The sequence below is a fragment of the Gossypium hirsutum genome, chromosome D04 (assembly GCF_007990345.1).
Source record: "Gossypium hirsutum isolate 1008001.06 chromosome D04, Gossypium_hirsutum_v2.1, whole genome shotgun sequence".
In the NCBI taxonomy this organism is placed as follows: domain Eukaryota; kingdom Viridiplantae; phylum Streptophyta; class Magnoliopsida; order Malvales; family Malvaceae; genus Gossypium; species Gossypium hirsutum.
The window spans coordinates 34,592,086-34,664,174 of record NC_053440.1 but is presented as its reverse complement, the minus strand read 5'-3'; the positions used below and the strand labels follow the sequence as shown (position 1 = coordinate 34,664,174).

At 34.3% G+C, this 72,089-nt stretch overlaps 1 protein-coding gene across 4 annotated transcripts; it reads right to left on the bottom strand.

The window, feature by feature from the left end:
* Nucleotides 1–33,413: 33,413 nt before the first annotated feature.
* On the bottom strand, nt 33,414–51,753 carry LOC107898305 (kinesin-like protein KIN-7K, chloroplastic). 4 transcript variants are annotated; one of them, XM_041091322.1, is made up of 24 exons: nt 51,645–51,753; nt 50,688–50,969; nt 50,504–50,601; nt 49,787–49,876; nt 48,961–49,013; nt 47,833–47,898; nt 47,700–47,753; nt 47,495–47,554; nt 47,066–47,144; nt 46,681–46,748; nt 46,314–46,376; nt 46,022–46,126; nt 45,022–45,126; nt 44,760–44,867; nt 44,414–44,560; nt 42,272–42,454; nt 41,983–42,135; nt 40,905–41,135; nt 40,468–40,611; nt 40,264–40,389; nt 40,111–40,161; nt 35,219–35,266; nt 34,919–35,110; nt 33,414–34,240 (listed from the first exon to the last, which is right to left on the bottom strand). In XM_041091322.1, the coding sequence occupies exons 2-24, from the start codon at nt 50,933–50,935 to the stop codon at nt 33,719–33,721; spliced, it is 2,994 nt and encodes a 997-aa protein (XP_040947256.1). In that variant the 5' UTR covers nt 50,936–50,969; nt 51,645–51,753; the 3' UTR covers nt 33,414–33,718. The 4 variants fall into 4 exon arrangements, with proteins under 4 accessions (XP_040947256.1, XP_040947255.1, XP_040947253.1 ...); XM_041091321.1 differs by having other exon boundaries at nt 51,498–51,696; XM_041091319.1 differs by having other exon boundaries at nt 51,399–51,694.
* Between the last annotated feature and the right edge of the window lie 20,336 nt (nt 51,754–72,089).

The window sequence follows — 72,089 nt, the reverse complement described above, 5'->3', positions numbered from 1 at the left end:
ATGCCAATGCTTTGTCTTCTCCTTGTACAGTTTAGCATTTTCATATGCATGTACCCTGAATTCTTCCATTTCATTTAGCTCTAACAACCTTTTATGGCCAACAGTGACAAAATCCATGGTAAGCTTTTTAATAGCCCAAAATGATTTATTCTTGAGCTCAATAGGTAGGTGACATGGCTTTCCATAAGCAAGCTTTAAAATTTGACATCCCCAATAATGTTTCAAATGCAGTACAATAAGCCCACAAAGCTTCATCTAGTCTGGAGGACCAACCCTTACAAGTTGAGTTCACCACTTTTTCTAGAATCTTCTTGATTTCTCTGTTAAAAACCCCATCTTGTCCATTTGTTTAGGGATGATATGTTGTGCCAATCTTCTATTTCACCCCATATTGATGCAAGACATTAGCCACTAGTTTACAATCAAAATGAGATCCTTCATCACTAATAATGGCTTTAAGTGTACCGAATCTTATGAAAATGTTCTTGTGCAAGAACTTCTTTACTGACTTTGCATCATTAGTAGGAAGTGCAACAGTTTCGACCCACTTAAAGACATAACCCACTGCTAACAATTGTATAGGTTGCCCATTTACGGTGGAAATGGACCCATAAAGTCTATTCCCCATACATCAAACAACTCAACCTCCAGAATATTTTGCAGTGACATTTCATGTCTTCTAGATAGATTTCCTATCCTCTAAAAGCGGTCACATGGCTGATAAAATTCATGAGCATCTTTGAACAGACTCGGCCAATAAAATCTTGACTAAATTACTTTGGCAGTAGTTCTCATCCCTCCAAAGTGTCCTCCATAAGGAGTTGAATGACAATGCTACAGAATGCTATGTATTTCGTCATCAAGGAACACTTCCTAATTATCTGATCAGCACAATGCTTACATTGTAACATCTTGATTTTGGGCCTAGTCGGAACAGTGGTTTCGGGACCACAAATTTGATAAGAAAAACAATTTATTTTATTATATTTTTATGGTCTACGATTTCAAAAAATGATTTTGTGAAAATTTCGTTTGAAAATTTCGATGTTTGGGCACTCAATTTAGTCAAAAGGACTAAATTGTAAAAAGTGCAAAAGTTGAGTTCTACATGTTAGAGGTGTCCAATTGTTATGAAATTTTAAATTAGAGGTCCTTATATCGTAATTAGATCATTGGTTAAGTTGGTAGACAAAAATGGACATGGTTAGGCATGTTTCCAAAGTTTTTCATTAAGGGCATTTTGGTTATTTAGTTATTAAAATGAATTAAAAATAAAATTAAAAGCCAATTTTTGTCCATCTTCAACCCCATGGCTGAATTTCACAAGGGGAAACCATGGCTAGGGTTTTGAAGCTTCCAAGCTCGATTGTAAGTCTGTTCTAGCCCTATTTTTAATGTTCTTTACATTTTTAGAGTCTCGATAACTTGATTTAGCTTATTCTAGCAATAATTTAACCTAGGGTTCATATTTGGGAAAATACTCATAGGTGAAATGTGTTTATTTTGATGTTTTATGGTCGAATATGAAGCTTGAAATTATGTTAAACAAATTTTTCTAAGTGTTTTTAAGTGAAAACGAGTAAAACGACATAATCGGTAAAAATACCTAATGTTCATAAGTGTTAGAGTGGGAATTTGATGTTGCCATAGAAGGGAAAAATGTTCAGCATGCCATAAAACATAAGAATCAAGGATGAAGTTTAATTTCCGAGCTTTGGGACAAAAGTGTAAATATGCAAAAGTTTAGGGGCAAAAATGTAATTTTGTGCTAGATTTGATCATATTTTGTACCAAGGTAAGTTTATGGTAAATAAATGCAATATTTTGATAATTATTATTAATGCTGCTATTTTTCAGCAATTATGGATTTATTTCATGAAAATATCTAATGTTAGCTCAAGTATGAGATGACAGAGAATCAGTGTTAAAAGGCCTCGTTGAAACATGAGGAATGTATTGGATACAAATGTCATGACATTTGGGTAAAGACATCTCATGTAAAACCATGCCTGGGACATGGCATTAGCATCATTGAGATTATGAAAGGTCCCATGTAAGACCATGTTTGGGACATGGCGTTGGCACCGAGATGAGAGGTCCCATGTAAGATCATGTCTAGGACATGGCGTTGGCACCGAGATGAGAGGTCCCATGTAAGACCATGTCTGGGACATGGCATTGGCACCGAGATGAGAGGTCCCATGTAAGACTATGTTTGGGACATGGCGTTGGCACCAAGATGAGAGGTCCCCCGTAAGACCATGTCTCAGACATGGCATGGGCACCTATATTAGAACTCTCATGTAAGACCATATCTGGGATATGGCATTGGCGGTACAAGAAACATCCCATGTAAGACTATGCCTGGGACATAGCTTTGGCATGTTATTTTCAGACAGGAGACCGAGTATCCTTAGTATTCCAAGTGATTCAACGGGCTAATAAATAGATGATGTTACATGAAAGTTCAGGTGAGTTAATAAGATTAAGAGTATCTCAGTTATCAGTTGAGAAAAGAAATTTCAGGAACAAAGGAGTAAGTTAACCAAGCAAGTAAGTAAATGAGTAAGAGAGTAAGTAAAGAAGAAAGTAAAGATCTTAATGCTTAATAAAAATTTATGAATATAATTGTTTATGATAAATGTTGTTATTTATTTACTTGTAAAATTACTAAGCTTTATGCTTATTTCTTTTATTTCTTTTTCTTTCATATAGTATTATCAAGAATAGTCGGGATCTTGAAGACGTCGGAAAGCGTTCACACTATCAACCACCACATCTCGGTATTTTAAGACAATAAATGTTTTGAGCTATGGCATGTATAAGGACTTGGTCATTTCGATTGTATATTCTTAAGATATGACCAAAAGATTATATGTAAATATTTGATGGTGAATAGTTATTAAAATGGCTAAGTATGAAGGTGTTTGTTGTTATAAATGTCTAGGTGATAAATTATGCACAGAAATCATGAAAAAGTAAAAATTGGTAGTGAATCAGTTTTGAGACAGCAGTAGTGACGTGATTTTGAAAAATCACCAACGATAGTAGAAAATGAATTAGAGGGTGGATGAGATATAGAATTAAATTTTATTGATTCTATTTTCATATAAAAATAACGGTGTATACAAAGGAATTATGTATTCTACGATATTTGCATTTTAGTTAGACAAGGTCAAAGTGGTTTTTGGAATCCCCTATTCTGACTTTGGAAAATCATTAAAAATTGTAAAACATTATTTAGGAGTTTTAATTTATATGTATAGATTCCTTATTGAGTTTATTTTCTGTAGAAACAAGTGAAAACACCATATGAAGTTTGTACAATGAGATAATTGCATTTTAGTGACAAGAGGTCAGGACAGTCAATAGTTAAATAGGGGAGATTTTAACTAATAAACTGTACTAATTGGCTGAACCAAAAATTCTAAAAAAATTATGGTAAGAAGATATATGAGTGTAGTTTCAGGGAAAATTTACAGATTTAAATTTTGAGTTTCGTAGCTCAAGTTATAATTGATTTAGTGACTACTACACAGGTGGAGAGCCTTATTATGAACAGTGAAATAACTTTTAAAAGTAAATTTTTATGCCCCGAACTTTTAAGTTAAGTCAAGTAATGCCTCATGCTCGACTCCGACAATGGTCTCGAGTAAGGGGTGTTACATTTTATTGGTATCAGAGCAAGTTTAGTATGTTCTCGAAATATTCAGTACGAATAAAAGTCTAGCTATACATGCCATACTTATATATTTTGATAGTGTGACGACTCCTGGCGATTTTGAAATGTTTTCTTTTATAGTTATAGATCCCGAACGAGCTGGTACAGATGAAGTAGAGAGTAATGTGCCCGCTCCCGCAGAAGGGACGGTGCCACCAGATGTTAATGTTAGTGAAAGGCCCATTACAGTTAGTCAGGGAGGAGGGGCTCGAGAAGCCTTCTTCCATGCTATGAATGAATCGTTTGTCGAGTTCGTTCGTACAAATTCGGCTGTTAGATCTATACCCCCTCATGATTTTTAGATTCCCCATGTAGCTCTCCCAGTTACAGGTACAGGTACAGTTATAAGAGAAAGGCCACCAGTTGATAAGATCAAAAAATAAGGGACTGAAGAATTTCGGGCTACTAAAGACGATGATGCAGAGAAAGCAGAATTTTGGCTCGAGAATACTATCAGAGTTTTTGATGAATTATCTTGTACACCTAAAGAATGAAGTGTGTTGTCTCACTTCTCAGAGATTCAGCCTATCATTGGTGGAAGACTCTTATATCAGTTGTACCGAGTGAGAGAGTTACTTAGGATTTCTTTCAGGAGGAGTTCCGTAAAAAGTATATAAGTCAGAGGTTTATTGACCAGAAAAGAAAAGAGTTCCTTAAGTTAAAACAAGGTAAGATGACTGTGACTGAGTATGAACGTGAATTTGTTAGACTCAGCAAGTATGCTCGAGAGTGTGTATCTACAGAAGCTATTATGTGCAAAAGATTTAAGGATGGACTTAATGATGATATCCGATTGTCATTTGGTGTTCGAGAGATAAAAGAGTTAGTTGTTCTAGTTGAAAGAGCCTGTAAAGTAGAGGAGTAGTTAAAAAAAGGGCAAAGTTGAGATTGAGGTTCCAGACACGAAGAAAAGGTAGATGAGCAGATCATTTCAGTCTACATCCAAGAGGCCTAGAGAGTTTTCTACTAGAATGAATTTTTCAGTCGGGTATCCTAGCCGAAATAGAGGTAGAAGATTTGTGGGTTCAAGAGCTCAGACTACTACAGTTGCAAGTGTAGGTAGTACTCGACCATCTAGACCAGAGTGTGCTCAGTGGGGTAGACCTCATCTCGGTGTGTGCCAAGCAAACGAAAATGCTTGTTTCAGATGTGGTGTACTAGATCATTTTATTTGGGATTGTCCTAAAATATTTAAAAGAGAAGCAATATTGAGTGCAAGATTCGGAAATGCTCCTACTAGAGGCAGATCACAAAGGAACCCGAGAGTTGGAGCAAGTAACAGGGGTACATCTAGAGACTCAGCAGCTAGATAAAATGTTAGAGCACCCGCAAGAACATATGCTATTCGTGCTCGGGAAGAGGTATCCTCCCCTGATGTGATTACAAGTACATTTTCTCTCTATGATACTAATGTTATTGCTTTAATTGATCCGGGTTCGACTCATTCCTATGTTTGTATGAGATCGATGCCTAGTATGAACATGCCTATAGAATCCACTGAATTTGTAATTAAAGTATCAAATCCATTAGGCCAGTATGTGTTAGTAGATAAAGTTTGTAAGAGTTGCCCTTTGATGATTAGAGGTCACTGTTTTTCGGACGATCTTATGCTATTGTCGTTTGATGAGTTTGATGTGATTCTTGGTATGGATTGGTTGACTGCCCATGATGTGGTAGTGATTGCAAAAGAATACACTGAGTTGAATGTGAAATGTGATATTATCTAGATGATTCAGATGAGTCAGATTTTCTCTATGTCTCTGAGTTAGATGTGAAGTTATCTTGCTATTTGTATTGAACACTAAAGATCCAGAGTTGAAAATTGAAACAGTGCTATGATTTCTGTTATGTCTGCTTAGAAGTGTTTGAGAAAAGGGGGTGTGAAGCTTATCTTGCTTTGTATTGAACACTAAAGATCCAGAGTTGAAATTGAAACAGTGCTAGTGTAGTGAGTATTAGATGTGTTCCGGAAGAATTGTCAGGTTTGCCTCCCGTTAGAGATGTTGAATTTGGTATTGAGTTGGTTCCACGTAAAACTCCCATTTCTATTGCTCCTTATAGAGGGCCCCATTGGAATTGAAAGAATTGAAAGCTCAGTTGCAGGAATTAACTGATAAAGGTTTTGTAAGGCCTAGTTGTTCTCCGAGGGGTGCACCAGTGCTTTTTGTGACAAAGAAAGACGGTTTGATGAGGTTGTGTATAGATTATCGGAAGCTTAACAAAGTAACAATAAAGAATATATATTCACTGCCTAGAATTGATGATTTGATTGACCAATTGAAAGGAGCCACTGTGTTCTCCAAGATAGATTTGAGATCCGGTTACTATCAGTTGTGGGTTAAAGAGTTAGATGTTCCGAAGACTGCTTTCCAGACTAGGTATGGTCACTATGAGTTTCTTGTGATGCCATTTGGTTTGACTAATGCTCCTGCCATATTCATGGATTTAATCAACTGAATCTTTTGACTGTACTTGGATAAGTTTGTAGTTGTGTTTATTGATGATATTCTGATTTATTCTCCTAATGAGACTGAACATGCTGAACATTTTAGAATAGTTTTACAGATTCTAAGAGATAATCAGTTGTATGCCAAGTTTAGCAAATGTGAGTTCTGGCTTCGAGAAGTCAGATTCCTTGGACACATTGTATCAGGTGATGGTATTAAAGCTGATCCGAGTAAAATTTCAGCAATTGTTGAGTGGAAACCACCCAGAAATGTGTCAGAGGTTAGAAGTTTTCTTGGATTAGCTGGTTATTATAGACAGTTTGTAAGGAGCTTTTCCATGATAGCGACCTCGTTGACAAGATTGTTGCAAAAGTTGTCAAGTTTGAATGGACTGAGAAGTGTCAACAGAGTTTTGACTAGTTAAAGGCATTGTTGACAGAAGCTCCTGTTTTGGTACAGCCAGAACCGGGTACAGAATTTGTGATTTACAGTGATGCATCCTTGAATAAATTGGGTTGTGTACTTATGTAGGAAGCTAAAGTAATAACATATGTTTCCAGACAGTTAAAGTCAAATGAGAAAAACTACCCGACGCATGATTTAGAACTATCTGTCATTGTATTTGCATTGAAAATCTGGAGATATTACTTGTACGGTGCGAAGTGCCGAATATTCATTTGACAAGTTGATTGAGTTGTATATTTTAGAGACAGTCAGACTGCATAGAGTACCGTTATTGATTATCTCAGATAGAGATTCGAGATTTACTTCACGATTTTGGAAGAAATTGTAGGAAGCTTTGGGCACAAAGTTGAGTTTTAGTACAGCTTTCCATCCTCAGACCAATGGTCAGTCAGAGAGAGTTATTCAGGTACTTGAGGATATGCTCAGATGTTGTGTTTTAGAATTTCAAGGTAGTTGGGAGAAATATTTGTCGTTGGTAGATTTTTCCTATAATAATAGTTATTAGTCGAGTTTGAAGATGGCACCTTATTAAGCTTTGTATGGACGTAAGAGTCGTATGCCTTTGTATTGGACAGAGCTTAAGGAAAATCAGATTTACGGGGTTGATCTAGTCAAAGAAACAGAAGAGAAAGTAAAATTCATTGGAGATTGCTTGAAAGCAGCTTTAGATAGACAGAAATCCTATGCAGATTTGAAAAGAAAAGAGATTGAGTTCCAAGTTGGTGATAGGGTATTTTTGAAAGAGTTGGGCATTTAACATATCGATTAGCTTTACCGACTGAGTTAGAGAAGATTCATGATGTGTTCCATGTGTCTATGTTACGTCGTTATCGTTCAGATCCGTCACATGTGACTTCTCAGACAGAGGTTGAGATTCAGTAAAACATGACTTACGATGAAGAACCGGTAAAGATATTAGCTCGAGACACCCAGCAACTAAGGAACAAAAGTATTGCACTTGTGAAAGTATTATGGAATAGGCATGGGATAGACGAGGCTACATGGGAGCCCGAAGAGGCTATGTGAAAACAGTACTCAGATCTCTTCACAGGTAAGATTTTCGGGGACGAAAATCCCTAAAGGGGGAGAAATGTAACATCCTGATTTTGGGCCTAGTCAGAACAGTGGTTTCGGGACCACGAATTTGATTAGAAAAAAAATTTATTTTATTATATTTTTATGGTCTACGATTTCACAAAATGATTTTGTGAAAATTTCGTTCGAAAATTTCGACGTTTGGGCACTCAATTTAGTCAAAAGGACTAAATTGTAAAAAGTGCAGAAGTTGAGTTCTACATGTTAGAGGTGTCCAATTGTTATGGGTTTTGCAAGGTTGTGATCAAAAGTGACAACGCATTGAAGACTGATATAATTGGGAACGGTTATGCAATTGCTAATAACATTTTTGAGCTTCGTTTAATACATGATTTATGCAACCAAGTCTGGCTACTTAACTTTCGACATGTCCTGCGAGAGCTTAATAGACTGGCAGATTGCATGGCCAAAGTTGTTCCTTGTGCTCGTAAAAAGTTATTGGCTTTTGAAGCCCACATGATCATGCTTGATATTTTTTTGAAGAAGATGTTCATCAAGCAATGGTTAATATAGGCTCCCATCAGCCTTATTGTAGTTAATTCCTTGAACTTGTTTCTTTTCTATAAAAAAAAATCAAATAGAAATTTGTAATAACAATATAAAATAATAACTGCCACAATTGAAACTAAATTTCATATTTGTTGGAACATTTTCAAAATATATAAATAGTGTTCCAATAGTTGCAAATTAAAAGTTATAAGGAACCAAAAGTTATATCACTTGGTTATTAACCAAAAGTTGTCACTATTTATAGTTATGAGTTATGTCTCTTAAATTCAAAAGTTATATCACTTGACTATTAACAAATATTCATAATTATTCAAGTGGATATATATTGAATACTTATGTTTATTGCTAAAAATATGACTACCCATTTGGACTGTTATGTCCCTATGAAGAGACATGAGAACTATAAATAGCAGTGAAATTTCATTTTTATTACACACCAAAAAAACACATCAAAAGTTTCTGTCTATTCTCCCACCATCTTTTATATTCTTAGATTGTTCTATAATTTTTTTTGTAGAAATTCTTTATAGATATCAATATCGTTTCTATGCTTCGCTCAATGCTCAGTGCACTATTTCCATCAGTGCAATATTTCCATCAGTACAAAACATAGATAGTCATTGGGCATTGTATCCTAGAGGTTTAGTTGCCAGGAACTCTTTTGCACATCATAATATACGTGAGGGTGAAAAAATGTGGCTTTGATACACGTCTTAAAGCCTTCATTAATTTCTCATAATTTTATTTTTATCTTCACACACCAACAATAACAACTTATTAAAAATGACTAATAACAAAGCTTCTTCACTTTTGAAAAAGTTGTCGAGATCTACAAAAATAAAACCTACTTGAAAATATAAATTAGTAGATAGCAGCAAGTAGGGTTGTATCCACAAAGACCGGTGATAACTTTATTTTGTTTAATAAACAAGTAAAATAAAAATAAAATAAAGGGGTTTAAATTTAAAAAGTAAAAAGAAGTCATAAAATAAAAAGAAAAGAAAATCAATGAGAAGAAACTCTAGTCAAACGTAAAATCTTCATTTTATTCATAGATTCGATCACTGACAAAAGGATAACTTCAATTCCTTTAATAAATTAGTTCTAGTTTTGACTCAACATTGAGCAACCAATCTCTCTTTACTTGTTTTAGTAATCAATAGGCAACTCGTTTGAAATTACTTCCTTAATTGATAAATAACCTTGTAACTCAACACTCAAGATTTAACTTGTCGACAACATTAAGAACTAGTGAAATCTAATTCTTACTAACAAACTCACTTCAACAAGGTTCATTTAAGATATATTACACATCCACACCACATAAACATAAACTACAACATAAACGAGTTATGCAGTTCATTACTAGTATTAGAATAAATTAATGAATTACAGATTTAATCATCCTAATTGACTCTATAATCATTCTAAGCTATCGAATATTGGTCAGACATTCAATAAACATAAGCAATTGTAATTAAAATAGAATATGTATGAATATCAAAAAATAAAGAAGAATTAAAGAGATAATTAAGTCTCACAAATTTATTAAATCAAACTTTGATAATAATAAAAACCTTCGACTAAAAAATAGGGTTTAGAAACCCATAAAATAAAGAAAAGAAAAGAAAACTAAGAATGGCAAGGTCTTTATCCCCCAAGTCTTAACCAAATAATTTCTATTTAAAGGGAAAAATAATATATCGAAGAAAATAAAAAATTTCTCTTAATTAAATAAAGTAGAATTTTTCAAGATATCTTGGTAATTTTTGCGTCAAACTTCCAAACCAATTTTGGACATCTTCGTGACGTTTTGGGCTTCATCCATGAAATAAATTTAGCTAGATATTTCAATCCCTTAAAATCGATATACTATGGGCCCAAAACAGATATCGTTAACTCAACTTATGGCAAAAATATTGAAGTTCTATTGTGTTGAAAGTCTAAACCGCAAAATTTTTCAAAAAATAAACTTTACGCTCACTTTTCTTCGATTATTCCCTAAATAAATAATAAATAAAATATAACTATAAATAATATATTTAAAAATATAAATAAAAAATTCAAGAGGAGAAATGAGAAAACCAAATTGAAGAGGCAAAAGACGGTTTAGAGGACCGCAAAAGCTTAAGTTATTTGAGTTGTAATTAAACTCTCAAACTAGAAGCAATCAAAAATGAGAATTCAGTCTTCAATTTTTCCTTTCAAATTTTGATCACCAATCAAGAATTTTGATTGTCCCTTTACCCACAATGGTTATCGGTGCACAAGAGAAAACTTAAGCAAATTATATTTTTTTTAAAGAGGGGCGATTGCCAATCTAGTACAAAAGGATTGCGATTTTAGGTTATAAAAGCTTTGGGTAAATAACATATAAGTCTTTGGTCCAAAAACCACATAAAGTCACAATATTCCACTCCCTTCAAAATTTAGTCCTAATACTTAAAACTTTTCAATTTTCACAATTCCTTCAAATCAATCCTTAGCCCAATAAAATCCAACACTTCTAAATTTTCCAAAAATAATTTCTTAACCTGAAAATTAAATTTCTAGTATTAAATTCATTTTAGGATAACCAATTCTCGATAAATATCACAATACTTTTCTAGAATTTCACAAAATCTAAAACCACAAATTTTGGTCATCATACCATATCAAAGAAACTAACAAAAAAAACTGTGCTTGCAAAAAGTAGATTTTCTTCTCATCAAAACGATGCTTTTCCTACTAGCCTTCGAGTTCTCATCTTTGATGACGATCCCACCTGGCCGAAAATCCTTAAAAATATGTTCAAGAAGTGTTCTTATGAAGGTTTATTTATCCTTCTTCTATCTTTCTACTTTCAAACCATCTTTATTTTGTTACTGTTACTCATGCACAAGGTGGTATTTTCTTTTGTTTTCTTTGTAGTGCATTGTTTGTTAGGAGTTCTTAGCTTTATCGTATCAATTTTAACTTTAAGTTTTTTTTTATTAAGGTTGATAGTGTTTTTGTTTTTTCTACATTATGGAAAAAGGTGATCATATGGTTATTATCAAGCATTGAATGTGGTCCAATATTCAAGTGTTTTTCAAGTTGCAAAAGGTTGAGTGGGTAAGGTTGGCCATAAATCTTGTGTCACACGGCTAAATCATAAGTCTGGAAAACTGTGCAACCTTAGGTGATTTCTTTTCTTAAAATCTACCTAAATCAGCCTAACACTCGACAAGTGAAAATTCTCCCGAAAATTCTCTAAGACACTGAAAAAATAAAATGAAAGCAACTTAAAATGAAAGAGCAATGAAAGAATTGAAAAGTCACAAAAAAGAAATGCACACAAGGTATTTGAATAAATGCTCTCAATAAATTTTTTAACTCAAAGAAGAATGATACAAATGAAGGGAGAGGACTCTATTTATAGTTGAGTTTCCCCAAATCCAATGGTACAGATCGAATTACATTAATGGTTGAAATTAGCTACGGTTCGATGTTGTTATTAGCTATGAGTAATCATGAAACACATCCCATTATCATATTTCAATTGAAACAGAATCAAATATCAACTTTTAAATATTCTGTAAATTATTTAATTTAGTCCCTAAAATTAGGACAATCGTAACTTTCAATTTAAAGCCTCGAATTAAAATTTGATTTCACCAAAGCACATTAAGGACCCTTTATTTTCTATCCCTACCACTAATTCACAATATTTTTACATTTTATTCAACTTGGTCCCTAGTGTACAAAACTAACAATTAAGCTTTACAATTTAGTCTTTTTCACATACCAAGCTTAATTTCTAACAATTTAACACCAAAATCATTCAATTCTCTATCATGAAAACTCTCTAAAACTTTAACAATTTTACAAATTATTACATGGCTTAGCTAGATCAAGCTCCCATGATTCAATTTCCATAAAAATCTAAGAATGGCTTAGGACTTACATGAAATTAAATCAAAAAAGCTCAAAACCCTTGGATATGGCTTCAAGCTCTTCTTTCTTTCTCAAATTTAGTTGAAGGAGACGACACTCTCTTTCTTTCCACTGAAAATTAACTTATATACTAGGATTGGATTATAATTTAGCTTAATTAACCTTAATTTTATTAATTAAACCTTATTTTACTTAAGTTAATGGTCCCCTAATCATATCATCCACTTATATGACATTTAACATGGTATAATTATTGTTCTGAACATTTGTGATGTGAGCACGCCCAGGGCACCCGCGAATTCAAGTTTCGATCCTCTCGTGCTCCCTAAAGGCCCCATAACTCGAGCCCGAGCCAAACATCTCCAAGAAGCTATTTTAGCTTTATTGATTCAATTTTGGATCGAGACTCATGATACGACATTAGCCTGGGATGTTTCTACTGAATCCATTAAGCTGCCTCAATGGCCTATAACTAGGTCATGAGCTAAGAACTTTAAAGATGCATTGGCAAGCTATGTGGATCGAGTTTGGGATGAACAAGAAGCCGAATCTATTTGTCATGAACGGATTAATCCAATAGGCGTCACTTGCAATTAATTACAAGTTGAACTAAAATTTTGATAAACTCATCTTTAGTTTAATAAATGAGTGGTTGGATATTTATTCAACTCATCTTAGTTTAATTAATAAGTGTTTTCTTTGAAATTTATTTATTAAGGGTTGCTCTTAATTAATCTAGTTTCTAGAATTATTTATTGAGGCAAGAGTTAAGTTTATTTATTCTTGCTTCTTTAATTAACTAGTTGCTGGAATAATTAATGCATATGTTTAGTTCATTTACTTAAGTTAAGTATTTATTCTTGATATGTTTAATTAGTGTTTAATATGCTTAATGAGTTCATTTTAATGTGTTTATTGTAGGAGTTTCCTTAGCTCACGACCATTATATTTAAAGGCTGTTATAACTTAATTGAAGTAACTTTTCAAGTACTATTTGAATACAAAAGAAGGAGCTGTTACAAAAGGGGTTTAATACATCATTTAAGCAAGTTTTAAAGAGCATTATATACTCTTTAAAATTCGGCAGCAACCCTTTCTTCTACTAGCTATTTTTGCTCTTTCAAAAGAATAAATCAAGCATTCAAAACACGATTAAGGAGTTGGTGTTTATTTGGCTAGACAAGGGACAATTCAAGAGACATCTTTCAAGCATTCAAGGACATTCATTCAGCTAAATTGAAGTGAATTCAATGATGGAGTTAATTGGTTCAAGAATGCCAAGAGACTTGCACTTTAATTTAGCTTTTAATTAGCATATTAAGATGAATGCTTGTGACTATTCGACTACTCTATTCTAGCACTATAAATAGGTGAAATCAGACTTTGTAATGGAAATGATACTATCCAACCTTGTGTTTGATTTCAAGTCGTATTTGTGTGCCTGATCGTCGACGAGAAAGTATCGTTCCGAAAGAATGGTTTATTTGTAATCGGCTAAATGTGAAGTAAACTGAAGGAAATAGGTTCACAATAGGTTAAGTATGATATGGATAGGTTCGGCTACAAGAAAATAAGATTGATAATTTGATGGGCTCAGTTTAACAAATAAAGAAAGATAGATAAGATAGAAGGTGGAATGGTTAAACGAACTCAAGCTTCAAGATCAATTCGATACTATAGCGAGTATCACCTCGGAACTTATATGGCTTAAGGTGAAATATGGGAATAGGTTGATAGACTCAACACGTTACATAGCAAAGCAGGAACCGAAGGTATATGTAGATGGATGAACGCCACACCAGGGTTGGTGATAAGTTTAGAAACAAGTTCAGGATTACGCCACTAGTACACTAGATAAGTCACTCAAGACTTGTACGAAATTAGAGAGGCAGTTAACCTCAAAGAAACAAAGTTTCATTCAAATAAAATGGCCAAAAAGTTCCGAGGCGATACTCGCTATAATATCGAACCGATCTTGAAGCTTGAGTTTTCAAGTGCTATTTGAATACAAAAGAAGGATCTGTTACAAAGGGGGTTTAATACATCATTTAAGCAAGTTTTAAAGAGCATTAAATACTCTTTAAAATTCGGCAGCAACCCTTTCTTCTACCAGTTGTTTTTGCTCTTTCAAAAGAATAAATCAATCATTCAAAACACCATTAAGGAGCTAGTGTATATTTGGCTAGCCAAGGGACAATTCAAGAGTCATCTTTCAAGCATTCAAGGACATTCATTCAGCTGAATTGAAGTGAATTCAATGATAGAGTTAATTGGTTCAAGAATGCCAAGAGACTTGAACTTTATTTTAGCGTTTAATTAGCACACTAAGATCAATGCTTGTGACTATTCGGCTACTCTATTCTAGCACTATAAATAGGTGAAATTAAACTTTGTAATAGAAATGATAAGATCCAACCTCGTGTTTGATTTCAAGTCATATTTGCGTGCGCGATCGTCGACGAGAAAGTATCATTCCAAAAGAATGGTTTATTTGTAATTGGCTAAATATGAAGTAAATTGAAGGAAATAGGTTCACAATAGGTTGAGTATGATATGGATAGGTTCAGCTACAAGAAAATAAGATAGATAATTTGATGGGCTCGCTGTAACAAATAAAGAGAGATAGATAATATAGAAGGTGGAATGGTTAAACGAACTCAAGCTTCAAGATCGATTCAATACTATAGCAGTATCGCCCTAGAACTTATATGGCTTAAGGTGAAATATGGGAATAGGTTGATGGACTCAACCCGTTACTTAGCAAAGCAGGAACCGAAGGTATATGTAGATGGATGAACGCCACACCAGGGTTGGTGATAAGTTCAGAAACAAGTTTGGGATGACGCCACTAGCACACTAGATAAGTCACTCCAGACTTGTACGAAATTAGAGAGGAAGTTAACCTCAAAGAAACAAAGTTTCATTCAAATAAAATGGCCAAAAAGTTCCGGGGCGATACTCGCTATAATATCGAATCGATCTTGAAGCTTGAGTTTTCAAGTGCTATTTGAAAACAAAAGAAGGAGCTGTTACAAAGGGGGTTTAATACATCATTTAAGCAAGTTTTAAAGAGCATTATATACTCTTTAAAATTCGGCAGTAACCCTTTCTTCTACCAGTTGTTTTTGCTCTTTCAAAAGAATAAATCAAGCATTCAAACCACCATTAAGGAGCTGGTGTTTACTTGGCAAGCCAAGGGACAATTCAAGAGTCATCTTTCAAGCATTCAAGGACATTCATTCAGCTGAATTGAAGTGAATTCAATGATAGAGTTAATTGGTTCAAGAATGCCAAGATACTTGAACTTTATTTTAGCTTTTAATTAGCACATTAAGATGAATGCTTGTGACTATTCGGCTACTCTATTCTAGCACTATAAATAGGTGAAATTAAACTTTGTAATAGAAATGATACGATCCAACCTCGTGTTTGATTTCAAGTCGTATTTGCGTGCGCGATCGTCGACGAGAAAGTATCGTTCCAAAAGAATGGTTTATTTGTAATCGGCTAAATATGAAGTAAATTGAAAGAAATAGGTTCACAATAGGTTGAGTATGATATGGATAGGTTCAGCTACAAGAAAATAAGATAGATAATTTGATGGGCTCGGTGTAACAAATAAAGAGAGATAGATAATATAGAAGGTGGAATGGTTAAACGAACTCAAGCTTCAAGATCGATTCGATACTATAGCAGTATCGCCCCGGAACTTATATGGCTTAAGGTGAAATATGGGAATAGGTTGATGGACTTAACCCGTTACTTAGCAAAGCAGGAACCGAAGGTATATGTAGATGGACGAACGCCACACCAGGGTTGGTGATAAGTTCAGAAACAAGTTCGGGATGACGCCACTAGCACACTAGATAAGTCACTCGAGACTTGTACGAAATTAGAGAGGAACTTAACCTCAAAGAAACAAAGTTTCATTCAAATAAAATGGCCAAAAAGTTCCGGGGCGATACTCGCTATAATATCGAATCGATCTTGAAGCTTGAGTTTTCAAGTGCTATTTGAATACAAAAGATGGAGCTGTTATAAAGGGGGTTTAATATATCATTTAAGCAGGTTTTAAAGAACATTATATACTCTTAAAAATTCGGCAGCAACCCTTTCTTCTACCAGTTGTTTTTGCTCTTTCAAAAGAATAAATCAAGCATTCCAAACACCATTAAGGAGCTGGTGTCTATTTGGCTAGCCAATGGACAATTCAAGAGTCATCTTTCAAGCATTCAAGGACATTCATTCAGCTGAATTGAAGTGAATTCAATGATAGAGTTAATTGGTTCAAGAATGCCAAGACACTTGAACTTTATTTTAGCTTTTAATTAGCACATTAAGATCAACGCTTGTGACTATTCGGCTACTCTATTCTAGCACTATAAATAGGTGAAATTAAACTTTGTAATAGAAATGATACGATCCAACCTCGTGTTTGATTTCAAGTCGTATTTGCGTGCGCGATCGTCGACGAGAAAGTATCATTCCAAAAGAATGGTTTATTTGTAATCGGCTAAATATGAAGTAAATTGAAGGAAATAGGTTCACAATAGGTTGAGTATGATATGGATAGGTTCAGCTACAAGAAAATAAGATAGATAATTTGATGGGCTCGGTGTAACAAATAAAGAGAGATAGATAATATAGAAGGTGGAATAGTTAAACGAACTCAAGCTTCAAGATCAATTCGATACTATAGCAGTATCGCCCCGGAACTTATAAGGCTTAAGGTGAAATATGGGAATAGGTTGATGGACTCAACACGTTACATAGCAAAGCAGGAACCGAAGGTATATGTAGATGGATGAACGCCACACCAGGGTTGGTGATAAGTTTAGAAACAAGTTCAGGATTACGCCACTAGTACACTAGATAAGTCACTCGAGACTTGTACGAAATTAGAGAGGAAGTTAACCTCAAAGAAACAAAGTTTCATTCAAATAAAATGGCCAAAAAGTTCCGGGGCGATACTCACTATAATATTGAATCGATCTTGAAGCTTTAGTTTTCAAGTGCTATTTGAATACAAAAGATGGAGCTGTTATAAAGGGTGTTTAATATATCATTTAAGCATGTTTTAAAGAGCATTATATACTCTTTAAAATTCGGCAGCAACCCTTTCTTCTACCAGTTGTTTTGGCTCTTCCAAAAGAATAAATCAAGCATTCAAAACACCATTAAGGAGCTGGTGTCTATTTGGCTAGCCAAGGGACAATTCAAGAGTCATCTTTCAAGCATTCAAGGACATTCATTCAGCTGAATTGAAGTGAATTCAATGATAGAGTTAATTGGTTCAAGAATGCCAAGAGACTTGAACTTTATTTTAGCTTTTAATTAGCACATTAGATCAATGCTTGTGACTATTCGGCTACTCTATTCTAGCACTATAAATAGGTGAAATTAAACTTTGTAATAGAAATGATACGATCCAACCTCGTGTTTGATTTCAAGTCGTATTTGCGTGCGCGATCGTCGACGAGAAAGTATCGTTCCAAAAGAATGGTTTATTTGTAATCGGCTAAATATGAAGTAAATTGAAGGAAATAGGTTCACAATAGGTTGAGTATGATATGGATAGGTTCAGCTACAAGAAAATAAGATAGATAATTTGATGGGCTCGCTGTAACAAATAAAGAGAGATAGATAATATAGAAGGTGGAATGGTTAAACGAACTCAAGCTTCAAGATCGATTCGATACTATAGCAGTATCGCCCCGGAACTTATATGGCTTAAGGTGAAATATGGAATAGGTTGATGGACTCAACCCGTTACTTAGCAAAGCAGGAACCGAAGGTATATGTAGATCGACGAACGCCACACCAGGGTTGGTGATAAGATCAGAAACAAGTTCGGGATGACGCCACTAGCACACTAGATAAGTCACTCGAGAGTTGTACGAAATTAGAGAGGAAGTTAACCTCAAAGAAACAAAGTTTCATTCAAATAAAATGGCCAAAAAGTTCCGGGGCGATACTCGCTATAATATCGAATCGATCTTGAAGCTTTAGTTTTCAAGTGCTATTTGAATACAAAAGATGGAGCTGTTATAAAGGGGGTTTAATATATCATTTAAGCAGGTTTTAAAGAACATTATATACTCTTTAAAATTCGGCAGCAACCCTTTCTTCTACCAGTTGTTTTCGCTCTTTCAAAAGAATAAATCAAGCATTCCAAACACCATTAAGGAGCTGGTGTCTATTTGGCTAGCCAATGGACAATTCAAGAGTCATCTTTCAAGCATTCAAGGACATTCATTCAGCTGAATTGAAGTGAATTCAATGATAGAGTTAATTGGTTCAAGAATGCCAAGACACTTGAACTTTATTTTAGCTTTTAATTAGCACATTAAGATCAACGCTTGTGACTATTCGGCTACTCTATTCTAGCACTATAAATAGGTGAAATTAAACTTTGTAATAGAAATGATACGATCCAACCTCGTGTTTGATTTCAAGTCGTATTTGCGTGCGCGATCGTCGACGAGAAAGTATCGTTCCAAAAGAATGGTTTATTGTAATCGGCTAAATATGAAGTAAATTGAAGGAAATAGGTTCACAATAGGTTGAGTATGATATGGATAGGTTCAGCTACAAGAAAATAAGATAGATAATTTGATGGGCTCGGTGTAACAAATAAAGAGAGATAGATAATATAGAAGGTAGAATGGTTAAACGAACTCTAGCTTCAAGATCAATTCGATACTATAGCAGTATCGCCCCGGAACTTATAAGGCTTAAGGTGAAATATGGGAATAGGTTGATGGACTCAACACGTTACATAGCAAAGCAGGAACCGAAGGTATATGTAGATGGACGAACGCCACACCAGGGTTGGTGATAAGCTCAGAAACAAGTTCTCGATGACGCCACTAGCACACTAGATAAGTCACTCGAGACTTGTACGAAATTAGAGAGGAAGTTAACCTCAAAGAAACAAAGTTTCATTCAAATAAAATGGCCAAAAAGTTCCGGGGTGATACTCACTATAATATTGAATCGATCTTGAAGCTTTAGTTTTCAAGTGCTATTTGAATACAAAAGATGGAGCTGTTATAAAGGGTGTTTAATATATCATTTAAGCAGGTTTTAAAGAGCATTATATACTCTTTAAAATTCGGCAGCAACCCTTTCTTCTACCAGTTGTTTTTGCTCTTTCAAAAGAATAAATCAAGCATTCAAAACACCATTAAGGAGCTGGTGTCATTTGGCTAGCCAAGGGACAATTCAAGAGTCATCTTTCAAGCATTCAAGGACATTCATTCAGCTGAATTGAAATGAATTCAATGATAGAGTTAATTGGTTCAAGAATGCCAAGAGACTTCACTTTATTTTAGCTTTTAATTAGCACATTAAGATCAATGCTTGTGACTATTCGGCTACTCTATTCTAGCACTATAAATAGGTGAAATTAAACTTTGTAATAGAAATGATACGATCCAACCTCGTGTTTGATTTCAAGTCGTATTTGCGTGCGCGATCGTCGACGAGAAAGTATCGTTCCAAAAGAATGGTTTATTTGTAATCGGCTAAATATGAAGTAAATTGAAGGAAATAGGTTCACAATGGGTTGAGTATGATATGGATAGGTTCAGCTACAAGAAAATAAGATAGATAATTTGATGGGCTCGGTGTAACAAATAAAGAGAGATAGATAATATAGAAGGTGGAATGGTTAAACGAACTCAAGCTTCAAGATCAATTCGATACTATAGCAGTATCGCCCCGGAACTTATAAGGCTTAAGGTGAAATATGGGAATAGGTTGATGGACTCAACACGTTACATAGCAAAGCAGGAACCGAAGGTATATGTAGATGGACGAACGCCACACCAGGGTTGGTGATAAGTTCAGAAACAAGTTCGGGATGACGCCACTAGCACACTAGATAAGTCATTCCAGACTTTTACGAAATTAGAGAGGAAGTTAACCTCAAAGAAACAAAGTTTCATTCAAATAAAATGGCCAAAAAGTTCCGGGGTGATACTCGCTATAATATCGAATCGATCTTGAAGCTTGAGTTTTCAAGTGCTATTTGAATACAAAAGATGGAGCTGTTATAAAGGGGGTTTAATATATCATTTAAGCAGGTTTTAAAGAACATTATATACTCTTTAAAATTCGGCAGCAACCCTTTCTTCTACCAGTTGTTTTTGCTCTTTCAAAAGAATAAATCAAGCATTCCAAACACCATTAAGGAGCTGGTGTCTATTTGGCTAGCCAATGGACAATTCAAGAGTCATCTTTCAAGCATTCATGGACATTCATTCAGCTGAATTGAAGTGAATTCAATGATAGAGTTAATTGGTTCAAGAATGCCAAGAGACTTGAACTTTATTTTAGCTTTTAATTAGCACATTAAGATGAATGCTTGTGACTATTCGGCTACTCTATTCTAGCACTATAAATAGGTGAAATTAAACTTTGTAATAGAAATGATACGATCCAACCTCGTGTTTTATTTCAAGTCGTATTTGCGTGCGCGATCGTCGACGAGAAAGTATCGTTCCAAAAGAATGGTTTATTTGTAATCGGCTAAATATGAACTAAATTGAAGGAAATAGGTTCACAATAGGTTGAGTATGATATGGATAGGTTCAGCTACAAGAAAATAAGATAGATAATTTGATGGGCTCGGTGTAACAAATAAAGAGAGATAGATAATATAGAAGGTGGAATGGTTAAACGAACTCAAGCTTCAAGATCAATTCGATACTATAGCAGTATCGCCCCGGAACTTATAAGGCTTAAGGTGAAATATGGGAATAGGTTGATGGACTCAACACGTTACATAGCAAAGCAGGAACCGAAGGTATATGTAGATGGACGAACGCCACACCAGGGTTGGTGATAAGCTCAGAAACAAGTTCTGGATGACGCCACTAGCACACTAGATAAGTCACTCGAGACTTGTACGAAATTAGAGAGGAAGTTAACCTCAAAGAAACAAAGTTTCATTCAAATAAAATGGCCAAAAAGTTCCTGTAACACCCCGAACCCGAAACCGACACCGGAGTCGAACACGAGGTGTTAACTGACTTTAACCCCTTATAAAATTTATTTTCCAGACACTGCCCAATCTGTGTACTAGTCGTTTTAAAAATCATATCTTGAGTTTCGTAACTCAAAAATCAGTTCCGTAATTTTTCCCAGAAACTAGACTCATGTTCCCATCTATGTAATTTTTTCCAGAATTTTTGGTCGGGCCAATTAGTACAGTTTATTAGTCAAAATCTCCCAAGTTGCAGGGGTCGACTACACTGACCTTTTCCCATTACGATTGGATATCTCCCTGCACGGGGCTTCAATACTGATGCCGTTTGTTTCTATGAAAACTAGACTCAGAGAGGAATCTGTACATATATAGTACGACCCCTAATTATCTCTGGTTAATTTATAATGAATTTCCAAAGTCGGAGCAGGGAATCCAGAAACCGTTCTGGCCCTGTCCCACTATAATCTGATTATCTCTTAATATACTGCCCATATGATCTTTTCGTTACTTCCTCATGAAAGCAGACTCATCGAGCTTCGATTACATAATTTATTCATCAATTAATTCCACTTCTACTATTTTTAGTGATTTTTCAATCTCATGACACTGCTGCTGCCAGCATCTGTTACGAAAGTGACTAGGTCCATCTCATGCCTACCCTTGATCCAACTCAATCGAACATTCGTGCCATTTCCGCATGGCTTAAAGTTTACATGCCAAAATTCAAACACAACGTAATAGCTTATACATGCCAAAATGTTCTTCTAAGCCAACTAAGAAGAAAGTACCAAAACTTGCTATCCGGTGTGATGACTTCGATGACGGCCTGACCCCGCAAAAATAGATGAGTCCAAGCAACCTATAATGGGTGACAAGGAAACACCGAGTGAGTTTATAACTCAGTAAGTCATAAGCAATGCACTACCATCCATCAATAACATTATCACAAGAGGAAACAGAATGGAACGAGACAATTTACTCCATCCATACCGAACCATACCATAGTTCCTCCAACCTATCGATTCAATTTCATATCAATTCATGCATTCACAATCCATATACTCATCAATAGGACATTGAAGCATTTCCATAAATCAATTTATTTTCGTTACAATCAAACAACAAAACGGCCTTTCACCCATCCTACGATAAATTTTATGTACGTGACTTCAAGTATAGTTGTCACATAGGTTCAACTTACCGAGCTCAACACCAAGTATAAGCATAGCACATATTAGCCATGTACTCAAGACACTTACCCGATCCGCTGTCCGCGATCGACTCAATAGTGTCGCACACATAGTGTCCATAATGATTCACGAATGTATATTGAGCCCGAACACTCAGTGCTATATAATCAACTCGCACACTTAGTGCTACGTAATCAAATCGCACACTTAGTGCTACATAGTCAAACTCGCACACTTAGTGCCGCATGGTCAATTCGCACACTTAGTGCATCATATTCATTTCGCACACTTAGTGCAACATAGTCAAACCGCACACTTAGTGCTGTACAATTTAATCCCGCGCACTTAGCGCCAATCTCATGGTCATAAATGGTTATCCCGCACGTTTAGTGCCGAGATCAACAACTCAGTACATCTTACCTCTTTTCTTTCATTCAACAATTTCATCATCACATACGTACATGCATATATATATGTATATTTATTCATCCCATTCAGCATCAATCCATAACATTATGACCATTGAAATAATACCAACTACATGCTTAATGACTTACCTCGTGTTGGGTAAGACGGTTCCAACTCGGCTACTCGATAACCTTTTCTTTGCCTTTGCTCGATTCACCTCCTTTAACTCCTTGAGCTAAATCAATAATTTAACTAGTTTAACCACCTTGCTAAATATTTACAATCCAATTTCACATGTATATGTATGTTAGTATATTCGGCTAATAACCTCATGCAACTACCAAAGCCGAATCAACTAAATATACTTATGAATATATATATATCATCATCGAAATCACCTAAGCTTAGACATCAATTTTTAATTCCAAGCAAGTTGCCGAATGCAACCTTACTAAATTTTCATGGATTCAAGTCATGGATTCAATATACCATTACCATGAAATCAACAACCAAAAATTCATAGACAATTTAGGAAAATCACATTACAAATCTCAAATTCAAACAAAGACCATGGCCGAAATGCACATATAACCACATAACAAAAATATTGAACCTTTGGTTGCCTAACTAGCTTAACATCCATCAAATTTTAAATCAAGAAACTCACCTCATCTATAATCAACCCTCAATACCCTAAAGCATCAAAAACGACATCAAAGAAATACAACCATCCATGGCCGAATGTCATCTTCTTAACTTTACAAAAAAAAACATTTGCCATGAGCTAGCTTCTATACTTGATGGCCACTCCAAATATACAAAGATTTTCAATGATAGAGCATTAACATACCTTAATCCACTTAAAGGACCACCTTGGCCGAATCTTGCTTCCTCTTCTTCCTCTAGTTAGAACAATTGCAAAAGAAAGAAAACATGAACACTCCTTCTTCCCTCCTTATTAAGCATTCAAACTCCCTCATTTTTCATGCCACAACATCAAACACTCCTCCTAGGCACAAGCAATGGCCGAATTCTTTCCAAGTTTTTTTTCTCCCCTTCTTTTTCTTGGTTTTTCGGCTAGGAGATGGCAAGTATGACACCCATTTTTTTTGTTCCCTTTTCTATTATTATCCCCATCATTTGTTCACCAAAAGAAAACATATTAAATTAGAATGAGTGGAGCATCATCACTCCTTGGCCGGCCACCATGAATTTTATGGGCAATTTGACATGCAAAGCCATGCTTCCTCACCCTATTATTAATTACTCCTTATAATTCATCTATCATCTTTTCTAACTTCGTCAACTAGGTCCTTTTTGAATTAATTCACAATCCTAATGCTAATATTAAGCATTTAATTTCTCATATATTCACTGTCACACAACAATTTATGCAATTAAAACACGAAAATAAATTTTTGGCTCGGTAATGTGGTCTCGAAAGCACATTCCGACCAGGGTCTAATTTGGGTTGTCACAACTATTCGGCTACTCTATTCTAGCACTATAAATAGGTGAAATTAGACTTTGTAATAGAAATGATACGATCCAACCTCGTGTTTGATTTCAAGTCGTATCTGCGCGCGCGATCGTCGACGAGAAAGTATCGTTCCAAAAGAATGGTTTATTTGTAATCGGCTAAATATGAAGTAAATTGAAGGAAATAGGTTCACAATAGGTTGAGTATGATATGGATAGGTTCAGCTACGAGAAAATAAGATAGATAATTTGATGGGCTCGGTGTAACAAATAAAGAGAGATAGATAATATAGAAGGTGGAATGGTTAAACGAACTCAAGCTTTAAGATCGATTCGATACTATAGCAGTATCGCCCCGGAACTTATATGACTTAAGGTGAAATATGGGAATAGGTTGATGGACTCAACCCGTTACTTAGCAAAGCAGGAATCGAAGGTATATGTAGATGGACGAACGCCACACCAGGGCTGGTGATAAGCTCAGAAACAAGTTCTGGATGACGCCACTAGCACACTAGATAAGTCACTCGAGACTTGTACGAAATTAGAGAGGAAGTTAACCTCAAAGAAACAAAGTTTCATTCAAATAAAATGGCCAAAAAGTTCCGGGGCAATACTCACTATAATATTTTATCGATCTTGAAGCTTTAGTTTTCAAGTGCTATTTGAATACAAAAGATGGAGCTGTTATAAAGGGTGTTTAATATATCATTTAAGCAGGTTTTAAAGAGCATTATATACTCTTTAAAATTCGGCAGCAACCCTTTCTTCTACCAGTTGTTTTTGCTCTTTCAAAAGAATAAATCAAGCATTCCAAACACCATTAAGGAGCTGGTGTCTATTCTGCTAGCCAATGGACAATTCAAGAGTCATCTTTCAAGCATTCAAGGACATTCATTCAGCTGAATTGAAGTGAATTCAATGATAGAGTTAATTGGTTCAAGAATGCCAAGAGACTTGAACTTTATTTTAGCTTTTAATTAGCACATTAAGATCAATGCTTGTGACTATTCGGCTACTCTATTCTAGCACTATAAATAGGTGAAATTAAACTTTGTAATAGAAATGATACGATCCAACCTCGTGTTTGATTTCAAGTCGTATTTGCGTGCGCGATCGTCGACGAGAAAGTATCGTTCCAAAAGAATGGTTTCTTTGTAATCGGCTAAATATGAAGTAAATTGAAGGAAATAGGTTCACAATAGGTTGAGTATGATATGGATAGGTTCAGCTACAAGAAAATAAGATAGATAATTTGATGGGCTCGGTGTAACAAATAAAGAGAGATAGATAATATAGAAGGTGGAATGGTTAAACGAACTCAAGCTTCAAGATCGATTCGATACTATAGCAGTATCACCCCGGAACTTATATGGCTTAAGGTGAAATATGGGAATAGGTTGATGGACTCAACCCGTTATTTAGCAAAGCAGGAACCGAAGGTATATGTAGATCGACGAACGCCACACCAGGGTTGGTGATAAGATCAGAAACAAGTTCGGGATGACGCCACTAGCACACTAGATAAGTCACTCGAGAGTTGTACGAAATTAGAGAGGAAGTTAACCTCAAAGAAACAAAGTTTCATTCAAATAAAATGGCCAAAAAGTTCCGGGGCGATACTCGCTATAATATCGAATCGATCTTGAAGCTTTAGTTTTCAAGTGCTATTTGAATACAAAAGATGGAGCTGTTATAAAGGGGGTTTAATATATCATTTAAGCAGGTTTTAAAGAACATTATATACTCTTTAAAATTCGGCAGCAACCCTTTCTTCTACCAGTTGTTTTTGCTCTTTCAAAAGAATAAATCAAGCATTCCAAACACCATTAAGGAGCTGGTGTCTATTTGGCTAGCCAATGGACAATTCAAGAGTCATCTTCCAAGCATTCAAGGACATTCATTCAGCTGAATTGAAGTGAATTCAATGATAGAGTTAATTGGTTCAAGAATGCCAAGACACTTGAACTTTATTTTAGCTTTTAATTAGCACATTAAGATCAACGCTTGTGACTATTCGGCTACTCTATTCTAGCACTATGAATAGGTGAAATTAAACTTTGTAATAGAAATGATACGATCCAACCTCGTGTTTGATTTCAAGTCGTATTTGCGTGCGCGATCGTCGACGAGAAAGTATCGTTCCAAAAGAATGGTTTATTTGTAATCGGCTAAATATGAAGTAAATTGAAGGAAATAGGTTCACAATAGGTTGAGTATGATATGGATAGGTTCAGCTACAAGAAAATAAGATAGATAATTTGATGGGCTCGGTGTAACAAATAAAGAGAGATAGATAATATAGAAGGTAGAATGGTTAAACGAACTCTAGCTTCAAGATCAATTCGATACTATAGCAGTATCGCCCCGGAACTTATAAGGCTTAAGGTGAAATATGGGAATAGGTTGATGGACTCAACACGTTACATAGCAAAACAGGAACCGAAGGTATATGTAGATGGACGAACGCCACACCAGGGTTGGTGATAAGCTCAGAAACAAGTTCTCGATGACGCCACTAGCACACTAGATAAGTCACTCGAGACTTGTACGAAATTAGAGAGGAAGTTAACCTCAAAGAAACAAAGTTTCATTCAAATAAAATGGCCAAAAAGTTCCGGGGCGATACTCACTATAATATTGAATCGATCTTGAAGCTTGAGTTTTCAAGTGCTATTTGAATACAAAAGATGGAGTTGTTATAAAGGGTGTTTAATATATCATTTAAGCAAGTTTTAAAGAGCATGATATACTCTTTAAAATTCGGCAGCAACCCTTTCTTCTACCAGTTGTTTTTGCTCTTTCAAAAGAATAAATCAAGCATTCCAAACACCATTAAGGAGCTGGTGTCTATTTGGCTAGCCAAGGGACAATTCAAGAGTCATCTTTCAAGCATTCAAGGACATTCATTCAGCTGAATTGAAGTGAATTCAATGATAGAGTTAATTGGTTCAAGAATGCCAAGAGACTTGAACTTTATTTTAGCTTTTAATTAGCACATTAGATCAATGCTTGTGACTATTCGGCTACTCTATTCTAGCACTATAAATAGGTGAAATTAAACTTTGTAATAGAAATGATACGATCCAACCTCGTGTTTGATTTCAAGTCGTATTTGCGTACGCGATCGTCAACGAGAAAGTATCATTCCAACAGAATGGTTTATTTGTAATTGGCTACATATGAAGTAAATTGAAGGAAATAGGTTCACAATAGGTTGAGTATGATATGGATAGGTTCAGCTACATGAAAATAAGATAGATAATTTGATGGGCTCGGTGTAACAAATAAAGAGAGATAGATAATATAGAAGGTGGAATGGTTAAACGAACTCAAGCTTCGAGAAAGATTCGATACTATAGCATTACTGCCGCGGAACTTATATGGCTTAAGGTGAAATAGGGGAATAGGTTGATGGACTCAACCCGTTACTTAGCAAAGTAGGAACCGAAGGTATATGTAGATGGATGAACGCCACACCAGGGTTGGTGATAAGTTCAGAAACAAGTTTGGGATGACGCCACTAGCACACTAGATAAGTCACTCAAGACTTGTACGAAATTAGAGAGGAAGTTAACCTCAAAGAAACAAAGTTTCATTCAAATAAAATGGCCAAAAAGTTCCGGGGCGATACTCGCTATAATATCGAATCGATCTTCAAGCTTGAGTTTTCAAGTGCTATTTGAAAACAAAAGAAGGAGCTGTTACAAAGGGGGTTTAATACATCATTTAAGCATGTTTTAAAGAGCATTATATACTCTTTAAAATTCGGCAGCAACCCTTTCTTCTACCAGTTGTTTTTGCTCTTTCAAAAGAATAAATCAAGCATTCAAACCACCATTAAGGAGATGGTGTTTACTTGGCAACCCAAGGGACAATTCAAGAGTCATCTTTCAAGCATTCAAGGACATTCATTCAGCTGAATTGAAGTGAATTCAATGATAGAGTTAATTGGTTCAAGAATGTCAAGATACTTGAACTTTATTTTAGCTTTTAATTAGCACATTAAGATGAATGCTTGTAACTATTCGGCTACTCTATTCTAGCACTATAAATAGGTGAAATTAGACTTTGTAATAGAAATGATACGATCCAACCTCGTGTTTGATTTCAAGTCGTATTTGCGTGCGCGATCGTCGACGAGAAAGTATCGTTCCAAAAGAATGGTTTATTTGTAATCGGCTAAATATGAAGTAAATTGAAGGAAATAGGTTCACAATAGGTTGAGTATGATATGGATAGGTTCAGCTACAAGAAAATAAGATAGATAATTTGATGGGCTCGGTGTAACAAATAAAGAGAGATAGATAATATAGAAGGTGGAATGGTTAAACGAACTCAAGCTTCAAGATCGATTCGATACATAGCAGTATCGCCCCGGAACTTATATGGCTTAAGGTGAAATATGGGAATAGGTTGATGGACTCAACCCGTTACTTAGCAAAGCAGGAATCGAAGGTATATGTAGATGGACGAACGCCACACCAAGGTTGGTGATAAGCTCAGAAACAAGTTCTGGATGACGCCACTAGCACACTAGATAAGTCACTCGAGACTTGTAATAAATTAGAGAGGAAGTTAACCTCAAAGAAACAAAGTTTCATTCAAATAAAATGGCCAAAAAGTTTCGGGGCGATACTCACTATAATATTGAATCGATCTTGAAGCTTTAGTTTTCAAGTGCTATTTGAATACAAAAGATGGAGCTGTTATAAAGGGTGTTTAATATATCATTTAAGCAGGTTTTAAAGAGCATTATATACTCTTTAAAATTCGGCAGCAACCCTTTCTTCTACCAGTTGTTTTTGCTCTTTCAAAAGAATAAATCAAGCATTCAAAACACCATTAAGGAGCTGGTGTCTATTTGGCTAGCCAAGGGACAATTCAAGAGTCATCTTTCAAGCATTCAAGGAGTTTCATTCAGCTGAATTGAAGTGAATTCAATGATAGAGTTAATTGGTTCAAGAATGCCAAGAGACTTGAACTTTATTTTAGCTTTTAATTAGCACATTAAGATCAATGCTTGTGACTATTCGGCTACTCTATTCTAGCACTATAAATAGGTGAAATTAAACTTTGTAATAGAAATGATACGATCCAACCTCGTGTTTGATTTCAAGTCGTATTTGCGTGCGCGATCGTCGACGAGAAAGTATCGTTCCAAAAGAATGGTTTATTTGTAATCGGCTAAATATGAAGTAAATTGAAGGAAATAGGTTCACAATAGGTTGAGTATGATATGGATAGGTTCAGCTACAAGAAAATAAGATAGATAATTTGATGGGCTCGGTGTAACAAATAAAGAGAGATAGATAATATAGAAGGTGTAATGGTTAAACGAACTCAAGCTTCAAGATCGATTCGATACTATAGCAGTATCGCCCCGGAACTTATTGGCTTAAGGTGAAATATGGGAATAGGTTGATGGACTCAACCCGTTACTTAGCAACGCAGGAACCGAAGGTATATGTAGATAGACGAACGCCACACCAGGGTTGGTGATAAGTTCAGAAACAAGTTCGGGATGACGCCACTAGCACACTAGATAAGTCACTCGAGACTTGTACGAAATTAGAGAGGAAGTTAACCTCAAAGAAACAAAGTTTCATTCAAATAAAATGGCCAAAAAGTTCTGGGGCGATACTCGCTATAATATCGAATCGATCTTGAAGCTTGAGTTTTCAAGTGCTATTTGAATACAAAAGATGGAGCTGTTATAAAGGGGGTTTAATATATCATTTAAGCAGGTTTTAAAGAACATTATATACTCTTTAAAATTCGGCAGCAACCCTTTCTTCTACCAGTTGTTTTTGCTCTTTCAAAAGAATAAATCAAGCATTCCAAACACCATTAAGGAGCTGGTGTCTATTCTGCTAGCCAATGGACAATTCAAGAGTCATCTTTCAAGCATTCAAGGACATTCATTCAGCTGAATTGAAGTGAATTCAATGATAGAGTTAATTGGTTCAAGAATGCCAAGACACTTGAACTTTATTTTAGCTTTTAATTAGCACATTAAGATCAATGCTAGTGACTATTCGGCTACTCTATTCTAGCACTATAAATAGGTGAAATTAAACTTTGTAATAGAAATGATACGATCCAACCTCGTGTTTGATTTCAAATCGTATTTGCATGCGCGATCGTCGACGAGAAAGTATCATTCCAAAAGAATGGTTTATTTGTAATTGGCTAAATATGAAGTAAATTGAAGGAAATAGGTTCACAATAGGTTGACTATGATATGGATAGGTTCAGCTATAAGAAAATAAGATAGATAATTTGATGGGCTCGGTGTAACAAATAAAGAGAGATAGATAATTTAGAAGGTGGAATAGTTAAACGAACTCAAGCTTCAAGATCGATTCGATACTATAGCAGTATCGCCCCGGAACTTATATGGCTTAAGGTGAAATATGGGAATAGGTTGATGGACTCAACCCGTTACTTAGCAAAGCAGGAACCGAAGGTATATGTAGATGGACGAACGCCACACCAGGGTTGGTGATAAGTTCAGAAACAAGTTTAGGATGACGCCACTAGCACACTAGATAAGTCACTCGAGACTTGTATGAAATTAGAGAGGAAGTTAACCTCAAAGAAACAAAGTTTCATTCAAATAAAATGGCCAAAAAGTTCCGGGGCGATACTCACTATAATATCGAATTGATCTTGAAGCTTTAGTTTTCAAGTGCTATTTGAATACAAAAGAATGAGCTGTTACAAAAGGGGTTTAATACATCATTTAAGCAAGTTTTAAAGAGCATTATATACTCGTTAAAATTCAGCAGCAACCCTTTCTTCTACCAGTTGTTTTTGCTCTTTCAAAAGAATAAATCAAGCATTCAAAACACCATTAAGGAGCTGGTGTCTATTTGGCTAGCCAATGGACAATTCAAGAGTCATCTTTGAAGCATTCAAGGACATTCATTCAGCTGAATTGAAGTGAATTCAATGATAGAGTTAATTGGTTCAAGAATGCCATGAGACTTGAACTTTATTCAATTATTCTGGCTTTTACCCTACTTATAGAATCCAATGATCCATTCATAGCGGTCATCTCAGTGGAATGTGTTATTTTTTTTTAAAATTCTGCTACTATTAGTTCTAAAAAAAAAGGATTAGAACTAATAGTAACAGAATTAATTTTTTTTTTTTAATTCTACTTGTGTCGGCGGGAGGGTTGTTGCGAGATGACCGCTATGAATGGATCATTGGATTCTATAAGTAGGGTAAAAGCCAGAATAATTTTTTAGGGGAGTCGAATGAAATTTTAATTTTTTATAGTCTATATCTTTATAATTTTTAAAGGATTAAATTGAATTTTTATAATTTATAATTTTAGGGGTCCAAAGTGCAATTTTACCTTTATTAATTTAATATTTTAAAAAATTTTAAAGGGCCTAAATAATAATTTTTCATTTTAAGGGGGGCCGGAGCCCCTGCCATCCCCCTAGCTTCGCCTCTGTCTGTAAAAATGTCGAGGTGTATGATATTTTACAAGCGGAGTTGTGGGGTATTGTTGATGGCATGGAAATAGCTTGGACAACTGGTTTCAAGCAGTTCAAGGTGGAATCGGATTGTCTCTAGTTGGTACAGTTGCTGAATAAGTAGGATGTGGCTCTTTAGTCCATTTGGTTATGTTTGGTTCGGTGTGTCAATGGTTTATAGCTGAGAGGTTTATGACTGAGAAACCGAAAAATTACCTTTCATCATACTTTCCATGAGGCGAATAGAGAGGCGGATGAAATAGCAAAGTTGGTTCCAGCATCGGTGGGGGAAATATAGGTGTTTCATGACATACTTGAAGGCTTGTATGTGAGCATCGAGCAGGATTTGGTAGCTGGTGGGCTTGCGCGCGCGCACGCGCAGGGTGGGGGGAGGAGAGGAGCCGAGTTAATTGTCTGTTTTGGTAATGTTGGTACAAAAGCAAAAAACAAGAAAAAAAAAGGGTTATTGGGTACTTTTTAGTATTGCTATTTATTGAATTCTTCTCTTCTCATGTTCATAGTCTTGTTCTAAGTACATTCTCATTGTAAAATCTTTATTATCATTTGGTTTGAATGTATAGATAAAGAGATACTCAAAAGGTCATTTTGTTTGAATAAATTGGTTTTAGTCATTCAACTGGAGATAGCTTTTCCCTATTATCATATACAAATATGCATTTATAACAAATTTATTCTTATATATATGAAATATCATACATCATTTATATATTTCAATTGCAGCAGACAAATGAAAAAAAAAACACATCTCATCTACTCATAGAATATGTTCGTTATAAAAAAGAATAAACTTGTTATGTGAATGTATGTTTGGCTAGGTTGACAACTAGAACCATTGTAAGAAATTAAAACAAATGAGAATTATTTACACAATTTAGACTTAATTTATGTTTGTGGATTCTTGCACTGATAATCAATTCACTAAAAGTATTTGTTCGCTAATAATATTTTAGCACATTAAATATGCATTGCAGTTTGAAAATAATAAAGTAGGTTATATATTATTTTTCTAATATTATATATATTATGATTTTTATTAAATTATATTAAGAAGGTTATTAAAATATATATTATTTTTATTAAATTATATTTAATAATAATTATGTTAAAATATGATTAAATTATTTATTATTAAATATAATTAAATAATAATCTTACTAAAATTTAATAACAATAACAATAATCATTTATCTAACAAAGTTTCTGCTTAAGATATTTTGGTCATTTAAGCCTATTTCTTTATGCCATTACAACATCTATTCCATTCAACTAAACATAAGAATACTATTACCGTTCTATTCAATTCCATTAAACCAAACAATTGAATTATTATTATAACTCTATTCCATTACAGTTCTATTTCATTCACTCCAACCAAACGTGCCCTAAAAGTTTTAGATGTTTAATATGTTTAAATTTTATATTTTAAATATAATTGTAGCTTTGTTATAAATAGTTATGAAAGAATTACAATATATAAAATCAAGTGTTAAAAATAAATATCATAAAGTTAGTTCTGTTAAAGAGTAATTGGAAGTTGATTAATTCAGTCGTAATACATTTCAGTTCAATTAACTTTTGAAGGGTATTAAAAATTCAGTTGGGTATGGCTATTGAACCAACCCGCCATTTGAACGCCCCCTAGCTATCCAAGAAATCCCCCCTTCCATCAAATTTATGTGATGAAAAATAAAACTACAGGTTGAGAGCTTCATTGCTTTCAAAACTATTAATAATGCACAAGCGGAGCTTTTCATATACAATGCCCTTATCAATGGATAAAAAGAAAGGAACCCAAATAAAGTTGAAGAAAAGCAAAAACTCGTATGGAATACACAGTGCGCCCCCACCCCCACCCCACCCCACCCCGATTGTAATACACGAACATTCTCTAGACACTACTCTCCCAAACCAATTCTAGCTGAATCCGAATTATTAAACCCCATCAACAATTGTTCCTGGTTAACTTCAAGCTTACCTTGTTTCTCTTATGTCGATTCTGAAACAACGGGGTCCACTCCATTGGATTTCTTTAATTTGGCAACAAGAACCCACATGTTCGCAAGTTCATTTTCAAGATAAGCTTCTCTTTGCTTAGATTCTTCAACTTTTCTTTGAAGTTCAGCCTCTCCGTGATCCCTCTCTATCAGAGCAGCTTCATATGAAAGCTCCCTCTCTTTACTCATAGCCAGTTCCTTCTTTAGATCCGAGGGTGATCCAAGTTGGTCATGTCGTTTGGTCAGACTCTCTCTTCGGCTGTTCCGTAGAGTACTTGTCCGACGTTGTGTCGGAGAATTCTTTGCTGCTGCCAGTTCTGCAGCTAGTCTCTCATTATGATTCATTAGTTTAGTAACTTCCTCCGACAATGCCTTAAGCTCCACAGCAGCAGCTGAGGCTAGCCCTTTGGCATATGAACTCTCCTCTGCTAGTTTCTGGTTCCGTAGTTCTAAATGTTCTTTGGACTCGGTTAGTTCAACAACCTTCTGCTTCAGTTCTTCAATCTCAGCCACCTGATAGAATAAAACCAGGAATTAGATCTAAAACTGACATTCATATAAGTGAAATCATTAAAAGTACTAATGTTGTGTAAAGCTAAACATTCGTACTAATATCACTGTAATGTATCAACTGGGAAGAAAAACAGTAAGGCAATACATGGTTTGATATAAACTTGTATGTTTGAGATAGCCAGCTTTATCCCAAAAGACATATACGAGACTTTGATTTCAGTAACCATATTTAACTAGCTAATCTAAGATAGAGAAGCATTATCTCCTAAGTACTCTGCATTTCAAGTGTTGCATGAAGAATAGGACAAGGGTGTTCTGTTACAGTGAGAACTGAGAACTCAAATTTAGAAAAATAAGTAGTTTATTTACTTTTCACGATGGAGTACTCTGTAAAATGAAAAAAAAAAAATTCTATCAAGCATCAAATTGCTGCCACAAATATAAAGTCGTAGCACATTTCCAAATGAGCTACAAGATTATCTTTGGTTTTCGTTTTGGTTACTCGAGAAAATATAATCTAAGAAAGTAATATCTAGAATATTGCTATTACTGAATGGGGGTAAAGCATTGCAAAAAGTGTGGTATAAAATTGCATGACTTGGCCATTAAAAAACAATGCACACGAGTAAGGTAACATACGAGCAATGAAGGTATCGAGTTTTTAGAAATTAGAAGTACCTGTGCTTTTGTAAGCAAATCTTCATCACTATCTTTTGATGCCGCAGCTTCGTTGTCCATCTGCAGACCTTTCATTTCTCCAAATTGTTGAGAATTAGGAGCAATAGGACTGACATTTTGTGATTCTAGTGCATCAGAGAGCTGCTGCTTTAAGGAGGCAACAGTTTCTTGCAATCCTTCACATTCACAAATCTGAAAAAAAAAAAGAATCAAGTCAGAACAGGCTCTCAGAGGAGGAAACTTAAAAGGCATGTGAATTGGACAAATATATTTATACATATGCTGCATAGGTATATCTACCTTCAGGTTCAGCTGCTCTTGGATTATTCGATTGTCTGCAGCTTTAACCTGGAAACAGTAATTTATGATAGAATGCTCACTAAGAGAAAATCAGAAAAATCAAAGGGACAACTGACAAAAGGCTGGGAAAGTTTTAATGCATATTATTTCCTTTTTAGAACGTCACTCTAATTCAAATTTATGACTCCTGTATGTTGAGAATCTTTGATTTATTTGACAGCATTGAATAACTACTCTTTAGGGATTATAGTTGATTTTTAGAGATTCTAATTAGAGATATTCTTTCCTTACATGATTCAATGCTTCATGTATATATCTCTGTACATATTTCTAAGAAACACATAGTTTTGAATGAGTTTTTCTTCAATATATTAGAGTATTCATCTCTAATTTCATCATGGTATCAGATTTTTTATCAGACTTTTTGGGATAATTTTTTTTTTATTTTCAAAGTTTGTTTCAAAAACCCTAGAAACTCTAAATTGGTACTTTCCACCCTAGCCTTAATTTTTCTCACTGCCCCCTACCATTGGAGTCGACATCCACTTGCCGGCGAAACCCCGAAATCCAGTGGCCAAAAGACCTGCGTGTGGGCCTCACGCACCGTCACAAGCTACTACATCTATGTTTCATGCGCCACGCGTGGCCTTCACCTACTGCCACCGTGTTTTTTCAGACGCCATCACAATACTCTTTGCTCCCTTCCAATCATTCTCCTCCGATTGGTGGTGTATTTTGGCTACGCTTTTTTTGTATGGGATCTCTTGTGTTCTTTTGGGTGGTTTTTGTTATAATTTTCCAAGAAGATTTTTTTTGGGGGATATTAGTTATTTTTTTCAGCATTATGTCGAAGGACAAGAAGCTCGTGATTCCAACTGATAATCCTTCGTTCCAAATTAGTCCTGTGAAGCTTGATGGACATAATTACCTTGCTTGGTCAAGGTCCTGCTAGTTGTTTATCAAGGCTCGTGGCTTGTAAGGATACATCACCAGTACCACGTTGAAACCTGAACTCACTGATTCAACTTTTTAGTCAGTGGGATTCAGCAAACTCTCTTGTTATGGCATGGCTTATCAACTCTATGCAACTCCATATTTTCAAAACTTATTTGTTACTTGATACTGTAGAAAAGATTTGGAATGCTGCTGCTCTCACCTACTCTTGTATTGGGAATGATGCGCAAATTTTTTAGATTTATAATAAGGTTCATGGTACAAAACAGGGGAAGCTAACAATTTCTCAATGTTTTGCTGAATTAATTGGCTTGTGGTAGTAACTTGATTATTATCAAGATTTCCAAGCAACTTGTACCAATAATGCCGAAAAATTTCAGAAGATGGTGGCGAAGGTGCAAATGTTTTATTTCTTGGCTGGTTTGCATACCGAGTATGATCAAATTCGGGTTCAAGTTCTTGGCAAAACTCCATTCTCTTCTCTCCATGAGGCATACTCTTATGTACAACAGGAGGATAGTCGTCGTGTTGTTATGCTCTATAATCCACCTATTGAGAAAGCTGGTCTCATTGTTAACCAAGATGGTCTATCAGGTAGTAAGTCTGACAAGGATCACTTGACGTGTGACTATTGTGGTAAGCCTCGACACACTAAAGATTCGTACTGGAAGTTACATGGTCGCCCCGCTTGAGGTCGTGGTGGAAAGCGATGGGGTAATTCTCGATCTCAAGCAAATTTGCCAAACTCTGTGACGACAGAGGACAAGTCCACTTCTGCTGGGAGTTTTACCTCTTATCTCAATTGGATTTTACCTCGAGTGCTAAGTCTAATCATGCAAAATCAGGTACTGTTTTAATTGCTCCATCTACTTCTGAATCTTGGATTATTGATTCCGTTGTAAATAGACATATGACAGGATCAAACAAAAGTTTATTTAACTATAATACTTGTCCATCTAAAGATAGTGTGCGAATAGTTGATGGCTTCCTTACCTCCGTCTATGGAACAAGTTCTGTTGTTTGTACTTCCAATATCACTTTACCCTCTGTCCTCCATATCCCTAAATTCCTGGTTAACTTTTTATCTGTTAGTACTATCACTAAAGCCTTAAATTGTAAACTTGAATTCTTTCTTGGTCATTGTGTCTTTCAAGACCTCCAGACAGGGAAGACGATTGACAGTGGTAGATTGTGTGATAGCTTATATCTTCTGGATCAATTGTCCAGTATGTCTCAATCCTTATTTGTAGAGAATAAAGATATCAACTGGGAGATAATTTAGTGGCATAGGTGGTTAGGACATCTATCATTTACTGTCCTTGCCAAGATGTTTTCTACTTTATTTTCAAGAACTCAGTTGGATTCTTTAGTTTGCGATGCATGTGAGTTTGTTAAGCATACAAAAAACAGTTATCCTTTACATAATAATAGAAGTATTGTTCCTTTTGAGATTATTCATTCGGATTTTTGGGGTCCTACTCGTCTTACTTCTTTATCTGGTAATTGTTGGTTTGTTACATTTATTGATTGTTGCACTCGAATGACATTGGTTTTTTTATTGAAGTCCAAAAGTGATGTTTTCTCGTGTTTCCGTTCTTTCCATAAATTGATTACTACTCAATTTGATGCTAAGGTTAAGATTTTGCGAATTGATAATGGGACTGAGTATAACTTTAATAATTATTTAGAATCATATAGGATTCTGCATCAGACTAGTTGTCCTGGTACAAGTGCTCAGAATGGTGTTGTCAAAAGGAAAAATCGACATCTTTTAGAGGTTGTTAGATCACTTATGTTCACTATGAACCTCCCAAAGCCTTAATGGGGGGATGCGATTTTGGTTGTTTCTTATCTCATTAATCGGATGCCTCTTCGAGTCCTTGCTTTTAAAAGTCCCATAGAAATCTTACAGGGCAAGATGGATTACTTGGTTTCACCGAAGGTCTTTGGTTGTGTTTGCTTCGTCCATCTTCAACATGGGAGCAAACTGGATCCTCGAGCAATCAAATATGTTTTCATTGGATACTCTCTCACATAGAAGGGTTACAAATGTTATCATTCGCCATCTAGAAAGTATTATGTAAGTATGGATGTAACAATTCGTGAGGATGAACCCTATTTTTCTTCATTACAACCATCTCTTCAAGGGGAGGTTATTGAAAATGAAGCTATGACACCTTACTTTATTACTCTTTCGAGAGAGAATTTAGTTCTAGTAGAGACTTTGGTTCAAGAGAAGACTAGTGGACGGTTGTTGGATAGACCTGATTTAAGGACATACACTAGAAAAAGCAAGAAAGAAGATGTCATCATACAATCATACAATCGTACAATCTACTCTATTCCTTAACTCTTCACTGTAAGGTGAATCTTCTTTACCTGAATTTGCTACTGATTTAGAATTACCAATATCCCAACGAAAAGGTGTTAGAACTTGCACTTTACATCCTATCTCTGACTCTATCTCTTATGATTCATTATCCCCATCCTATAGAGTTTGTGCTTTATCCTAGTTATCTATGTTTGTTGCACAGGATTGGAAAGAAACTATCACTGATCCAATATGGAAGAAGGCTATGATTGAAGAAATGCAGGCTTTAACAAAAAAATGAGACGTGGGAACCGGTAAATCCTCCTGATGGGCAGAAAATGGTTAGCTGCAAATGGCTGTTTACTATTAAGTATAACACTGATGGTTCAATTGAAAGACTCAAAGCTAGATTAGTAGCGAAAGGATTCACTCGGACATATAAAGTGGATTATCAAGAAACTATTTGCTCCGGTTGCTAAATTGAACACGATTAGGATCCTTTTATCATGTGCAGCAAATCTCGACTGGGACTTACAGCAATATGATGTAAAGAATGCGCCTTCTTACAAGAAAAAATTTATATGAAAGTTCCTCCAAGATTCGAGGATAAAAATACTCGAGGGAAGGTGAGTAGACTGAAAAAGGCCCTATATGGACTAAAGTAATCTCCTAGAACCTGGTTTGACAAATTTAGTAAGGTCATGGTGTCGTTTGGTTATTGACAAAGTAATGTTGATCATACCCTCTTTATAAAACATCACAAGGGTAAAATTACTCTCCTTATAGTTTATGTTAATGACATAATTATGACAAGAGATGACAGGGAAGAAATGGCCCGGCTTAAGAAACAAACTTGGGAAAGTTACAATATTTCCTCGGAATAGAAGTGGCCAAATCGAAAGATAGAATCTTTATTTCCCAAAGAAAGCATGTCTTAGATCATCTGATAGAGACTGGCATGTTGGGTTGCAAATCAGCAGAATCACGTATTGAGAGTGTTTGTGAGCTAAAGTTGTTGAACGAAAATGGATCAACCTTATACTATGACAACAAAGCGGCCATTAGCATAGTTCAAAATCCAATGCAACACGATAGGACCAAGCACATCAGAATAGATCACCATTTTATCAAGGAAAAAGTAGCCAGTGGTGTCTTAAATCTATCTTATCTAGCATCTGAAAAACAATTGGCTGATATTTTTACTAAAGGGCTCAACTGTAAGACTTATCATAATCTTTCTTTGCAAGTTGGGCATGTGAGACATCTATGCACCAACTTGAGGGGGAGTGTTGAGAATTTTGATTTATTTGTCAGCATTGAATAGCTAATCTTTAGGGATTATAGCTGATTTTTAGAGATTCTAATTAGAGATATTTTTTCCTTGCATGATTCAATGCTTCATGTATATATATTTGTACATATTTCAAAGAAAAACATAATTTTGAGTGAGTTTTTCCTCAATATATTAGAGTATTCATCTCTCATTTCATCACCTATGTAGGAATTTGAGGTAATGGACCATGCCCTCAATTTTGGTTACTAGAATGGCATCATATAACCTGATTTACTTGGGTACGTAAATTGCCCTTAGTAATACATGGAACAATATACACAGAAAATCAATTACCTCAAGTTCAAAGGATTTCTCATTTAATTGCGCCACCAATTCAGCAACGGACTGTAGCATTCAAAGAAAAAAAAATGCGTAAGATGGAGTCGCAGGATGGTGTTGCAGGAGAGACAAATGGCGTAGAGAACCAGTAAGAAAAGCTGAACTTACTAGAGATATTTCTGATTTCTCCATCTTGTTGGGTGAAGCCAAGATGGATTCAGCAATTTGCTTTTCTAACAAAGCAATTTGTTCATTCTTCCCCCTTATTTCATCACTCAACTTTTTCATCTCAACCTTAAATACAGAATAGACAACATAATTCAGCATTTAGTTAGAGTATAAAGCAAATAACATGAATGAGACAGTATTTACTTGAATCTGTTGCTCATTCTGGGGGTTTCTCATAGCCTCCTCAGACAAACGCTTTAAGGCACTTGAATGAAGTGCTACCTCTCCAGACAAAATCTTCTGCTGCTCCCTTAGTAGATCTATCTGATCAATTGCTTTTAAGCTAGTCTGGAACAAATAAGGCATTAAAATTTACTTGCTGAACTATGAACAGTACACTCCTCAAATTAAAAATTAAATGAATGAATAAGGCACAGAGAATTGGAAAATTAACAGTACTTAGATAACATTCCTAAAAATTGAGAGCATGCCGTAAGACATTTGAGTTGTTTAATGAAGTTGGAGCATGAAAGAGATGAATTAAAAACTAATACACTTCATGAAATTATGCAGAACAGAAAAGAAAAAAAAAGGACATTTGCGTAAAAAATAAAAAAGGAAAGGACAAAACATTTGCATACCAAAGGTGTCTCTTGTCCAAGGAAATTGTCCTCCGGAGCTTCTCTATCATGTCTAGCATCTGATAGAAGATCCATGGGTGGAGAACTTCCTGTAACTATGGATTGGGAAAGCCTAGATTCCGCATGGAAGTTACTGCTTCCTGCTTGAGGAGTAGAAGGTGTACTATTGGATTTAATTCCACTTGACATATCGCTGGCACTCGTCAATGTCCCTGTACCAGAATCTCGTTTCTGGACAAGAATCATAAAATAATATGAGCTACTAAGGAGGAATAAGATTTAACCATAGTTGACTTAAAATCTATTAATGTAACTGACACCAACTAGCTTGGTGTCTATGTTTGCATTGGCTGATTTATTAGCCAGTTTAGAAATAAAAGAAACTGCATTTGCTATATAGCATCTAGACTAAGTTTCTTCTAGCTATATTCTTCCAATGCAATATTAGAGGTGGTTATCAATTTTGATATTTTAGGATTCAGAGAAAGATGTAATTGCCAGATTTTTATTTGGTAATTCTTGAATAGATTAATCTTACGAACTCCACAATAGAGAAGTGCAAAGCAATTATCTCTGCAAGGCAATATATAAACCTTGATGAGGAAAAAGAAAATGCAGCACAGAAGTAAGGATTTGGTCGTCAAATTTGGGGGTTTTTTTATTTTTGTTGGGCTACCATTTTGTGGAAGTTCGTTCATAACTGCTAATTAATAAAACATTTTATGGCTTTGAGAAAAAAAGAAAAAGAAAAAAAAAGCAGTTGAGCTATTTTATAATCTTCATAAGTATACAATCCTAAGCAATTACTTCTTGACAACTATTGCATTTAGTAAATCTCCTATGATAATGAACCACAAGCCAACAGGTACCATTACAAAAGTAAGACTCTTTCAGATTATTTGTTTTGGTGTGCTGAATAGCAGAAACAAATGTAAGATCAGATGGAGAAAGAATATTCATCAACTAATCTATCATAGCTGCTTTATCAAGACCAACCCCAAAAGTGGTATTCTTGAAGAAAAATGATAAACATAGACTATAAGGGAACATAGAGAGCTAAAAGACTAGAATAACATACTCGGAGCTTAAGCCAGTTCAGCAAACCGTGCTTCCGGGTTTTCTTCTCCTCTTTAACTGTATCTTCTCCAGCATTCTCTTCGAGGGAAACATACAACTCAACATTCTCCTCATCCAGGATCAAGTCCCGCCTTCTATGTGGTAGATATGCAAGCTAGGCATGGACACAAGTAACTATAATTAAAGACAATCAAATTAAACAAAATGGAAGTCTTAGCGAGTAAAAACAACTCCAGGCACGTAGTATAACATAACAGCAAGTATCTGAAGTAAAAGATCAACCATGATACCTCTTCTTCTCCAAATGAATGTCTCCTCCTTAGACCAGGGCGCTGGGGAAATCTTGATGATTGTGAAGCTTTTGTGGAGACAAGGATCAATTTTGTCAATCGTTGTATTCTGCTCAATAAAGCCGCTTTCGCTTCTTCTTCTTGCTCCAACCTTGATTGCAACTTGACTTGACCATCTTCCAGCTTTAAAGATAAGAATAAAGGAATTGTCAAAGTCAAGAGGTGATTCATCTCTCTTTTCACCTTTGAGATAAAATTAGCAACTATAATTCAAAACTATTCACATCAACTATATTATCCTGATACCAAGTGATTAAAGTGAGACATGAAAATGACGAATAAAACCATAAAAAATACTTCAAGTAAAAAGGCAATACAAGGGAGAAGGGAAATAAATTCAACATGATACCAAGGATATCCTTACACCGTACACTGCTTATGCCAAGAATATGAAATGTACACTGCTTTTGAGTTGAAATCTAATCTAAACCAATCTAAACTAACATGTCAGGATACCAAAAGATAGCATAATTGAGGGATTTGTTAGAGATGATTCTGGCTTAAGTTTACTTTCCCCTAAAATTCCTCATCAGCATCCAATCTCAAATCTTCAACATGGAGTGCAGTATATAGGAAGGTTGGCAATAAAAAAGAAATTTTCTGTTCTTTAGGATATTATTATTTTCTCTTTCTACCACAAGCACCTAGAACTAGTATGTTCTTCCCCCCATGTCTCTACTCTAAGGTCACCAAAAGGTTCAAGAACCATGGAGGCTGTGTTAATAAAATAACCACAAATTGACAACCAAGGAAGAAGTTCAAAATGTCTGGCAACAAGGTTTATTTTATAGAAATCATAGGAAAGCCTGCTGAAGATAAACCTTGCAGGGAGAGAGCCTTCTTTAATTTACTCTGCCCATACATTTTGAGGAAATTCAGGCAATTTGGTTGAGTAATTTCTATGCGGTCATACTCACTTAAGTGAAATGAGTTTACACTGCCTATCAAGACTATGCATGAAGAATGGGATCCAGCTAATGGGTATGGGTCAAACTACTTTTTGTATCATTGGAACTGCTTAAAAGGGTTACCATAAATCAGCTAGATCAAAAAGACGGATCATTGAGTAAAAAGGTTACTCGGTAGAAAATCCTATCCACATGAATGGTAATCTACTTGTAAGTAGAATGGTCAATGGCTGTTTAGAATTGGATAATATTTTGCTCGACAGAATCATCCACACTAATGAGCAGCTAGATCAAAAAGATGAATCATTGAACAAAAGGTTACTCGTAGAAAATCCTATTCACATGAATGGAATGGGTCAAACTACTTTTTGTATCATTGGAACTGCTTAAAAGGACTACCATAAATCAGCTAGATCAAAAAGATGGATCATTGAGCAAAAGGCTACCTGGTAGAAAATCCTATCCACATGAATGGTAGTCTGCTTGGAAGTAGAATGGTCAATGGCTGCCAAGCATTGGATAATATTTTGCCAGACAGAATCATCCACATTGACAAACAGCTAGATCAAAAAGATGGATCATTGAGCATAAGGTTACTTGGTAGAAAATCCTATCCACGTGAATGGGTATGAGTCAAACTACATTTTGTATCATTGGAACTGCTTTTAAAAGGGTTGCCATAAATCAGCTAGACCAAAAAGATGGATCATTGAGCAAAAGGTTACTCAGTAGAAAATCCTATCCACATGACTGGTAGTCTACTTGGAAGTAAAATGGTCAATGGCAGTTTAAGCATTAGATAATATTTTGCTAGACAGAATCATCCACATTGATGAGCAGCAGAAACTGTATTATCATAGACTAATAACCCGCATACCCCACCCCCAACACATACATACACAAAATAAGTATACAGAATCAGTTAAGCGAGGACACAAGTACAACCAAAATATGTTTAAATATTAAGCACATGCTACCACAAGGAGTCAGCATTTTTGTACTACTGCCTACCTCTCTATTAGCTGAAATCACCTAGTTAGAAAGATGATAAACATATCATGGTCTATAAATGAAAAGGTAGCAACATTTCCCATAGACTAGATTGACAATTAGATCAAAATACAATTAAACATTAAAAACTTCAGCTATTGTAGTCAAAGCAGCACAAATGTACCTTCTGCTTTAAGAGTACAATGTCATCTTCACCAATATCTTTTAGTTGAGGAATTGATACAATGCCCCGCTTCAATTGTTCCAACTCTTCCTTCAAGGAGCGTATCTCATTTTGGTATTTTTTGATAAGTGATTTCTCATCAATAATCTGAATTTTGACAAAGTAAATAACAAAACTGAAAAAGTTAATATTCAAATAAATGTATTTGCATGGGTGCATGTGTGCACAAACGTACATTTGTGTCTAGCACATGATACAATACATACACCTATAGCATAAAGACAAACCTGCGCAAGCAATACACATGCTAGTATATTCAGTAAGTTTGCAAATACAAAAACCATACCTTGTTTTGTGCAGCTTGGATTTCAATGTGCTTAGCACGGTGAGCGAATTTCAGTGTATTGTGTGTCTCTTCTGTGTTACTTGATGAAGGGGTGACAGTGCAAATGAGCTGAAATTTTAGACAGAAGAAAATTAATAAAACCAAGACCTATAAGCAAGTATTACCTTTTTAGAGAAGAGAATGACACTACATTTTTCAATTATCTTTTTGTTGACCTAGACATATGACATGTTTTTCAAGAAAGGTATCCAATTATGCTTACAGATACACGCCCATGACCACTTAAGGAAGACTGAAGCAGCCTAGTCAGCTTAGAATCCCTATATGGTATATGAGTGGCTCTCCCATCAGTCAATTTAGATATAACCTACAAAATGAAGTCATATGCTCAGCAAGGTTTATCCCATAGAAATATATTGATAATACTATTGACAAATGCGCATAGGACCAGAAAAAATTGTTATTTTCAATAAAGATCACATGAACACCAAAATAATTATTTATTTAGAGAGGGAGAATAAGTTATGAAACTATTCGATACATATGTTTACGTCATTAGATTTCAAAACACAGTAAGTGTCACCAATTATAAGAACAAATTACTATCATGTGCTCTAAAATATCTTATGCAATTAACATACCTCAAAATGTTAAAGAATACACCTTAAAGCCACCCTTATCCAAGTAAAAATTCAGAACTGTATAACAATCAAAATATATTTAGCCCAGTCACGTAGCATTTTCTCTTAGTATTTTCTTTACTGGTCATAAAATACCAGAAAACAAAATGAAGTGTACTTGACAGTAGATACAGAAGCATGAGTTTAACTGTGCATTAGGTTGAAATATCTGATTACTACAGACTTGTCTTAACAATTTAAGAAACTAATATCTCAGCAAGCACATCTTTGAAGAAGAAATTTAAGATCGTGAAACATATTATACTAAATTCAATCAATAGTTACACTGATAAATTAGGAAAACTTTTGGTGTCTCCCTTTCAATTTCAACAATATTTTACAGAAAAGTGAGAATAAATATCAAATAGGAAGTTGGCTTAATGCTATGCTAGTCGGCTATAGTTATTCGCTGCAAGCACTTGTTAAAGTTACCATAGAATTTAAATCAAGTAACCAAGTATATACCCAGACATAGTGCACTCACACACACCAGAAATAGACTATATAAGAACGGATGACTTAGAGATTAAAGAGAAAGAACTTAATTGCAGACCAGAACAGAAATGGCAAATTTTGACTCACAGTTCCTAGTGTTAGCAAACTTTTATTGATATAAGATCCCTCTTTTCGTCTAACGCCAGTTGTTTCAGCCTTTGAGCTCTCAGAACCAGCCAGATCAATGAGGTTCTGCACGTATATGTAAAACACGAAAATATGGAAAACTTGAAATATAAAGTATTAGCCCCTTCAAAAAACAGGAAAGACGATAAACATATATAAATAACATGCCAAATAAAAATAAGAAAAAGAACTAAAAACATAAATAACCAAAAAAAAAACCTAAAACTAGTCCAAGACAGGCTGTAGAATTTACCAGCTGTGAGAGATTTACTGCTTCACCTTCACTACTTTCACCACATGAACTGCTCTCTATTGTCTGGAGATAAGTTGGTCACAGGAAATAATCAGATGTGGCAGTGAAATTGGGAACATGTAGATGACCATCAACTAACCATCCAAAACCAGAACAATTGCAAACGTGAATACATATTTGACATGTAAGAGAAAATCCACATTTCAAAACAGGGAATCAACATTATTCTCGCAAATTCTTGGATATAAAGATTGCAGTTAATACCACTTAAAATAGTATCAGCAAACATATTTTTATCTTAATGTGGTAAAACTAAAAATAGGGGTATTGGAAACTTCTAAAAGATGCAGAGTAATAGAACGTATACCAGTGTAAATATTGTATGGCTCCTGCTGCTGAGTAAATTGAAGTTTGTTGATCCAACATGTCTGTGTTCTGTTTTAAAAGAGTAAAATCCATACACATAATATGAAAAATTTTCATTACTGCTAGCAGGAAACTGACCCTAGTTCAAATAAGGAACATTGACAAGGCATGCAATGAAGAGAGCATCCACACAGAAACACACATCTAATTGTCTGCAAACTATTTAGTCATTTTATCCAACTGAAAAATAGATTATAGTGTCAGTTTTGATAACATAATGATCTGAAGCTTGGTTTTGTAGAAGCTCTCTACAAAATCTTCCAATTCAATTTTGGACAACTTGTCTCTGGAATCTGGATATTGAAAGTCAAGTCAACATGCTTTACCTTCCCCAGCCGCTATAAGAGAGAGGGCATGAGCAGGGGATAGTACAACTTCTTCCTTTACTCCTTCAACAAAGGTTCCCTACAGCCATAAACGAAGCAAACAATAAAACACACTTCCAAACAAACAAGAAACACAAGGCATACCGATGATAAAAACTAAGTTGCATATACCCAATCACTGAAAAATATTTTGGCTTATGTGATTATTTAGGAAGCCAAAATAAATGTTTAATTTTTTAGGTAATATTATCTCATAAATTTTGTTCAAGTTAAACTACTATACTGATGAGGGTTAAAGATAACTGCTCACCATTTTCTTTTGGAGTAGCATTTAACTTTACCTAGTTACTAGGTATGAGGCCTAATCTAGTCCATATATATTACCTGTGAACCATCAAGTGAGAGATTTAATAAGTGAGAAGCAAGTACCTGAGCATCTTCTCTAATTCTCAAATTTTGTCCAGCTGGATTTAATAAGTCATTAACAACCTAAAATGAAAAAAAAAAATCTTGAAGAGCAGTGATATCATATAAAAGCAAATGCATATTTGAAGGTAGTTTAACGAAGTTTTCTAATGAGAAAAAGATTGCCAAGCTAGAGAGAAAACAAACTAATAAAAGAAAGAAAGCTCACTTCATTATAGATCTCCAGGTATGAAACACGGAGAAGAAACTCCCGATTTGGTGTCTAGAGAATAAGGAGCTCATTAGTATCCATAAAAAGTAGAAAAATAGAAACTACATAAGTCAACATCTCATGTGAGTACCTCCTGAATAATACTAAAAGCATCTTTTACCGCCAATGGTATGATTCCAGGGGACCTCTGATCACCCTGCCATTTCAGCAATTAAGAACAAATTATTTGCATTTTAAAATATAAAACATAGATTATACGGAACACTAATTCCAGACCAAAGCATACCATCTATTATAATGTTGCATGTAGATATTGCACAATTTTGTTTAAAAGAATCCGTGCTTGAAGTTTTAAAGATTTTGCATATACTCCACAAAAAAATATGATTATTTGGTTTAGAGTTTCCATTTGCAGATATATTTGACAGATATGATGATGAATGGTAATAAACCATACACCTTAATATCACGTAATTACTGTCCTTGCTAAAAGCAGTATATGTTATATATAGGAACTAAAAGCCAACATACAATGTTTTTTATTATATAGTTTAGAACAAACTAGAGTAACACACTTCTAAAAAAATGGAATTTGCAAAGATAGAAATAAAGTAGCTAGACTCAAATGTGAAGGAAATCAAATTTATAAACTCTAGTAGAAGAAGAGCAGGAAATTGTTGCTTTAGTTCAAAAATACTGCTACTTCTAACCTTGTCACAAGTGGAAAATGCAAAAATTAAATAGATTTGACTTAAAGAATGATTTCGACACTTGCTGCACTAACTTAAATAACAAGTATATTTCTCCAAAAATGGAATTTGGAAAGCTAGTAAGACCTAGGCACAAATGTGGAAGCAAATTAACATGACATTGGTAAAAATCAAGATACTGTTGCTTTAGTTAAAAAATTAATGCTACTTCTGAGCTTTAGATATAGAATTAAATAGATTTTGTTTAAAAAGCAAATAATTCCAATACTTGTTGCACTTACTTATAAGGTTAAATAACCAACACACAATCCCTTCTAGCTCCTATATAAACAAATAATCATTAATCCTATTCCCTACATCCCAATCTGACAAGCTTAGAGTAGTCAATAAACCAATTATTCATTAATGTATAATAGCAAAAGAATCGAACATTTGGTCTCTATAACGCAAATTAAATGACAGATTTAGATGAAATTAAAATAGGAGACACCACCCTACAGTGTAGAACATACAAAGATAAGGAAAAGAAGTAGCAAATTATTTCTTACATGCATTGTATGAGTCTTCCCGCTACTTGTCACGCCATAAGCAAAAATGGTGCCTGTGGACAGAATTTAACACTTTAAGGTAGAGGAACAAGCTTTTGAGGAGATACAAATTAAATGCCTAGCATTCAATATCAACCCACAATTTCTGATGCAAAACTGTGAGTACTTCTTCAGAGAAGGCAAGGTAGATTCTCGCCTGAAACAATAGTTACCAAGGAAGCTTAGGATACCTCAGTAACAAATCTATTGGTTCCAAAAATCTAAACTGAGTGTTCCTAGATTAAAATAGTCTTCCTACAGAGTGATTATGAGGTAGAGTCCTGAAAAGGACTAATTAACAATTAGATCTCGGTCCTGTGCTATGAACACTATAAATAACAATCACTAACAAAGTCCATATCCAAAAGCACTCTGAAAACCTTTAGAACCTACTCAAACTAACTTCTAAGCAAAATCACCAGATTCATTCCTCTTAGCAACAAGCCTTGGCAATATCCTTGAATTTCATTATATATCCTGTAAGAGCAACCAAACCTGACATAAAACAAACATTAGCAGATCCAAAGCCGGTAACAGCCTTGTCTAGTCCAACTATCATGGATAAGTACATTCACGCATTCATAAATCCATCAGCCCATGTTGCATGAAAATAGCAAAACTATTTATCTCAAAGTAGCCTTAACATGTGTTTAATAGGTGGTCATGGACTAATCTCAATTCTTAACTTTCTAAAAAAAGTAAAAGCGACAACAAAAAAACAAAGGCACTGTTTATCAAATAGTGTAAGAGCCAAATTTAGCTATGAAGTGGGTTCTTCACATCATACCATTGATGCCTTCCATGGCACCACTGACAACATGCGGGGCAGCAACATCATAAACATGGCGTGTGGTAGTTGTTGGGCCAAACACTCGATCTAGAAGCATAAGAAACAATCAATTAAGTGAGATCTAGAAAGCTTAAGAATTTTAGACAATAAAAGAGATAAAGGCAAACTAGATAATATACACTATGCCAAATGCCTCTAATAAAAATGACAGAGAAAAGTAATTTGTTTTATTAAATTTATATAGAAAACAGATAACCGATACTTCTCAAAGTTCATCCAGTACCTAGTGCTATTTCACACAGACATAAAAAGCAAATCAGAACTTAAAAAGTTTCTGCAAATAACAAAAAATGACAAACAGAAACACCATCAACAAAAAAAAGGTCATTCACATATTAAACATCAAGAAGAGAAATGTTTCAAGAAGAAAACATAAGAATTAGAATCCTCAGAAGCTGCCTTAAAGGCTAAGGAACAGAAAGTTTTAAGGTTTACAAATATTGTGAAAGCAAATACCGATGTTTTGAAGATATGCTTTGAATATCTCCAGTTCTTTGGCACTGGAATGCCCTCAATATATATTTATTCGACATTTTTCATTAGTTGGCGTCTAAAAAACATAACTCCGAGTAAAATTAAAGGTATCTTCAATAGAGTGCATGAAAAACATGAAATTGAAAGAAAAAGATCACTTGACATAATATAAAAACTAACCATATGCATAAGCTATCGATGGATTATGTTCATTTCTCACAATAGTCTCCCCATCTGCATACCAAGCAATCTCCTCACCAAGACGAATTTCCCTTGGACTACATCCACAAACGCCAATCAAAGCCTTCATCAAACAAATACATAGAACAAAATACCCAAAAAGCAAGGGAAAATAATAATATACCTGAGAGGACGAAACCGAACGGTGACAGTGACATTCTCCTTGGATCGGTCGGCATCCACATGCAAGTTCTCAGAGTAAAAACACTGTGGCTTGCTTCGAGCCGATGACGATGCCGGTGAGCTCTGGCAATCGATAGATGTTTCTGGAAAGTGTTTGGATGATGAAGTTGTTGAAGACGAAGGTGAATTTACAGCTTTTGAGTCGCTTGAACCTAATTTCTTCGATTTCGATCCTCTTCTCGAAGACATTTTCACCTCACCAAAAAATTCTCCGTTCTACCCACTTAACAAAAAGAAAAAGCAACTCGAAATTAGAAAATATGAAATTCAAGCAAAAAAGGTAGAAACTAGTTTCGGAAATCGCTACATTGTTACAAAATCGATTTACAGCAGCAGAAATTTGAAGCAATTCCAAGGTTCTTGACTTTCCTAAAGTAATCAAACTGTTAATGAAAAAAAAATCAACTTTCTCCGTCAATTTTTTAGACAAATTCAGTTGACTTTTACAACTCAGAAGAAAAAAGGAAATCAACTTCCTTTTATATCCTCTATTTTCTCTATCATCCAACAAAAAAACAGTACAATTGAAAAAAAAAAGAAAAAACGCAGGAAAGTTTTTTATCAAAAAAACTAAAATCTATTTTTACAAAAAATATACAAAGAAAAAAAATCATCTCTCCAGTCCAAACAAAATGACAATAAGAAAACTTACCTTTGCAGAATCAGAGAAGCATTGTCGATTAAAAAAACTATATAGAATCTATAGATCTAACAGTTAGGAGAAAAAAGTTGAGAGAAAAAGAAAGATTACAAGTTTTTCCATATGGAGTAAAAGAAAAACATCATCACTCATCAGTACGTGAGTAAAAGAAATAGAAAGAGAAATACGCCTTCTTTTTTCTTTAACTTTTCTTTAATTCGTCAATAATTTTAGTAGGAATATAGCTTTTTTGCTTGCCTTGGAAGCGATGCCACTCATCAAAGCCCCAATGGCAAACGGCAATTTTCAGTCCCCAAATTTTTTAGAGGAAAAAGTAAATTAAAAATAAATAAATGGGTGGTGATGTGTAATTTTGGCTTTTTGCTTGATGATTGAATTTATTTTATTTTCTTTCTTTCTTTTCTTATTTTAGCGCGAAATGAGTAATGAGTTTAGAAGACACGATCACGAGAGTCGCGTGAGAATGAGGCAAGTAAGAGAGGAGAGGTGAGACAAATGATGGGGCGCAGTTTTGCATTAGTACACGTGTCTGAACCTGCGAATTATTTTAGATTAGCATGAGATGAAATGAGACAAATTTTTGTTAAAAAGAAGAAAATGCCGTACTTCTGTTTTCTTTTTTCAATTTTGTAATAATAATAATAACATATCGTTTTCTCCCTAAAATAATATCCTTTTAATTAGTAAATTTAAAAGTCAAAACTCTTTCTGAAAACAAAAGTCAAAACTCTAAAATTAAATGTGAGTTTAGATAGGTGGTATATTTACGGTGAGTGTAAAAATAGCAGTGGCGGTAAGATTAGATACTGTAACGTAAGATAAAAAATAAGCTAAACGCACCGCACTCAATCGCTCATCCAAACCCACCCTAAATTAAATCATATTATGTTCAACACACAAAAAACTATTGGACTATTTTAGCACTCATACCTCGAAATATATATTTTTAAATTAAATATTTAATTAAATTCCTTTCTGGTATTATTTAATATTCTTTTCTTGAATGCAATTTTAAATATTTGATAGAGATATTGATTTCTAGATAAATTAATTGAATCAAGTTTGGTAAAGTTTTCTCCAAGGTTTTCATTTTTTCCATTAAAAAATGAACTCAATACCTCTAAAACCATTCATTATTAAAATAAAAGGCATGAGCTTTCTTCTTTTTCTTAACATGTCCTCTTTTGTTAGATTTAGAAAACAAAAAATTGATAAATTGTTCTTTGTTTGGTTGAGGGAATAGTAATACGTTATAGTCCAATTCAACAAGTCCACCACTAAATTAATGTTTGGTTGGTTATAATGGTCTATTACAACTATGTTTATTTGGAGAAAAAGCTGCATAGTCATTCTCTTACATTACCACTAATAGGAATTTAACTAGATAGAAATGGGACGAAATGTTGTGACTGGAACTATCATCATTCTCCTCTGTCTCACTATAACTTCCTTTCCTTTCCATCTCTACCAAGGGTATCAGTCCTCTTTTTTTTAAACACTTACCTTTTTTTTTCTCCTTTGGTTGTAGAGAAAACCTACTCAGTCGATTGAAGTCATCATCCTCCACTCTTTCTTATTTTTCTTTTTCGTTTCCTCAGTCGATATTGTGAGAGCTTTATTCTTTTTCTTTTCCTCGGTTTCTCTATGTCTTGGTGTCAGTTATTACCTTTTTTTTCTTTCTTTTTCTCAGGTACAAAAGAAACAATGGCTATTTATAATTTTATCTTCTTCTTTTTTTGTAATGGGTGATGGTTTTTGAAGTTTCTGGTTATGGAATCTTCTTCTTCTTCTTCTTCTTCTTCTTCTTCTTCTTCTTCTTCTTCTTCTTCTTCTTCTTCTTCTTCTTCTTCTTCTTTATTTTTGGCTTTGATGGGTTTATGCCTTTTGGCTTTCTAAGTTTCCTTTTACTTTTTGTGTTTTTTGGGGAGTTCTTTACTGTCCTGCTTCCATGGAAGATGGTAGATTGTTGAGGTTGACTTATTTTCCACATATAGAGATTTGAGGGTTTTTTACTGATATAGGTTAAAAAAAAATTTAGTACTGAAATAGGTCGTTAGAAAGATTATTTACGAAAATGGTACGTTTTTTGTATTGGCGCCTATCTCAGAGGCGCCAATGAATTAAAAATATTAATTTTTTTTCTAATGGCGTCTATTTAATAGGCGCCAATGTATATTTTATATTAATTTTTTTTAACAAAATATAATTAATTTTTTTCCTGGGTCAGTAAATGACCTGTTATAATACAAAGTAGTGGTGCCAATTGTGGTGCCTATTTGACAGACGCCATTAGTGGTGCCATGTTGAGAGGCGCCAATGGTCTTATTTTTCCCTATATATACCCCCAAAACACAAACATAATTTTTAGCAGAGGAACGAAAATATACCCTTAGAACCACATCATCAAACCATCAATTTTAGGGGCTTTTGTAATATAAACAACCTTATATTTATGTAATGAATTTTGTTGGCATTTTATTTATCAGATGGAGATAATTTTTTTTGCGTTTGCAATTTAAATAGTCAACTGTGTATTTATATAATGACTTTTTGCCTTTTATGTAAATAAAATTGTATGGTTTTTTTTTATTTTGCAATTTCAAATTGTTCCATAACTGCAACAAATTGTAGACAAATTTGTTATTAACTGTGCAGTTCATTTGGATGTCGTATTCTGCTCCAGAAATTATGGCAGTTATCCCATCATCTGCCCACGTCCACTCAAACCTATGGTGCATTAGCGCGCCCGTTATCAATTTTAACATAGTGGAGTGGTATCATGGCAATTGAGTACTCCAGCAGTTTGGTTGCATACAGTATATCCCGACACTGCCAGTACAATTGGGGGAGATCCATGGGATGAGCAAGAGGGGGAGGTATGGAGATAATTGGGGAGAAGTGCATGAAGAATATATTACGATGTGGAACAACCGGTTCGGGAGGGTACCTCAGATGGATCGTGCTCGGGATCTGCAGCCCTCGTTAGAATACATACAGTGGTACTGTGAGATAGGGAAACAATTTCTGTTTGGTGGGCAGTCGATGGTAGTCCCTCCGCATACAACACGAATTACGCAACTCCTTCCAGATCCGCATCATGCACCAGAGCCAGAGCCAGTGCCAGAGACGGAAAACCATTCTAGGGATAGTTCTTATCATCCAAATTTGGGGGGCGATGAGCATTTCGCGGGCTTGTATCCACCTCAGTACTCCGCTCCTTCCGGCCCGTATCCGTCGTCGTACTCCTCTCCTCCCAGCTCAAGTTCATCGATGGCATTTGAGACATATGATTTTTCATCTATGTTTCACACACCCCAACATACGGATGAGGAGAATGTTGATCACCGTAATCGCATGCATCGTGAGCGTCGAGCTCCACAAAAATATCCCCCTAGAACCACACCATCAAACCATCAATTTTAGGGGGTTTTATAATATAAACAATTTCATATTTATGTAATGAATTTTTTTTGGCATTTTATTTATCAGATGGAGATAATTTACTGACCTGGGAAAAAAATTAATTATATTTTATTAAAAAAATTTAATATATAGGGAAAAATAAGACCATTGGCGCCTCTTAGCATGGCACCACTAATGGTGCCTGTCAGATAGGCACCACCATTGGCGCCTCTGAGATAGGCGCCACTACTTTGTATTATAACGGGTCATTAACTGACCCAGGAAAAAAATTAATTATATTTTATTAAAAAAATTAATATAAGATATACATTGGCGCCTATTAACTAGGCGCCATTAGAAAAAAAAATTTAATATTTTTTAATTCATTGGCGCCTCTAAGATAGACGTCAATACAAAAAATGTACCATTTTTGTAAATAATCTTTCTGATGACCTATTTCAGTACTAAATTTATTTTTAACCTATTTCAGTAAAAAACCGAGAGATTTGAGATTTTTTTTTCTAAGGCAGACTTATTAGACTTTCAAATGATGGATGTTTTGACTTTTGATTAATTTATCTTATCTTTTATTTTATACATTAAAAAAATTATCGCTTAGTCTCCTTGCTCCCTTGTTCGGAGCCTGGTTAAGTTTTAGAACTGACTCGCTGAGTACATTGAGAAGCGTTTGCATTGGTTTGTTCATGTCGTTCTTTGATTTCGTCTATGGATGGTTTCTATTTTACCAGGAAATCAACTTTGTTGTTTGTTTATGTAAAGCATTAATGAAATCAAATGTAGCTGATGATGAGAAAATAGTTGATTAATATCTGGGAATTTCACTAGCAATTCCAGTTTTCCTTGAAGTTCTTTGTTTAAATTACTTGAATTGATTCATATTTCTTATGATCTTCCTTGTTTATTTTGACCCTTTTTCTCCTTTAGCTGTATATAATTATGATTGTTGATATTTGTTTATTTATGTTGTTATTTTCTTATTGTGTTATTCTTTAATTGATTTCTAAGTTCTAACTAGCCCATTTTTTGTCTAAGTTCTAACTAGCTCATTTTTGTAATCTTAGGAGCACATATATAAGGATTAATGCAAAGGAAAAACAATTAAATCGTTGTTCATTGATTAAAACAGATTGCAAACATAGTTAGTTTACGGAGACAGAAGCTTCTTGGACTCTGCTCTGGTAAACTTTTAATTGAGACGTGCTTTCTATTCCATAATCAATATGCTTCTATTGATAGCAATGAATATGAACTTTCCCTATGTATTGTGTATTTAGGGTCGGTTTGTTTGAGCTAATTACGAGTACTTTTAATCAAACAAGTTTAGTGACCTTTTGTAGGGAAGAGTTCGTTTCTCAGTCCACTTTCTAGATTCTTTTGTAACGGAAATCCACCAGAAAGTTCAAGTCAAAATGCAAAATCAACCAGTCTGCATTCCATGCCCTAAGATTCCATCAATCATATTCATGGGGTAAGAATGCATCACAGTTTCACCATTTAGTTTGACCTATTGGTTGCGTTTATACGAGTTTGTTGTTTACTATTTCATTTACCATTTCGTATGAACTTATCACTTGCAGAGATTCTTTTTTTGTTCTTCCCTCGGTTAGTGATGCTTTTGCCTCACTAATGTCATCTTATTGTACACTTTGACATATTTATGAATATGTGTTCATGTTCATGGTTGGTACATGCTACTTGTTTGGAACCTCTTTATCTGATCTCGATGAGAACCATCAAATACGAAGGCTTATGTCTTCATCTGTAATGCCAATGGTAATGGTTGTATCTTTGTTCTTTGCATGCTATGTTTGTGATCATAAGATTCCTCGATTCTTCTATTGATTTGGAGAAATGAAAAGGAATGCTTGGTCATTCCATTACGCAAAAGAAATTGGTTAATTCAGACATCACAATTTTTCTTATTATGATCAACTTATTTTCATATACCTAAAAGATTGATCTATTGGGAAATATGCTCAAACAGCTGCTGATATTGTTGAAGAAATAGATTTTGAGTATGTAACTATTGTTGTAACTTTTTGATGTTGTAAAATTTAACATATAAATTAAGATATATAAGCTAATAACATCATGTAACTTTTTCTTAATCTATGAACATTATGTTTGGATGTAAAATATAATTTTTAAACTATTTATTACTTCTAATTTTTTGCTTTTTAGTTTAGAGGATAATTAAATTATTTGTTTCGCATTAAAAATAATATGTATTGCAATTTAAAAATAATAAAGTAGGCTATATATTAATTTTCTAATATTATATATTTTTATTAATTCATATTTCAATAATAATTATATTAAAAATATTATTAAACATTATATTATTTTTATTAAATTATACTTAATAATAATTATAGTAAATTATGATTAAATTATTTATATTTATATTTATTAAATTATATTTAATAATAATCCTATTAAAATTTAATAATAATAACAATAACAATAATCATCTACCTACCAAAAATTATACTAAAGGTACTCAGGTCATTTTAGTTTTTTTTTCCTTGTTCTATTACAAGATCTATTCCATTTAACCAACACAAGAATATTATTACAGTTTTATTTTATTTCATTCAACTAAACAATTGAATTACTGATTATAATTCTATTCCATTACAGTGGACCAAACGTGTCATAAACGATTTATTTCAAACTAGTTTATAATAATATATACGTGTTTATAATTTTATTGTTTAATTAAATATATTTATTTTGTATTTATTATAAAAAACCAATTAATATATAATATTTAAAAAAACTTTTTTTTGAATATTAATCTCATTATAGGTTCTTATCATATTTGCTCTTTTTGATACAATGCTTAAAATTATCTATAACCCCTCTCCAACCCTTAAATAGGAGAATGATGCACTTCAACGCTCTCGAACTCGCATCCTCCTCTACTAACAACAATATTAAAAGTTGGACATACTATGATTTTATACTTTTAATTCTTCAATCTTAATTTCTTTAATCACTACAAAATCATATGTGAATAAATTAATAATATTATCAATGTATTAATGTATTAAATAATAATGTTATTTTCAATTATAAAATAAATGTTTCATATATGTGTGTCTTGCGGTAGCAACCTTTTATATAATGCATTTTTTGTATAAGCCTCTTCTCTTGTTTTTGGTATATTACTTATTTATTAATTTAAATAGTTTAAATTTTAGTGAAAGTGTAATTAAAAGGTCACTTTTAACACTTTTTACGAGTTTAAATAAATGTTACTTTTACTCTTCAATAATATTTTTTTAAATATTTACAAAATCAATGTAAATAAATTAATGATAATATTATCGATATATTAAATAATAATGTTGTTTTCAGTTATAAAGTAAATATTTCATATGTGTCTATCTTGTAATAATATATTTTTGTATAAGTATATTGCATTTTTTTATGTTTTTGTTGGCTGATAATAGAATTAATGTCGGTTTAAATAAAATAATAATTTAAAATAATAAGATATTGCTTATTAATTAAAATATAATGAGAGTGTAATTAAAGGTGTATTACTTCAACCCATCTTCTGAGTTTAAATAAACGCAATACAACTCTATCTTGAAAAGCTAAAACAACAATTTTATCTTAAAAAAATTATATAAATATCTTAAAAGATTAAATTCCATAAAAAAATGAGAATTGAAATTAAAGTTTGATTTAATTTAGATAATATCTTAAAGATGGAATTGAGATTAAAGTTGGATTCGATTTGGATGTAGACACTAATAAAAAAATTAAGAATTAAGATTAAAGTTTGATTCAATTTAGATAATATCTTAAATATTAAATTTTAAAGAAATAAAAAGAATTTGAGATTTGAGATTAAAGTTTAATTCAATTTGGATGTTTACACACTAATAACGGGTAAAGGTTAATTTTGATTTTTATATTTTAAAATTATGGAACTAGCTATTAATTTATAAGTTTAATGTTAAACATTAAATTCAATATTTTTTACTTTTAATATTAAAAACTATTCTTAACATTTTATATTAAATTTTTTCTAATTCAAAACCAAATAATAATGTCATTTATTGAAAAACAAATTTAAATTATATCAAATATAATTGAATTAAACTTTATAAATGTGTTCAAAATCAACTTTTACCTTTCATGGAATGAGATTATGATAATATATATTTTAATTTTATAATGGTTTATTTTCATAGGTGAAGTAACTATTGAAATTACTAAATTATCTAATCCATTAAGAGAAGTAAGGTCGATATTGAATTCAGCAATTTTATGATTTATTAGGAATGTGTCATTGTAACAACCCGGGGTACGTTCGATCGACCGATGACCCACGTGTGAAGTTACCAAATATTCGCTTACAAAAATTTTCCCCAATCCAAAAATTTAATTTTCGTTTGAACTTATTTAAATTGGGCAAATACGAAAGATACTGATTGAGAATTTACTAGATTGATTACAAAATATTCGCTTACAAAATAAAACTGTACGTAAAATAAAATGACACATTCAGCCATCGCCCCGGTGAAAACATATCACAAATTAAATACAAAAGTAATAGGCTCACAAGATAGCCGTAGGTTGGCTAGGTCCCTTGTCGAAGACTCCACGAATGGTAACCACCTGAAATTTTGAGAAAAGAGAATGAATTAATTCCGAGCCAGACTCGAAAGAAATTACATGGTACTCAATTAAGCCTTTGCCAAACTCCGCAATTGACTAAATGGAAATAACATATGAAAATCATCTTCTCCTCTCTTTTTTCTCTCTCTCTCTAGAACACCAAACAACTATTGTTACAGCTTTCTCTCAAGACAATAAATTTCTTTAATTACCACAACGACTAAGCCAATTAGTACATAACAAAAACCTACACACAATATTTCACATTCATACAAGGTAACTAATTTTTGAACCACTCATATGCACATATATGTATAGATAATCAATAAGAGGGGTGATATGGGATGCCCTAAAAATATGCCCCTATAAGGCCTTCAAACACCCCTCGCTCCCTTTATTAAAACAGTGCCGAAATTCTCACGCCTTTACCATCCATCCAAAACTCCGCAAAGTCATGTCATTCCCACAGTTCATCATTTCATGCCCCATTAATAACCAACCCAAACCTCAGCAAAGCCACTTAGTCATAATAGTCATACTCCGCATAGCCCTCTTAAAGTCCATCCGAACCTCCACGAAACCGTATAGTCATAATAGTCATACCCCGCATAGCCCTCTTAACGCCCATCCGAACCTCCGCAAAACCACATCATCTACTGAATGTTTATTCAAGAAAACATCTGCACTTAAAGGTTGTGTCATGGGCAGCCTAAGAGGACTCGCATCATATAACTTAGTTGCTGTAACCTATCCCTTTTGGGAGGCTGATTCAGACAGCATCAATAATACGATACTTAGACAACATTACAACGTAAAAGTTCGGACAGCATCTATGCCACATTCGGACAGCATAAACAGGCAGTAATTAACGATATCAACAAGGTAAAATTTGGACATTAATGTTAAATAATCAGCAGCCATTATTCAACTTTCCAACAGTTTAGATGCGGTAATAATCATCAATGTGCAACAGCAACTTATCACATTTTGGACAGCTTAATCACAACATTGAATTCACTTTAACTTATGCTTTAAAACCACATAATTCATATCGGGTCACACCTGAATTACGGCACCAAAATTTCAGCCATTAAAATTCTTCCATTTCAGCTCAAGGACACCGTTATTTTCAGCATTTTCTCAGCATAATAATTTTTTAGGTGTTAAATTCCAGCATTAAATCATACCATGTTATATGTTAGCAGATGTACATGGATAGGTTTTAATGAAATTTTGATAGTTTTTAAAGGTTAAGTTTGTAATTGAATAATTAAAACCTAAACTAAATAAAACAAATTTGTTTCATCTTCCTCACTTAGTCTCCACTGAAAATTGAAGAAAGAAATAGCCATTTTAGGGCTTGAAGGTTTGGCTAGCATAGGTGCTTAAATGGTATGTGATTTCAATCTTGTTTTTAATGATTTTTATATTTTTGAGTTCGTTTTAGCTTAATCTAGCTAGCCCAGGGGTTAATTTGCAAAAATATTAAAGGTTGAGGGACTTTCTATGGATGTTTTTGAATGTGTTTTGATGTTAGTTGATAGATTATTAACTTTGGTTGTTAAATAAACATGTTTTGTTAAATGATTTTTGGTGAAATTGTAATTAGGGGTTAAATTGTTAAAAGTGTAAATCTATGGGTTTTATGGTCAAATTTTGGTAATAATGGGTTGTTTCAAGGTCTTTTGTAACATTGGTTAAGTTGGATTTAGGCTAAAATGAGTTATATTTAAGTTATGAGCTTAAGGACTAAATTGTGAAAAGTCAAAATACTAGGGGTAATTTTGTAATTTTGCATAAATATGAACTATGGATTAAATTGAATACTAGAAGTACTTAATTGATTGAAAATATCTATTTAGATCAAGATAAACCATAGTCAGACTGAAATCGAGGAAAAGCTAAAGCTTCGTATTAGAGTTCGATTCTACTTCTACACCCTAGTTATCGAGGTAAGTTCAAATGAACTATGATAGTTTTAATGTTAGCTAAATTGACTATTTTCTATGTAGTTTTAATATAAATGAATTTGAAAATAAATGTATCAAAGGTTATGAATAATTAACAGATAGCGAATCCCGTTTGAACCTTAAGAATTCTTAGGATACGAATGACATGTCATTAGGGATTTCATGTTTCGGGTGCTAGTCCTGAATGTCCTACTAATGGATGAGGTCCTGCATTTGTTGCGGATTCTTCAGCTTGTGTGAGCAGCATTGTGTAGCTTATATTTCGACCCACAGCTACTGTGAGCAGACCCATTTTACAACTCGTGTAAGCATTGATGTAAAGGAAATGTTACGGTTATATGGAAAGACACAGTATGTGTGAGCATTCCTGAGTGTCCGATGTAATTCTAGATAGTTCAACGAGTGAGAAAAGAAAATTAAATGTTAAGTATGCAAATGGAATGAATCATGATCTTATGAAAAGATTGATGAGTTAAATGCTGTATTTACATATGGACATCTACTTATCTTATGGTTGAAATCATTGTATCATGGACAAGTGTACTAACTTGTGAGTTTGATGATGTTGTATAGGCTTATACTAAGCTGATGGCATTTGTAATGGTTTTATGTTTAATCTATGAATTGTGTTAACGAAATGGTGGGTTATGTTTAAGTTTATACTAGCTTACTAAGCACTCGTTGCTTACGTAGTTACTTTCCTTTGCTTTATAGATTATCAGAAGCTCGATCGGTTGGAAGCTTGTCGGAGACCTATCACACTATCCAGCAACCATTTTGGTATTTTTTGAGTATTTTTGCCAAGGTTAGTAATGACATGTATAGGTATTTTGTTTTGGTAGTTCATGGATGTGTAATGGATGTTTTAACATGTTGACGACTTTGAATTTTATGTTTGGTTTGGTAAACCTTAACACCTCACCAAGTTATGTCATTTTGATCACTTTTAAGTGCTTTTATATAAGGTCATTGTTTGTATGTTTGTGTTGATATGAAAATGAACATATGTGATGTTATTCGGTAGTTAAGGAACTAGGTTTGTATGCTTTGAATATGGCAATATTGACTTGTTTTGGTAAATGATTTTTGTTGTAATTGTGGTGCCTTTGAATGGTATATTGGTTAGATGAATTAGAATGTTTAAAATGACATGTTTATGTGTGTTTGAATGATGTTTAAATTCATGGAATGTATTCCAAAATGGAATGGTTAGATAGGCATGATTTGGCATTGAAATGGTTTAATATTAGGTCAATTTTTTGGATCACACGGCCTGAGACATGGTCTATCACACGGCCTGGCGACACGTTCATGTGTCATTTGTAAAATTCTAGTGTTTTAAGTTAGTGAGTTACATGGCCTAGCACACAGCCTAGCACACGGCCGTGTGTGGCAACTTAGAGAGTTAGACGGCTATAGACCCTACTCAGTAAGTTACACGGGTGAGGACATGGGCTGGGACATGGCCGTGTGTCCCTTTGTTCGAATATTACATGGCCTGAGCTATGTCACACGGTGTGGCCACACAGCCGTGTGACCCCTATTTGCACATTTTATCATCGTTTTATTTAAACTTCTGTTTTGTTTCGATTTAGTCTCGAATTGCTTCTATATTATTTTTAGGGCCTCGAGGGCTCGATTTAGGGATAGAATGCATATGGTTGATTAGTTGATAATAATTTTAATTTATTTTATGTTATAATGATAAATGTTTTTTGGTTGATCGATAATAGTCTGTAATCTTAATCTGGCAACAGAGATGGGTTAGAGTTGTTACATTTAGTGGTATCAGAGCCACAATTTATTCAGTTCTCATACTAAAAGTAACACGTATAGTATCTAGAAATACATGCTATTATATAACCTATGATAGTGTGATATCTTTTGACTCAAAATGAACTATTATTTCATATAGATAAAAGATGTCGTCCAATCGAGCTATCTCTAATGAGGTAGAAAGTAAGGTACAAGCCTTAGTTCATGGAGCAACTAGCAGGGGACCCGTAGTTGATGGTTGGGGAAGTGAGGCAAAAGAAGTCTTCTTCGAAATGATGTCAGAGTGGATCTCTGAGTTGTTTAGAACGAACCTGATGGCTCAACAACCTCTACCTTTTCCCGTACCCCAACCTGCCCCCATTATTTCCCAAGGTTTAGAACAAGTACATATAAGCAAGCCTTCAGTTGATAAAATACGTTAATATGGGGTTGTAGAGTTTTGCAGTACAGTTGAAGATGGTCCTGAAAAAGTCGAGTTTTGGTTAGAAATCACTATGAGAGTTTTTGATGAGTTGTCTTTACACCTGTTGAATGTTTAAAGTGTGCTATATCTTTGTTGAAAGACTCAGTGTATTAGTGGTGGAGTACTTTGATTGCTATGGTATCGAAGGACCGTGTGAATTGGGATTTCTTTTAGACATAACTCAAGAAGAAATATGTTAGTCAATGATACCTGAACAAGAAACAAGAAGAGTTTCTTGAATTGAAAGAGGACAGTATGACTATAGCCGAGTATGAACCAGAATTTGTGTGACTCAGCAAGTGTGCTCGGGAATGTGTACCATTAGATACTGCTATGTGTACCAGGTTTGAAGACGGTCTAAATGAAGACATCAATATGTTAGTTGGAATTCTAAAATTAAAAGAATTCGTGGTTTTGGTGGATCGAGCACATAATGTGGAAGAACTCAGTAAAGATAAAAGAAAGGCAGATTTCGAGTCTCGTGACACTGGTAAGCGCCCTATGGGAAAGTCATTTTCAGCTCCATCAAAGAAATTAAAGGAATTTCATAGTCATACATCAGTATTAGTGGAACTTTTGGGAAGAGATAAAGGGAAGCAATATTCGAGTTTGAGACCTCAGGCTACATTTGTAGCTAGTGAGTAGTGTCTGAAATAATAAACCTAAATGTCAACAATGTAATAGATGACATTTCGGGGAGTGTAGATTGAGAGACGGGTCGTGCCTTAAATGTGGTTCTTACGAAGAGACTGCCTTAAAAGATCTAATAAGGAGAAAGCTTAGAACACTCTTTTGTGTAATTAGAACACTCTTTTGTGTAATATGGCTACGAGAGGGAGACCATCTAGAAATAGTGGAAATACGGGTAACAGTTGAAGTGGAATGAAAGATTCTACAGTTAGATCTGAGGCTCGGGCGCTAGTTAGGGCTTATGCGATTCGAGCTCGTGAAGAAGCTTCGGCACCTGATGTGATTACTAGTACATTTTCTATCTTTGATACTAATGTTAATGCTTTGATTGACTCGAGGTCAACACACTCATATATATGCACAACTTTAGTGTCGGATAAGAAAATACCTTATGAGTCTACTGAATTTGTTATCAAAATAACAAATCTTTTAGGTCGGTACGTGTTAGTTGATTAAGTCTGTAAAAATTGTCATTTGATGATTCGAGATTACAACTTTTCGGTTGATTTGATGTTATTACCATTTGATAAGTTTGATGTGATTCTCGGTATGAACTGGTGAACTCTGCATGATGCTGTTGTGAATTGTAGATGAAAGCAAATTGTGTTGAAATGTTAGAATAGTGAAATAATCTAAGTTGAATCAGATAGAAATGATGGTACATCTAATGTGATTTCAGATATGTCGGCACAGAAATATGTCAGAAAGGGCTGTGAGGCGTATCTAGCTTATATATTTGATTTTAGGGCTTCAAAATTGAAATTAGTGTCAGTTTCCACTATTGTGAATTCTGGGATGTGTTCTGAGAAGAGTTACCAGGGTTACCACTGGTTAGAGAGGTTGAATTTGCTATTAAGTTAGTACTATGGACTTTTTCGATATCGATAGCTCTGTATAGAATGACACCTACAGAATTGAAAGAGTTCAAAGCACAATTGCAAGAGTTATCAGATAGGGGATTTGTTCGACCTAGTTTTCCCCTAGGGTGCTCCTGTATTGTTTGTCAAGAAAAAATACGGGTCAATGCGGTTATGTATCGACTATCGACAGCTTAACAAAGCCATGGTAAAAAACAAATATCCTTTGCCATGTATTGATGATTTGTTTGATTAGCTAAAAGGTGCAACAATATTTTCAAAGATTGATCTCCGTTCTAGATATTATTAGTTACGAGTTAAACATTCGGATATGCCGAAGACTGCTTTTAGAACCACGTACAGACATTATGAAATCTTTGTTATGCCATTTGGTTTAACCAATGCACCTGCTATGTTTATGGATTTGATGAAAAGAATATTCTGACCGTATCTAGACAAATTTACAGTTGTGTTCATTGATGACATTCTGATCTATTCCCGAGATGAAATTGAGCATGCCCATCATTTAAGAATAATTTTATAGATTTTGCGTGGTAAACAGTTGTTTTCTAAGTTTAGCAAGTGTGAATTCTAGCTCTGTGAAGTTGGATTTTTGGGACACATTGTATCAATAGGCGATATTAGAGTTGATCTGAGTAAAATATTAACTATAGTAGACTAGAAGCCTCCAAGAAATGTTTCAGAGATCAAAATTTTTCTGGGTTTAGTCGGGTATTATCAGAAATTTGTTAAAGGATTTTTTATGATTACTACGCCGTTGACCTGCTTCAGAAAGATGTCGAGTTCGAATGGTCTGAAAAGTGTCAACAGAGCTTTGATAAGTTGAAAGCGTTATTGACCGAAGCCCCTGTGTTGGTTCAGCTAGAGTCCGATAAGGAATTTATGATCTATAGCGATGCTTCATTGAATGGTTTGAGCTGTGGTTTGATGCAAGAAGGCAAAGTGGTAGCTTATGTGTCTTGACAGTTGAAACATCACGAGAAAAATTACTCGACTCATGATTTATAGCTTGCAGCTATTTTATTTTCTTTAAAGATCTGGCGACACCATCTTTACGAAGAAAAATGTCATATCTTCACGGATCATAAAAGCTTGAAGTACTTGATGTCACAAAAAGAATTGAATTTGAGACAACGTAAATGGTTGAAGCTACAAAAGATTACGATTTGATCAATGATTATCATCCAGGGAAAGCTAATGTCGTTGTTGATGGTCTAAGTAGAAAGTCCTTATTTGCTTTGTGAGCTCCAAGCACTCAGTTGACTTGATTGATAATGGTTCAATTGTAGCAGAATTAAAAGCTAGACCGACATTTCTGCAATAGATTTGCGAAGCTCAGAAAAATGACTCCGAGTTGATTGCTAAGTGAGAGTAGATTGAGTCAACACTCGATTCAGAATTTCATGTTAGTTCTAATGGTAGTTTGTATTTTTGAAATAGGATATGTGTTCGGAGGAATTCTGCTGTTACTCAGAAGATTTTATAGGAAATTCACAATAATAATTTATCGATACGTTATGGTAGTAACAAAATGTACAGTGATTTGAAACAGATGTATTGGTGGCCAATATTAAACGAGAGATTAAAGATTTTGTCTCAAAATGCTTAATCTGTCAACAAGTCAAAGCCGAGCATCAGGTACCTTCTGGACTATTACAACTTGTGATGATTCTAGAGTGGAAATGGGAACTAATTACGATGGATTTTGTATTAGGTTTGCCTTTATCTCTGCAGAAGAAAGATGCTACCGGGGTAGTTGTGGATCATTTGACTAAATTCACACATTTCATTCCAGTACGTACAGATTACTCAGTTGAGAAGTTAGCAGAATTATACATTTCTAAGATTGTTAGACTGCATGGTGTACCGGTGTCTATTATCTCTGATAGAGATCCACGGTTTACTTCTTGATTTTGGAGTAAATTGCACGAAGCTCTGGGCATTAGACTGTATTTCAGTACAACATTTCATCCATAGATCGATGGTTAGTCTGAGCGAGTGATATAGGTACTCAAAGATATGCTCCGTTGTTGTATTTTAGAGTTCGATAGTAGCTGGGAGAAATTTCTTCCGTTGGTTGAATCTGCCTATAATAATAATTATTAGACGAGTATTAAAATGGCGTTATATGAAGCTTTGTATGGGCGAAAATATCGAACTTTATTATACCGAATTAAATTGAGTGAGAAAAAAGCTATTCGAGGTTGATTTGATTCGAGAAACCGAAGAAAAGGTCAAAATAATATGTGATTGTTTGAAAGCTGCTTTTGACCATCAGAAATCTTACACAGATTTGAAAAGAAAAGATATTGAATTTCAAGTCAGTGACAGAGTATTTTTAAAAGTATCGCCTTGGAGAAAATTTTTCCGTTTTGGCCAAAAAGGAAAGCTTAGTCCATGATTCATCGAGCCGTATGAGATCATCGAGAGGATTGGGCCAGTGGCTTATCGTTTGGATTTACCGTCAGAGTTAGAGAAAATACATAATGTGTTTGATGTATCGATGTTACGGCGGTATGAATCAGACCCTTCGTATGTGAATCAACCAATTGATGTTGAGATTTAGCCAGATATGTTGTACAGTGAAGAACCGATCAGAATTTTAACTTGGGAAGTTAAAAAGTTAGGAAATAAATGTATAGCTTTAGTTAAGGTTCTCTGGCAACGTCACGGAGTTGAGGAAGCTACCTGGGAACTTGAATAAGCTATGAAAGTGTAATACTCGAATTTATTTTCGAGTAAGATTTTCAGGGATGAAAATTCCTTTAAGGGGGAGAGTTGTAACATCCCGTTTTCAGTGGTGTCAAAAACAGTGGTTTTGGGACCACAATTCTGACGAGTGAGTCATTATTTTAATATTTTTTAATGTCTACGGGATTATATTAAGGTCGTATTAAATTTTCGTTAAGAAATTTTGATGTTTAAATAGTTAATTAGGTAAAAAGGACTAAACTGTAAAAAGGTGTAAAAGTTAAATTTTATGAGTTAAAAGGGCTAAATGGCTATGGAAAGGAACGCTAATTGACTTATATGGTAATTATACCATGTTATATGTTAGTGGATGTACATGGATAGGTTTTAATGAAATTTTGATAGGTTTTAAAGGTTACATTTGTAAATGAATAATTAAAACCTAAACTAAATAAAATAAATTTGGTTCATCTTCCTCACTTAATCTCCACCGAAAATTAAAGAAAGAAATATCCATTTTAGGGCTTGAAGTTTCGGCTAGCCTAGGTGCTTGCATGGTATGTGATTTCGATCTTGTTTTTAATGATTTTTATGTTTTTGAGTTCGTTTTAGCTTAATCGTTCTAGCCCAGGGGTTAATTTGTAAAACTATTAAAGGTTGAGGGACTTGCCATAGATGTTTTTGAATGTGTTTGGATGCTAGTTGATAGATTATTAACTTTGGTTGTTGAATAAACAGGTTTTGTTAAATGATTTTTGGAGAAATTGTAATTAGGGGTTAAATTATTAAAAGTGTAAATCTTTGGGTTTTATTGTGAAATCTTGGTATTAATGAGTTGTTTCAAGGTCCTTTGTAAAATTGGTTAAGTTGGATTTAGGCTAAAATGAGTTATATTTAAGTTATGAGCTTAATGACTAAATTATGAAAAGTCAAAGTATTAGGGGTAATTTTGTAATTTGCATGAATATGAACTATGGATTAAATTGAATACTAGAAGTACTTAATTGATAGAAAATATCCATTTTGATCAAGATAAACCACAATCAGGCTTAAATTGAGGAAAAGCTAAACCTTCGGATTAGTGTTCGATTCTACTTCTACGCCTTAGTTATCGAGGTAAGTTTGTATGAACTATGATAGTTTTAATATAAATGAATTTGAAAATAAATGTATCAAAGGTTATGAATAATTGACGATAGTGAATCTCGTTTGAACCTTAAGAATTCTTAGGATACGGATGACATGTCATTAGGGATTTCATGTTTTGGGTGCCGTCTTGAATTTCCTACCGATGGTTGAGGTCTTGCATTTTTTGTGGATTCTCCAGCTCGTGTGAGCAGCATTGTGTAGCTTACATTTCGACCCATAGCTTGTGTGAGTAAGCCCATTTCACAGCTCGTGTGAGATTGATGTAAATAAAGGTTACGGTTATATGGAAAGGCACACTATGTGTGAGCATTCCCGAGTATCCGATGTAATTCTAGATGGTTCAACGGGTGAGAAAAGGAAATGAAATGGTAAGTATTCAAATGGAATGAATTATGATCTTATGAAAAGATTGATGAGTTAAATGATGTATTTATATATGAAAATCTACTTATCTTATGGTTGAATTCATTGTATCATGGACAAGTGTACTAACTTGTGAGTTTGATGATGTTGTGTAGGCTTATACTAAGCTTATGGGATTGATAATGTTTTTATGCTTAATTTTGTGAGTTGTGTTAACGAAGTGGTAAGTTATGTTTATGTTTATACGAGCTTACTAAGCACTCGTTGCTTACATAGTTACTTTCCTTTGCTTTATAGATTATCAGAAGCTCGACCAGTTGGAAGCTTGTCGGAGACCTATCACACTATCCAACAACCATTTTGGTAGTTTTTGAGTATTTTGGCCAAGGTTAATTATTGTATGTATATGTATTTTGTATTGGTAGTTCATGGATGTGTAATGGATGTTTTAGTATGTTGATGTCTTTTTCGGTGAACCTTAACAACTCACCAAGTCATGTCATTTTGGTCACTTTTAAGTGCTCGTATATAAGGCCCTTGTTGCTATGTTTCTGGTGATATGCAAATAATCATATGTGATGTTATTTGGTAGTTAAGAAACTAGGTTTGTATTCTTGGAATATGGCAACATTGACTTAGTGCTTTGAATGGCATATTGGTTAGATGAATTAAGATGTTTAAAATGACTTTTTTTTATGTGTGTTTGAATGATGTTTAAATCCGTTGAATGTATGCACAAATGGAATGGTTAGATAGGCATGATTTGGCATTGAAATGACTTAATATTAGGGCAGTTTTTTGGATCACTCGGCCTGGGACACGGGCTGTCACATAGCCTGGCGACACGGGCGTGTGTCATTTGGAAAATTCTAGTGTTTTAACTTAGTGAGTTACACGGCCTAGCACACAGCCTAGCACACGGCCGTGTATGGCAACTTAGAGAGTTAGACGGCTGTGGACCCTACTTAGTGAGTTACACGGGTAAGGACATGGGTTGGGACACAGTTGTGTGTCCCTTTGTTTTAATGTTACATGGCCTGGGATATGTCACACGGCCTGGCCACATTGCCGTGTAACCCCTGTTTGCATTTTTTCTTAAAAGTTTTATTTTTTTGATTTAGTCTCGAATTGCTTCTAAGCTATTTTTAGGGCCTCGAAAGCTTAATTTAGGGACATAATACATATGATTGATTGGTTTATAATAAGTTTAATTTATTTTAGGTTATAATTATAAATATTTTTTGATTGATCGATAATGTTTCGTAACCCTAAACCAGTGACGAAGATGGGTTAGGGGTGTTACATGAAATCACTGGGGAATTAGGATGTCTGTTAGATTCCGCTAGATTGAACTTGAAACAAAACTTGTATTTGAAAATGTTGTTTTGTATTTCTGGATTTTCGTATGTAGTTTGGTTGGGCTACATACCAAGCTATTTCAATGATGTTAGTCAATTGGAAATGTACTTTTAACTTATGCTTGAGTAGTAACTTGTTTATGATTTTATTTGAACCTGCACATGTTTACAAGTCTTCCGCCAAATGATGTTTTCTTATTCCCTAACTATAAGTGGCATACTACTATTTTAAATCACATTTGATTTATTATATGTTTTTCAATATATTAAGACATCGCTCTAGTACGCGGAGTATCCGCTAAGTTAAGATTTTTGGTTTAGAAATGGTTTTTTCATTTCAATGGTTTTAAGTTGTGACACTCCATACTTGGATCCGACGATCGGGTCAGGCGTGGGGTGTTACAGTGAGCTTCGCGGTGATCCAAACAATGCGTTTCGCAATCGAAAATCCACAAGGAAAGGGGAGACAATGGGTAAGCATTTTGAATTCTTAGTAAGTCCATATAAAAATTAACTTTACTTACCTTAAGTTTACAACAATTTAAGCTATTGAAACTCATTGGCATAAAATATGACATCCTTTGGCATCCTTAAACTTCAATGTACATTTTAACAAAATAACTACTAGGTTAGTTTACTTACAGGTCAAGCACTTATAAAACAAATCATGTATACATGTTCAACAATTCAATATATAATAAGATGTGTCATCTATTCATACTTAATTCATAAACATTTATATAATTCAATTCTTATTTATGTCACATTCAAATCATGCTTATTTTGCAACATAACAATACATAACATGATCACATATTTCAATTGTTTCATTTTCCATTTAATCACATATTTCAATCAGGGTTGCTAACACTAGCTTAGTTCGATGTTGCTAACACTAGCTTCAGAGAATCCAAAAAAAATGTTGGACCTCAAACCATCGAATTAATCCCTGATCGCAACACCTGCTTGTTCGTACAATCTGACATATTCAGGCTGCTAACACTAGCTTCTGATCAGGATTGCTAACAGTAGCTTGGTACAATGTTCCTAACACTAGCTTCAGAGAATCCACAACAAATATTGGATCTCAAGCCATCGTTTTAATTCCTTATCAAACATCCGTTTTCCTTATCCATCTCATTTCAAAACCTATAGCCGTATACACACTTTCATATTCCAAATAACAATTCATATACGTTTTGAACCATGTAACATCATCTTGTACTCGTCGTCTAATCATATAATAATTTCCAATCCATTTTATACTACGTATCTATTTACATTTATCG

What these genes read in the sequence shown, in the direction of transcription:
- LOC107898305 (XM_041091322.1), bottom strand. Translation starts at nt 50,935, where the DNA reads ATGTCTTCGAGAAGAGGATCGAAATCGAAGAAATTAGGTTCAAGCGAC. An exon ending in AGAATGAGCAACAGATTCAA is followed by an intron (nt 40,390 to 40,467) that starts GTAAATACTGTC and finishes TCTGTATTTAAG; the next exon opens with GTTGAGATGAAAAAGTTGAG. An exon ending in AGAAATCCTTTGAACTTGAG is followed by an intron (nt 35,267 to 40,110) that starts GTAATTGATTTT and finishes TACTGTTTCCAG; the next exon opens with GTTAAAGCTGCAGACAATCG.